At 36.5% G+C, this 72089-nt stretch overlaps 3 protein-coding genes and 1 non-coding gene across 8 annotated transcripts in view; all 4 read right to left on the bottom strand.

The window, feature by feature from the left end:
• LOC115218056 (DNA repair protein complementing XP-A cells homolog) overlaps positions 1-10916 on the bottom strand; it is a 12930-nt gene extending 2014 nt beyond the window's left edge. The window contains exons 1-7 of one of the 2 annotated variants that reach the window (XM_029787822.2): positions 10717-10916; positions 8426-8597; positions 6212-6327; positions 4709-4814; positions 3884-4052; positions 1757-1874; positions 1-1006 (exon numbers count right to left, since the gene is read on the bottom strand). The exon at positions 1-1006 is cut by the window's left edge and continues 2014 nt beyond it. In XM_029787822.2, the coding sequence (XP_029643682.1) occupies positions 855-1006; positions 1757-1874; positions 3884-4052; positions 4709-4814; positions 6212-6327; positions 8426-8597; positions 10717-10741 (858 nt within the window). In that variant the 5' untranslated portion in view covers positions 10742-10916 and the 3' untranslated portion in view covers positions 1-854. The remainder of the gene's footprint in view (positions 1007-1756; positions 1875-3883; positions 4053-4708; positions 4815-6211; positions 6328-8425; positions 8598-10716) is intronic. The other variant, XM_036507858.1, reaches the window with a different exon arrangement.
• On the bottom strand, positions 4412-4516 carry LOC115218165. Its single transcript, XR_003882222.1, has one exon. It is a non-coding gene; the product is annotated as a U6 spliceosomal RNA (small nuclear RNA).
• A 6305-nt stretch (positions 10917-17221) lies between the features above and the next one.
• On the bottom strand, positions 17222-37157 carry LOC115217988 (serine/threonine-protein kinase PINK1, mitochondrial). The gene is made up of 10 exons (XM_029787727.2): positions 36622-37157; positions 31437-31584; positions 28675-28731; positions 27749-27905; positions 26267-26443; positions 23211-23389; positions 22783-22901; positions 20558-20693; positions 19393-19454; positions 17222-18186 (listed from the first exon to the last, which is right to left on the bottom strand). The coding sequence occupies exons 1-10, from the start codon at positions 37003-37005 to the stop codon at positions 17896-17898; spliced, it is 1710 nt and encodes a 569-aa protein (XP_029643587.1). The 5' UTR covers positions 37006-37157; the 3' UTR covers positions 17222-17895.
• A 5824-nt stretch (positions 37158-42981) lies between these two features.
• On the bottom strand, positions 42982-61285 carry LOC115218092 (sprT-like domain-containing protein Spartan). Of its 4 annotated transcripts, none has more exons than XM_036507854.1 (7): positions 61022-61285; positions 54609-54720; positions 51042-51083; positions 49679-49753; positions 48223-48469; positions 45813-46553; positions 42982-45731 (listed from the first exon to the last, which is right to left on the bottom strand). In XM_036507854.1, the coding sequence occupies exons 1-7, from the start codon at positions 61186-61188 to the stop codon at positions 45052-45054; spliced, it is 2064 nt and encodes a 687-aa protein (XP_036363747.1). In that variant the 5' UTR covers positions 61189-61285; the 3' UTR covers positions 42982-45051. The 4 variants fall into 4 exon arrangements, with proteins under 4 accessions (XP_036363747.1, XP_036363750.1, XP_036363749.1 ...); XM_036507857.1 differs by having other exon boundaries at positions 42982-45750; positions 45913-46553; XM_036507856.1 differs by having other exon boundaries at positions 42982-45843; positions 45925-46553.
• Positions 61286-72089: the final 10804 nt, after the last annotated feature.

Genomic DNA, 72089 nt, shown 5'->3' with positions numbered 1-72089 from the left:
CGGAGTTGAAATGATTACGATTAAAATGAGAGAAGAAACTTTGGAAAAACAGCTAATTTGACCACGAGATATTATGAAAAATAATGATGTATTGAAATCCCTCCTACTTTTCTACTAGAGGCACAAGGCCTGAAATTTTAGGGGAGGGAGCAAGTTGATTACATCCAGCCCCAGTGTTCAGTTGATATTTATTTTATTGACCCCAAAAGGATGAAAGGCAAAGCTGATCTCAGCAGCATTTGAACTCAGAATATAAAGCCAAAGAAATGCTGTGAAACATTTCATCCAGCATATTAATGATTCAACAAGCTTACAACCTAATATTGTCGTATCAAAATATTAACAGTAACATTTTGAAGTTACACAAATGGTAAAGTATTCTAAAAAAATAACTTTATTTAAGAATTACGTCTACAAGACATTATAAAAAATCTCACCCAGCCTTACAAAATGCAAAACAAAGAAAGAAGAAAAACAATTTTTTATGACCAAATAAACAAGAATTGATGGAAGAAGATATATTTCAAATGTCATCTCATCATTGGTCTAATTACACCGTTAATCCAGTCACACCAGATTTAATTAAACTATTCATATCAAGGGGTTACGCCAGTACATGCTTTATATCATTATCGTTATCATGTCACTAGACTGCTTAAGTAGTGAATGCTATTACATTATTTGTCTCATTGTATCATTGACACAGTTATTTCATTCACTTGCTTTTCATCTCAACTTTGACCCCTTGACTTTGTTACACAGTTTGACTTTATTACAAGTCTAGATCCATTAATGCTTCAGTGACAGTAATGGCCCTAACTATATCTCTGGACCCTGATACATAAGTGCCCTTGTTACATCTTCTCATATGTCATGACATTTCCACAAGTTGTGCAAGTCTTTGAATACATGTCTTCTTCTTCGTCATAACTCTCTTCGCCATAACTATGCTGATGTGTTGAAGTCTGTTTCTGCCACAAACTGCTCCGCACTGACATTCTCAGTTCTGTAAACAATAAATTAAAAAACTGTGTCAATAACTTACAAAAAGCAGGATGCTTATCAAGTCATTACTCATGCTTATCAAGTTCTTACATGAAAGGAACAGGCATGACTGGGGGTTAAGAAATTCACTTCACAGCCACATGGTTTTAGGTTCAGTCCCACTGTGTGGCGCCTATAGCTCCAGACCAGCCAAAGCTTTGAAAATGGAATAGGTAAATGGAAATTATAAGAAACCCAATATCTAACCAGCCTGGCTATCCTTATTATATCATATTTCTTATAAGCAATCATCATCACTATCGCCATCATTTTGGTAGCCACCTCTCCATCCTTGCATGGGTCAGACAGGGTTTTTACGGAGGAGGATTTTTTTCTGGCTGGATGCCCTTCCTGTCACCAACACTCACCAGTTTCCAAATAAGGTAATATTTACCCACAGCCAGACATGTTTTGGCAGAATATTAAGAAAAAATGACACTGCTTGTATGACAGGGACACTCATTTACAATTATCACATGATGCCAAGACAAGGAGGCACACACACACATACATTTACATATATTCATATACGATGGGCTTCCTCCAGCTTCCATCTAACAAATCCACTGACGAGGCTTTGGTTAGCCCAGGGCTATAGCAGAAGATACTTGCCCGAGCATGGTCGGGAAGCAAACTTCTTAGCTCACAGCTATACCTGCTTCTAAAGACAAATGAAAACCAAGAGGGCAAACGAAGTACAATGAAGTACAACCTTTCATTTTCTTGTTAAACTTTTTCTTCTTCATGTTTGCTCTTTTCTCTGTTTTAGCTTCTTTAGCTGCTTCAATCTTTTCTTCTGATTCCCAGACAACAATGGCTCGACGCTTCACCTGTAAGAAACAAAAACCATTACTCTTTACTCTTTACTCTTTTACTTGTTTCAGTCATTTTGACTGTGGCCATGCTGGAGCACCGCCTTTAGTTGAGCTAATCGACCCCAGGACTTATTCTTTGTAAGCCTAGTGCTTATTCTATCGGCCTCTTTTGCCGAACCGCTAAGTTTCGGGGACGTAAACACACCAGCATCGGTTGTCAAGCGATGTTGGGGGGACAAACACAGACACACACATATATATATACATATATACGACAGGCTTCTTTCAGTTTCCGTCTACCAAGTCCACTCACAAGGCTTTGGTCAGCCCGAGGCTATAGTAGAAGACACTTGCCCAAGGTGCCACGCAGTGGGACTGAACCCAGAACCATGTGGTTGGTAAGCAAGCTACTTACAACACAGCCACTCCTACGCCTACATGATTGTGAAATCATCATCATCATCATCATCATCACTTAACACCCATTTTCCATGCTGGCATGGGTTAGACAGTTTGAGAGGAGCTGGTAAACCAGAGAGCATCACCCTGCTCCATGTCATCTTTGGCACAGTCTCTACGACTGGATGCCCTTTCTTAACACCAACCACTTTACACAGGAGTGTATTTTTTTCAGGTCACCACAATTAGTGGAGTTGCCAAGTAAGAAGCAAAACAGGAAAGAACTCTCACCCTCTTATATTCACCAGCTCAATGTTACTGAGAGGGTGAATATAAGAGGGAGAGAGTGACAAACAAGAGCTGAGGCAAGACAGTGATAGGAAAGAACTTGTAACGGTGGGGGCAGCAGAATATCAAGGGCAAGAGTGTCATCAGAAGTTGCAATGAGAGAGAGAGGGAATGACAGGATAGTAGTTAAAATGGAATTTAAGGCGGCAAGCTGGCAGAAACGTTAGCATGCCGGGCGAAATGCTTAGCGGTATATCGTCTGGCATTACGTTCTGAGTTCAAATTCCGCAAGGTCGACATCGCCTTTCATCCTTTCGGGTCGATAAATTAAGTACCAGTTATGCATTGGTGTCAATGTAATCCGACTTAATCCCTTTGTCTTTCCTCGTTTGTCCCCTCTATGTTTAGCCCCTTGTGGGCAATAAAGAAATAAGTAGTTAAAATGGAATACAGTAAAAGAAATAGCAGACAGGTGTGTCTGTGTGTAGCAGCAGTGGAAGGAGGATGTGGAGGGAGGCATTCCTCATCATCAATATATTTGTGTTGTCTTGTAGTTTAGCTCCAACTCAACCTTAATCAAATACAGATATGATCAGCTCATTCCAACCATGACTATTCCATTTTGCTTTTCAGACAAATTCTTTAAATGTGTGTGGACTTCTTACTTTTATCGTTTATTTTTTACTTGTTTCAGTTGACTGTGGCCAGGCTGGAGCACCATTTTGAAGGGTTCTGCCAAACAAATCAGCCCCACTACATACTTTCTTTTTAAGTCTGATTCTTATTCTATCGGTCTCTTGTTGCTAGACTGCTAAGTTATGCAGACATAAAACAAGTAAACACCAGTTGTCAAGACACACACACACGTGTTTACTTGTATGCATGTGCATGCGTGCATGTGCGTGTGTGTACAAACACACACACACAACCAGCTTCTTTCAGTTTCTCTCTAACAAATCCACTTAGAAAACCTAGGGCTATAAGTAGAAGACACTTGTCCAAAGGTGCTACACAGTAGGACTGAACCTACAACCATATGTTTGGGAAGCAAGCTTCTTACCACATAGCCACTAGGCTTAGTATGATTGACAATCGACTGCTATTTCTAGTAAATCAATTAACAGCATAGAAGAACCTCCTTTTGTTGTTGTAATGACAGAATGTAAGAAATGGCAGGTGAGGGAACGATGGAGGTTGCAGAGAAATTGCAGTTACAGGGGCTAAAAGCCATGGATTGAGAATTGACGGAAACAACAGAAATGTATGAGGGAATGAGAAGAGGAGTGGGGTGGGTCTTTTATAGGTGACGGGGAGGGATAACATCATGTTCTTCTTACCTGAGACTCTAAATATAATTTCATATCACCCCATCTTGGGTTGTGTGGGTTCTTTCTTACAATGAATTTCAGCTTTGGTTCTCGTTTGTCCAGATCGACATCGTTAAGTAAATATTTCGTCTTTGCATCCGTTTTAGTAATTAGGTTGTATGTTTCATCGTTTTCTTCCCTGAATAATTATACACATATTTGTTGTGAAAACATGCATTTGTATGGAGCAAAGGTTCTCAATGTGGACAGTACCGCCCCCAAGGGAACACTGAGCATGTTGAAAGGAACATTAAGCTTTAGTAGCAGTGGAGGGGGGGAAGTGAGGTAACATAATTAGCAGACTAAATTTTACCTGCATGATATATCATATGATATATGATAAAACTTGTAATGGTTATTAAAAGAAAATGAGATTTTATCAAACACAGTGAAATCATTAACTTACAATGTATAAAGTAAATTTACAACTTTTTTCTTTAAATCCTTAAAAATGCTTTAGCCCAAAGGCCGCGGCCATCCTGGGGCACCACCGCTGTGAAAAATATGGAACGCTTCACGAATTTGCGTGTCATCCTTGCGCAGGGGCCATGCTAATCTTCTCTGTATCGTTCCAATTTTAGTATATGTATTGCCGAAGCAATATTAATTTTTTATTAATTTTTTTATCATCTCATTGTCAAAGCTTATACAATCCATTTTTAGAGTAAAATTCATAAATTATCATCCATGTTAAGTTAGTTTACGCTGAATTATAAATGCTCTTTTGTCATTCTCACCAAATCAATGACTAACCTCTTAGCAAATAAGTAAATAAAATAAATAAATAAATCTCACCGGCAAGAATCGCAGACAAAACATTCAAAGTTCTTCAGCAAATAAGACTCTGTAAACTTTTGGTCACAATTTTCACAGTTACAGGAACCAATTAGTAAAGAAGGAGCTGCAAGAAATAGAATTGATTTATTTCAATCAATAGGTTATCCCTACATCATGTGGTATCCTAGTATCCAACAATAACTGGTCTGGTATCCAATACCTGTGGTCTGATATTTTAAACCATGAGAGTAGGTATCCTACAGCATGTGGTGTGATATCCTACGCCATGTATTCAGATATCTTACACCATGCAGTTAAATATCGTACATCATAGTCGTGGCAGTGGTCATGATCATGGAGGAGGAAATGCTGGTGGTAGTAGAAGTGGTGATGGTAAGATAGGAGGAGGGGAGGAGGAAAACGATGATGAGGATGATTATGATGATAATGAAAGGTATATCTATGTGATTAAGAAGTTTGTTCAGTTTCAGGTTTGAACCAACTACATCACTGCTTGAGCAAGTCTCTTGCTATAGCCTCAAGTTGAGCAACCCTTTGTCTGTGAAACTTCATTGGCAGAAACAGTATGGCAGTAGCTGAGAAAAGTAAAGGTGATCTTTAATAAAATCAAAAACAAAAACAGAAATGACTGAGAAGTGGTAGTTTGGGTTTATAGCTGAGAGAAGAGTGGTCTCCCTTTAGTCGAAAGATTTAAGTCCCTTGTCTCGGTTTAGTGTGGGATTGAAATGACATGTGGGAAAGAGATAAAAGTGGTCAGGGTTGCACATGTAAAAATTAAAAAGGAAGAAAGTAGAATGACATGTGCAAGAACGAGACAGGAAGTGGACAAGGTGATACATGTGGGAAAGAAGATAGGAAGAGAACAGCGTAACATAAGAGACAGAAAGATGACAGGTTGACACATGTAAGAAGGGGACAGGAAGAGAACAGAGAGACACACGTGCGAAGGGGGCAGGAAGGGAATGGAGTGACATGTACAGGAAGGAGACAAGAAGAGAACAGTGTGACAGATGTGGGGAGGGGTAGGAAGAGAACAGGGTGACACATGTGGGGAGGGGTAGGAAGAGGAGTGAGACACATGTGGGGAGGGTAAGAAGAGGTCAGTGTGGCACATGTGGTGAGGGGGTATGAAGAGGACAGTGTGACACATGTGGAGATGGGTATGAAGAGGATAGTGTGACACATGTGGAGATGGGTATGAAGAGGATAGTGTGACACATGTGGAGAGGAGTATGAAGAGGACAGTGTGACACATGTGGGGAGGGGTAGGAATCGGGCAGTGTGACACATGTGAGGAGGGGTAGGAAGAGGGCAGTGTGACACATGTGGGGAGGGGTAGGAAGAGGACAGTGTGACACATGTGGGGAGGGGTAGGAAGCGGACAGTGTGACACATGTGGGGAGGGGTAGGAAGAGGACAGTGTGACACATGTATGAGTAGAGAATTGGAAAGCAAACACATAAACACAGTAAAACCATTCCACTACTGTTTGATCTTTACCTTCATCGTAAATCACTTTCTGGTTCTTCAGATCTCTTTCTTGGTCTTCATCTAAGAAAAATCCTGCTCCAGTATCGATTTCACTGTTGCAAACCTTCATTATACTCTGGCCATTGCTGCAATATGGTAAAATGGTAAGAATCTGTAAGAGAGTTGACGAAACTATGGCCCATATCATGAATGAATGCCCTACACTTGGCCAAAACCACTATAAGTTGTGGTGACATGATGAGGTAGCAAAAGCGCTGTATTGGAAACTGTGTGGAAAGTGGGGTCTAGAGAGAGGCAAGATGTGGCATGAGCACGAACTGCGGAGTGGTGGAGTTGGAGACCTGCAAAATCCTGTGAGAATACCAAATCCAAACAGATCAGGTGCTAGACCGGGTTGGGGTAGTGCACAAGGTGCATCACAGGCTATATAGTTGATGTTGCATGCCCCTTTGACCCACAAATAGTCAAAAAGGAAGGCAAAAAAATAGACGTGTACAATCCTCTTAAGTACAAAATAACCCGACTATGGAAAATGAAGAAGGTGAAGACAGTGCCAATTAATGTTGGGTCCTTGGGGACAGTATCAAGAGGCACCAAGAGGAATATAAAGGAAATCAGAATAGAGTGCCCAGTAGAGTTGTTACAAAAGGTTTGCCTCCTTGGCATGACCAGAATAATAAGGAAAGGATCAGATAGTTGAAAAGAACAGATAGCATGGTACCATAGGCTGCAGGTGGTAAACCCGCTATACATACAAGACTTCAAGAGTTACAACAAAACCTGAGTTGATAATAATAATAATAATAATAATAATTCTTTCTACTATTGGCAGAAGGTCAGCAATTTTGAGGAGAGGAAAAATTGGTTACATTGACCACAGTATTGAACTGGTCCTTATTTTATCAACTCTCTCAAAGGATGAAAGGCAAAGTTAACCTTAGCAGAATGCTGAACTCAGAACATAAAGCCAGGAAAAATGCTGCTAAGTATTTTGTCCAGCATGCTAATGATTCTGCCAGCTCACTGATGAATAATGATAATAATAATGATGATGATAATAATAATAATAATAATAATAATAATAATAATAATAATAATAATAATAATAATAATAATAATAATAATCCTTTCTATAATAGGCACAAGGCCTGAAATTTGTTGAATACATCGACCCTAGTATTTCACTGCAACTTAATTTATCGAACCCGAAAGGATGAAAGGCAAAGTTGACCTCAGCGGAATTTGAACTCAGAATGTAGTGGCAGACAAAATACCACAAAGCATTTTGCCCGGCATGCTAATAATAATAATAATATAATAATAATAATAATAATAATCCATATTAGTGAAGGCACAAGGCCTTGAAATTTTGGGGGAGGGGACTAGTCGATTATGTCGACCCCAGTGTTTCACTGGTACTTAATTTATTGACCTTGAAAGGATGAAAGGCAAAGTCGACCTTGGCGGCATTTGAACTCAGAATGTAGTGGCAGACAAAATACTGCTAAGCAATTTGTCCGGCTTGCTAACAATTCTGCCAGCTCACCACCTTAACAATAATAATAATAATAATAATAAGTGAAAGGTAACATTTATCCCCACTAAAATATGAATGTTCTGTTAGAACAAACTTTACTGCAGTAGATGCCATGAGAGAAACTTTCATATAGGATTATGGTGCAGAATGCATGCTTCTTTGTTTATATTGCCAGCAGGGAGATAAATTCCCACCAATTTCAGTACCAAGAACACTGATTTACATGATTTCGATCTTCCTTGATCTCATCAGTGATGGGTGCTTCACCGCTACAGATAGCAGTAACTCATCTCTCCACTAGTGATATATAGAAAATCATTGTCAGATTTTGGCACAAGATGAAGAGGGATGGTCAATTACACCAGCCTCAATATTTAACTGGTTATTTTATCAACCCCAAAAAAGATGAGAGGCAAATTGGCTTCAGCTGAATTTGAACTCAGTATATTAACATCTGGAAGAAATATGACAGAGCATTTTATTTTGTTCAATGAACAAACAATTCTGCAAGTTCCTCATCCAATAATGGTAATATTTCTACTAGAGACACAATGCCTGACATTAATGTAGTCCGGAATACACAAAGTCTGAACTAAAGATTAGATGGCCATGCTTGGAATGTTTTTGATTGGTCAATACCAACTTAAAGTTAAACTAGAACAAAATTTTAAATAGTTACTACTAACGGTTTTGAGTAGGGTTTACTGTTCAGTCGGGCTTGTCTAAGCATCAGCGCTCTCTGTCGGTTGCGTTCAATCCTAGCTCTCAAAGCAGCAGATAATGACTTTTCAGAAGGTTCCACAAGAGCTTCATCTGGGATATTGTCATCTGGGAAATCTTCTTCAGCTTCTGTAGAGGCTAAAATGACATGAAATAAAAATACAAAGCAAAATCTGATTTTTTTCCCTAAAGAAAATGGATATTCTTCCCAACCACACGGTTCCGGGTTCAGTCCCACTGCATGGCACCTTGAGCAAGTGAATTTTCCGAGTCCTCTGCCCCACCCCCTGTGTGCTCGCACGCATTTTTTTTTTATATTCGTTTATTACACGTTGTTTTACACCAATTACACTATTTTTTTCCTGTTTGTGACCGTGTGTCAAAGTGGGGTTACTGGTTCGTGTGAATTATCCGAGTCCGCACCCCCCCCGCCTCCCCCACCCCAAAACTGAAAAAAAAAAGTGTACTAGGTGTAAAATAATGTCTAGTAAACGAATATGAAGTAAAAAAAATTCGCCGACGAACGGGGAAGTGGTGAGAGGACTCGGAACATTCCTGATCCGTTCGCCAGCGCGCATTTTTTTTTTTTTTTTTTTTATATTCGTTTACTACATGTTGTTTTACACCTATTGCACTAATTTTTTTTTATTGCTCGGGTCAAACACAGGAGTTTACCACTTTTCTAAAGCCTGTCGGGTGAATTGTACCTGTAATTCAAAAGGCCTTGTCACACATTGGTCTCACGTTTATTCTGCCCGAGGATTACGTTAATGGAACACACGTCTGTGTGATACTCACCTTAATTCAGGAGCAAGTAATTCTGTTCATTAAATGACTGATAGAAATCCATCCCCACCGGTGATTGTTTACATATTTAACATGGGTACTACTTAAGAAGAGTGGTCCCGGTGCGCGCACTCGCGTACTCGCGCATCCGCGCTAGCTAGTCGTGACTAGTCGATCCTTACTTCGTGTTTTTGTTTTATTTACTTTGTTTAAAAATAATTATTTACTTTGTTTTATTTACTTTGTTTTAAAAAATATTTATTTTGTGTTTTATTTACTTTGCTAGGTAGTCGTTGTAGGATCGACTAGTCATGACTAGCTAGCGCGGATGCGCGAGTGCGCGCACTTTTCTTAAGTAGTACCTTTAACATGTATATATATGATATGGGATCTTTTCCATATGATATATCAGCGAACGTAAATGATTAGGAGGGGTGCACGCGTTTTACCTCCGCCAAAGGCAATACTAAACCACATAAAAATACAAATCCAATACCGGCAAAGGAAACAAAAATAAACATCAATTCAACGCTAAGTGCATCAATCGGTGGCTTACCACAAGATTCAATAGAACCTACTGAAACAAGCCAACACGCTCGCGGCATTATCACGGGCAATGGCAAGGCTAAGGCGTTAAAATAGCCAAGCACCCTCACGGGAATCACTTGACACCTCGGTGAGACGAGCCGCCAACGATGACAAGAACTTCGCTGCCGGATGTCCAACTTCTCCAAACGTCTCAGAAGACACAGGTTGGAAGAAATGGTTCACTGACAAACCCCAACGTTTAAGGATTTAGTTCCGTTTGGCCATGGGAGTAGTGACCCTCGCATTTACCACAGCTCACACGATGTTTATATTATTTTTCAAGCAATTCTAAGTTGTCTCCCTTTCGCTTAAAGTGCCCCAGAAATTTATCAGTAAAATTAGTATTTTATTGCATAAATGTCATATATATTTATATGATATGACATTTATGCAATAAAATTCTAATTACAGAAAAGGATCACAACACTATTTTTAGCTTCTGTAAAAAGGCATGGTGGATTCAAACAGTAATTAATATAATATTATACACAATGTTAAAATGATTACATAATACATTTCAGGTCCAGTTTTTCTTTTGTTTGTATATGTATATATATATAGAGTGTGTGTGTGTTATTCGGAGTTGTTGGGGTAGGCAAGTTCCCGATCAGTCAACGGCAAAACAGAATATACATTTTGCCGGACAAACGATTATGGAGAAATATTTTTTTTAATTCGCTATCATACACTTAGAGTACGGCAATCTTTCGATTGTCTTCATTCATACAGCCTTCCTTCGTGACTTAGATTCAGGAACTGAAAAAGAAAGTGAAACACGTTTTCCCCTCACACTAGTACTCTCTAGATCAATACCGAAGGACTGGCACTAAACTGAACGAAGTAGATGAGAGACTATAAAACATGGTTAATGTTGTTTACATACCGAGCGGAGAGACGGGAGATGCCATTTCGTCAATATATCAACGACTCGCTCAAACACACACCCTTCACAGTGGTGCCACTCTCCTAATAAAGGTCGATGTCACAATCGCTGATAATATTATTCGTTTTTCTGAAGGCAGCAAGATAGCAGAATCGTTAGCACATGGGACAAAAATGGGTACTACTTAAGAAGGGTGGTCCCGGTGCGCGTACTCGCGCATCCGCGCTAGCTAGTCGTGACTAGTCGATCCTTACTTTGTGTTTTTGTGTTTTATTTACTTTGTTTAATAAAAAATTGGATCTTTTCGGTTTGAACGGCAGTTTTTTTCTAGCGGTGTCATATGAAATTGTCACCCATGATTATGACCCTAGTATCGATCTATTGCATTTCAATCTGTTTTAGGGTTAGGGTTAGGGGTGGGGGAAGGGTATCTTTTTTTTCTTCAGAAATGTAAATAAACCCAATCTGTTTCTTAAACGAGGGACATATTCATCCGACACAGAATGTTTTCACCTCAATAGACGTCATTGATTGGTTGAAATTGCAGAAATTGAAGAAAAAAAAACAAATATCATACAAACTATAGAATTTTCTCAATAAAGCCAAGAGAAAAAGATGGATCTTTTCCTTTTGAACGGCAGATGTCAACACAATTTCTAGTTAACTAAACACTTTTAAACTTCGTATACTGGTAGAATGTGTTTATAAAACATCATTTTTTCTTGGCTTTATTGAGAAAATTCTATAGTTTGTAAGATATTTCGTCGGAAATTTCGAGCATTTCGGCAATTTTAACCAATCGCTCACCTCCATTTGGGGGGAAAAGATTCTGTGCTGTATGAATATGTCCCTTGTTTAAGAAACAGATTGGGTTTATTTACATTTGCGAAAATAGATTGAAATGCAATAGATCGATACTAGGGTCATAATTATGGGTGACAATTTCATACAACACCGCTACAGAAAATGGGATTTTTTTCTAGCGGTGTCAAATGAAAATGTCATCCATAATTATGACCCTAGTATCGATCTATTGCATTTCAATCTATTTTAGGGTTAGGGTTAGGGTTAGGGTGGGAGAACTTTTTGATAACATCTTGTATGTAAAGATTTTATTTAGTGTCTGACAGTGATGTTGTTGAAACATGGTCTACAGTATGTGAGCACCACATTTAAGAACACAAAATGAAATATTTAGAAAGGTGTGGCTGTGTGGTAAGAAGTTTGCTCCCCAACCACACGGTTCTAGGTTCAGTCCCACTGCATAGTATCTTGTATTCTTTCTTGCTTAACAGAACTTTTGTCTGTGCTACAGATCATTAGGCCTTCAATTCTTAGCCTTTTTCCCACTTTTGGAACTTTCCTTCTAATTCTTTGATTGATACAGCTGTGAAAATTAAGTCACTGATATCCAAGAATCCCTAAGGATAACTGGTCTTGAACTCTGTTATGGTCTGGAAAACAATAAATAGGAGGGGTTGAGAACCAAACCCTGAGGGGCACCTCCCTGCATTCTAACTTCCTCACTGAATTTATTGATATACATGGCCCCTATATATGACTCACAAGTCATTCATTTACATGAAATTTTCTTCATGACATCAGACTACTGTGCAAGGTACTATGTCAGAAGTCTCCTCCAAATCAATGAATACCAAGTGTAGTGGCTTTATCATATCTAGGAACTTCTGAAGTTAGTGGTTCTACATTCAAGCACAAATCTAACCTATATATCATTCAAGTTAATTCTCTTCATGATTAGCTGCACTAGAATTTCCTCTGCCATTTTCATGACTTGCTTCATTAATCTGATTGTCCTTCTAGTGGGAGCACAAGGCTCGTTTGTTAGAGCATTGGGCTCGCTGTCATGAGGTAGTGAGTTCGATTCCCAGATCAGGCTGTATGTTGTGTTCTTGAGCAAGACATTTTATTTCACATTGCTCCAGTTCACTCAGCTATAGAAATGAGTGGTGACATCACTGGTGCCAAGCTGTATCAGCCTTCGCCTTTCCCTGGATAACATCAGTGGAAAGGGGAGACTGGTGGTTTTCCATAAATAACCTTACCTGGACTTGTGCCTCAGAGGGGAACTTTCTGGTTGCAATCCTATGGTCATTCATGACCGAAGGGGGTCTTTACTCTTTTCTAGCTATTGATAAAATGATACTGCTAAACAAATCATTGGGGATTACATCTCCCTGCACTACCTGATTAATATGTAAGTAATTAGCAAGTATCCTAATTCTCCTGATAGTTTCAAGACCTCAGGAACAATCCCTTCCCCTAGTAGTACTTTCAGCTTCATTAGACAATAATATTTCTGTTGGGCCACCTGAGGTAATTTTTCTTTATTTAGCAATATTCAAAACAATATTTCCATAAGACAGTATAAGTGCCATTATCATTTCATAAGGATCTCACTGACATGTCCTAACTCACACTGATGTACAGCCCTGTAACCAGAAGCCCCACAAGCTTCTCATCTTCAGCTTTTCTTCTTACTAGATATGCTTCACATCTAACAACCTGATATCCTTCCTTGCACCCTACCTGTCTTTTTTTTTTTTTTTGTATTCCTTCCAGTCCTGTCCCCTATGAGATAGGACTTTATGGCTCTGCTGCCTTTCCACCATCATGAGAGCACCAACCTAGCTATAAATCTAATTCACTTTACAGATCTGTTTTCTGGCTCACAGCTGCTGGTCTCAAAGGTTTAGTTGTCCTTTGTCGTAAATCTCTCCCCCTCATAATAAACATTATCTAAAACTATTTGCAAACTGTATTCTGTAGCTCAGTATTTTTCCTCTGTCTATTAAACCAGACTTGATAGAATCTCACAGGATCTTTCATTTGTTTCAGCCGTTAGACTGTGGCCATGATGGGGCACCACTCTGAAGGGTTGTCAAAAAAATTGCCCCAAGTACTTATTTTCTTTTAAGCCTGATTACTTATCTCTTTAATGTACCTGCTGTTATGGGGATGTAAACAAACCAATACTGATTGTCAAATAGTGGTAGTGGGGGGGTCAACTAACAGACACAAAGATACACACACACACACACACAACAGGCTTATTTCAGTTTCCTTCAACCAAATCCTCTCACAAAGCTCTGATCAGCCTAGAGTTATAGTAGGTGACAGCCCAAAGTGTCATGCAGTAGGATTGAACCCAACACCACACAGTTGGGAAGAAAGTTTCTCAACGCAGTTTCAACTGTGCCTGTATAGGGAACTTTTTCTTGTTGGATTCGTCCACTGCAGGACGAAAGCCTCAATATGTTCTCTCCACCCAACCATGGACTGCCATGGAGGCTGTGAATTTGAGCTTGAGATCAGACTGGTTCAGCCACACCAGCTTGACAGCAGATTTTATTCTTCTTGTTTTTCTTTTTTTGTATTCATATCCAGTAGTTAAGTTGATGGCACTTGCCCTCATCCCTCTCTCGCTCTTACCTACTCACTCTTCCTTGTACTTTTCCCTCTGGCTGAGTAATCATATACTTCCTCTACAGCAACAAACCCGTTTCTACCCTCATTCTTGATCACTCTCTCTCCCCACTTCTCTTGCTCTTACCTCTGGCTAGATAACCATATATCTCCTCTACAGCAGCACAACTCTTTCTTGTTAATTCCCCCGCTCTCTCTGAATAACCCTGTCTCTCCTCTTCAGCAGCACACCTGTTCCTTACCCTCATTCTCTTTCTCTCCCTCTCTCTGGCTGCATAACCATGTACCTCCTCTACTGCAAGACATCTGTTTCTGTCTCTGTTACATTAGCCTTTTGTCATCAGACACAAGATCACCTCCTCTCCTTTCAAAGATCCCTTGTCATGCAAAGTTACTTGGTGCCCTGCTAGTGCAGGTGCCACTTAAAAAGCATCCAATCCACACTGTAAAGTGGTTGGCATTTGGAAGGGTGTCCAACTGTAAAAACCATGCCAAAACAGACCTCTCCTGTGTGAGTGCTACATAAAAAAAAAAAACACTCAGTCCACTCTGCAGAGTGATTGATGTTAGGAAAGGCATCCAGCTGTAAAACCATGCCAAAACAGACACAGAAGCATGGCGCAGGCTCCTGTCAAACCATCCAATCCATGCCAGCATGGAAGAACATTAAACGATGATGATGATGAACATAAGGCCACACAGTATACTGATAAGCATTTCGCTTAGCATACTAATGATTCTGCCAGCTTGCTGCCTTATGTTTCTTATATGAACGATTAATCTATTTGGGATGTTATCACCAAACACAATTCTCACTCAATTCTCATGTTCAATGCAATGAGTTTCTTAGGCATCAAGAGTAAAAATTTCGTAATATTTTACTTAAGTTCAAAATAATCAATGATTTTTATTTCTTTTTTATTATTTTTTTGATATGTATTTATTTGATATGCATTATTTATTTGACAAGGATTGAATACAATTCCTATATTTAACAAAGGTAATTGTATCACAACAGAATTATACAGCAAACCTAGATGAGTTTTCTGTTACATCAAGGTTTTTAAAATATTTATTGAAATATTTTAAGAATTAAAATATTTATTACATAATCATAAGCAAAGAAATTTATAATTTCATTAAGAGTAAAATGCCTGTAACCATTTATTTAAATACCTGGTGGTGTTATAAGTGTAACTTTGATATTTTAGTCACTCTTAATGCCGGTGGCCATACCTGTTGCAGACTATATCTAATGACAGACAAGTAACAAAGTTCTTGGTGAATAATCAGCATTTTTCCCCCATCCACTTCCCATGCTGCTGGCATGGATTCAACAAGATGAGTTGGAAGATCTCATTCATAAGTTCCATTTTTGGTTTGGTTTCTCTGATTGGATCCCTTTCTAACACCAATCCTTTTACATATTAAGTACATTTTTTTTCCATAACACCAGCATTAAAGAGATAGTCACTGAAGACAAAAGGAACTTCTGAACCCCACATTTAACAGTGTACTGAATGCAGTTTATTATGGCACCCAAATTATAGAGATTAGGTGTGTTTAACATTGTGTGTCATTCATAAGATGTTCAGTCTGACAGTGCACATTTTTCATAATGTAGAGTGAATGTTAAAAACTTGTTATAAACTGATCGGCACATTTTCTTATGTTTATTACTGCACATTGCATCATATGTCATCTGTTCATTGACATACAAGCTAGAGTATGATTGGAAGTATGTATGCAAAATTTTGATGTAAAACAAAAATGAATGATAATACTGCACACATTTAAAGCATACATTATAAAATAGAAAACACAGTGAACATGAAACTGTCCAAAGACACATTCATTTTGCAAATGTACTTTCCATTCATTCAGTTTGCATTTTGAAATATTTGGGGAATTTCTACATTTACATGCACACGTTTTTACAATTATACTCTGTAGTTTATTATGGTGAAAAAGCTTCCCCTAATTTTTAGTAGTCAGTTTCTAGTATAATTGACAATACTATATTATTTTCAGTAACTTGTGCTCACATCAGTTTCTTGTGTGCACTGGTTGCAAAATGTGTCGCCAAACACACACCTTAAAAAGAATAAGTGCTCTAATCTAGTATTGCTAATAATTAAACACAATTTCAAGACAACTTCTAGCATAAAGACGATTAATATAAAAATCAAATTTACAGATTAAGATTGTTCACAACAAATTATTTTCTAAGAATTCTTTTTAAACCCCTTCACTTATTATTAGCAGGCCTCAAAACCCAAATTTTGCCGTTAAAATTGCATTAAATATATCATAATATACATTTTTCATACAAGTAGATAAGTAATTTCTAATTTCAAAATTAATTAGAAATTACTTTGAATAAAAAATAAATAAAACACTTTTCAATATATATATATATATATATAATTTCGTTTTTGGAGATGATTTGCAAGATTCTTTATATGAGTTCGTGAAGCATATTCTGTTATCTGGGGAGAGTCTCATTTTCTTTTTGTGCCTTATAATGTAACACACTCACTGGTAAAATTTCCACTTTTTTCCTTATTTTTATTTACCTAAAATTTTCGTTGCGTCTTGCAACCTTTGCAATAGTCTTGACTCTGTCTGTTATTTACACTATTGTAAAGGTTGCAAGACGCAACGAAAATTTTAGGTAAATAAAAATAAGAAATAAGTGGAAATTTTACCGGTGAGTGTGTTACATTATAAGGCACAAAAAGAAAATGACTCTTCCCAGACACAACAGTATATATGCAAAATTAAAAAATGTTTTATTTCTTATTCATAGTAATTTTTGATTAATGTTTTGAATAACATGCAAATTATATACATATCTACACACCATGGCCAAGTCAATAAGATAACAGAAAGAACTACAGTATTAAGATATTGTATATTGGTATTGGTGCTGCACTGTGTCCATGAGTAAGACAATTCTCAATCATCTTTAGTTGACCTTGTTGTAAATCCGTACGAAAAAGACAAATAATCCACTGTTGGAAGCAGTAACAGCACTGGAAAACCATGAAGATTTTTGTTTATGCAGAACTGAATTCAATTTGTGTGGATGTAGGCAGAAAGGAACTGGGATCACTGGTCTCATTTATAGATCAAGCATTGGCTACCTTATTGATTGATAACTCTAAAAGGTCAAGCCACTGACTTGACCTTTTGACATCAGATGAATTGTCAAAGGAGGAAGATATGAACAGCACCTGAGAGAATGTTGAGTCATCATTCTGACTTTTAACATTAAAAAAAAGTTTTATGTAGCATTAAACGGAAGCAAAACAGAACTTCCTTTCTTGATAAGTTGCTCATCTCTCACAGGCAACTTCACTCGAAAAACCCGGCACTTATTTCCATACAACTGAAGATCAACTGAAAGTATGAAGAATTAGAAATCTTTCTCATGGACACAATGAAACATTTAGAATAGATATATAAATTCATGAAGTAGTTTTTTGATTCCTTGGTACCCTATTTTCTTGTCCATTATGCTTCATATAAACACCAAAGATATAAAAAAAAAAAGAAACAAAGATAACCTGTTCATTTTATATCCACTGGAATTTTCTAATTAATTTTCATGCATTATAAAGAAAATTTAACTCTTCAAAGTAAATATTCTTTTTTTTTTGTTGTTGTTTGCGTTCTTTTCTATATTTATTTAATTCTTTGTACAATTGTCACACACAAGCTGATCCCAAATTAAACTGGCACAATAAGCTTTTCTCTGTTATAATTTGTAAACTGTTGAGCAACTTCCCTCAGGTCTACAGGAGAGGTGAAGTTGGGATAAACAAAAGATATAGCATCAAATAAGAGTTTGATGTTGAGATGTTTCACAAAGTTTTCCTTCAAGGTGATAACTGGAGAATCCTTTGGTTCATCACTTTTTGCCAATTGTTGTAAAAAGGATTTTGGTTGCTGCTTCATATCACAGGACGAGTTCCAAAGATAGATGTTTAATATATTGCAGGCAGTGATGGCATCAAGACGCTGAAATTCAGAAAATTGAATAACTATTCAGAGTCAACAAGGTAACAGCCATTATAACATTCCTAGATATAAACTGTTTTCTTCTTTTCACTCGGTTCAAAAGACAAAATTGTTAAGATAATGGAATACTGTAACATTCATGGCTTTTACAAGAGCTTTAACAGAATTAGTGAAATGAAATTGCTTCATCTTGGGATTATTGTGATCTCATCCTGTCCAGAGATTAACTCTTGCTGAATACTGTTCAAAAGCATTCATAGATGTATTCTATAGAAACTAAAGTCTAAGGAAGCAGTGGTCATCTGCAACAACAAACATTATTTAGTGGAGTCTGAAAATCTGGATAAAGCCTGTATTCTATAGAAAGACAAGAATCCTGGCCTGGCTCTCCAAGGGTTACAAGTGTTCCAGTTGATCCAATCAATGAAAAAACCGGTTCATGAAATTAACACATAAGTGGCTGAGCATTCCACAAACACATGTACCCTTAACGCAGTTCTTGAGGAGAGTCAGTGTGACACAGAATGTGACTATGCTCACCCTTTGAATTACAGATACAACTCTTTTTTGTCAGCTGAGTGAACAGGAGCAATGAAAAATAGTGAGCAATGAAAAATAGTGAGCAATGAAAAACTTGCTCAAGGACACAATGCACCACCAGGAATCAAACTCGCAAGCCTTTTTAGTCTCCCCATACAAACTTATCTAAATTTGCAGACTTTAAGTGATACATTAATTTAATCCAGTTTCAGAAAGCAAAGTAGAGAGGCTGACTGTCATGTGCCCTAGTGACTAAGGTATTGGGTTCGCAATTATAAAGTCATTGGTTCAATTCCTGGAACAGGTAGTGTCCAGTGTAAATGCACTTCATTTCATGTTGCTCCATTCAACACAGCTGAAAGGGATTAAGAACCAAATGCTGGTGCTACACTGTCTCTCTCTCCCTCCAACTGTCATATCCTGGATGCTCCTTGGGTCAGGGCTGTATTAAGAACTTTATAAAAAACAAAAAGCCAGTCACTGAGTCAAATGTGAAGTTGCAAGCATTATGGTCAGGACCTTAATGCTGAAGATAATAGTTTCCTATCAACATGGGAGGTCAACTTCCTCCTTCTAACTTAAGCCACGACAAAGAAAAAGAAACATAACTGCATATCAACAGATGAAGTAATCAATTATATCTATAAGGTAATCAATTATATCTACCTGAGTAGGGTCTTTAATCATCAGGCCATCAATCACTCTTTGTATCACAGGTGGGATGAAATCTATGAAGGGACCAAAGAAAAGGAACAATTATTAAAAAGCAACAATAAAGGAAATGATGAGGGCAGTGGCAGAGGGATGGTGGAAGGTTGTGCTGTGGGAATTTGGCCATCATGTATAGAGGTAAGTCAAGGGGCAACTGCATATAGGTTCTTTCATTGAGGTGGTGGCAGTGGTTGGGAGTCAAGATATTTTCTGCAGAGGTCACTGGAAGAAAACTTTGAACTGCATGTTTATGTACAAGTCCTTCTAATGTTGGCACAAGGCCAGAAATTTTGAAGGGAAGGGGCAAATTGATTACAATGACACCCAGTACTTGACTGGGATTTATTGACCCAAAAGGGATGAAAGATAAAGTTGACCTTTGGTGGTATTTGAACTTTGAATGTAAAAGGCCAGAAAAAGTGCCGCCAAGTATTTTGTCTCATGAGTTAACAACTCTGTATATGGGTATATATGTATACATATTCAGTTTCTTATTTCTTTATTGCCCACAAAGAGCTAAACATAGAGGGGACAAACAAGGACAGACAAAGGGATTAAGTCGATTACATCGACCCCAGTGCATAACTTGTACATAATTTATCAACCCCAAAAGGATGAAAGGCAAAGTCAACCTCGGTGGAATTTGAACCCAGAATGTAACAAAAGACGAAATGCCATTAAGCATTTCGTCCAGCATGCAAACGTTTCTGCCAGCTCGCTGCCTATATATATTCAGTTTCTGTCCACCAAATTTACTCACAAGTCTTTTATGCACAGAGAGCTGAAATAAAAGGCACTTGCCCTAAGTGTCACACAATGAGACTGAACCCAAAACTATGTGGTTACAAAGCAAGCTTTTTAACCACACAGCCATACCTGAATCTATGTTGAAAGTAGAAAAAAACAACAACTATGGTGATGATGTTTTGGTGCTGCTGCTGCTGCTGATGATGATGGTGATGATGATGATGATGAGGAGGAGGAGGAGGAGGGTAGTGTTGTTAATTAGCTTCAACTGACAGACTTCTTTGGTAGCTTGGATTGCAAAATAGAAAAAAAAAACAGAAAAAAGGCTTTCACTTGAAAAATACTAAATAGAATTTAAAATTGTGACACTTACCAGGAAATTCTTCCCTTTCTTTTGTTCTCAGATCAAACAAATCCTTAATGCCAAAGATTTCAAATGCCAAGATTCCAGCTGCCCAAAGATCAACTTTAGAACAATCAACCAGTCTATCAGACTTCGCATCAGATACCTTTTAAAAAGAGATCATAAATGCACTGTTACTTTTAACACAGAGTAGCCTCTGATTGGAATCATATAGGTATCAGTCCCAGCAGAGATGGTGTCTTGTCCAATGAACAACTTCACAAATACTCAAATCTCTCTCAAGAAAATGCTAACTTGTAATATAATACACCATAAACATCCTACATCTGATGTTGGAGTTGGTCTTTTCCAGCATCCATTTACTTTACATCGGTTTTTCCCGACTAGTATGAGTCAGAAGGTTAGATATTTATCTTTAACACCTTTAGTTGAACAAATAGACCTCAGTACTTTTTTTTCTTTAAGCCTGACACTCATTCTATGAGTGTCTTTTGCTGAACTGCTGAGTTACAGGAACAGAAACAAACCAATATTGGTCATCAAGGAATGGAGGGAGATAAACACAAAGACACACACATTATATATACATAACAGGTTTCTTTCAGTTTCCTTCTACCAAATCCACTCACAAAGCTTTGGTCAGCCTGGAGTTATAGTAGAAGTCACTTGTCCAAGGTACCACACACTGGGACGGATCCTGAAGCCACCTGGTTAGAAAGCAATCTTGTTAACTACACAGCCATGCTTGCACCATCCACACATCTCTCTCTTCATTAATGCTAATGATGTTATCCAAATGAAAAACAGGGTTTAATACAGCTTGGCATCGATGTTGTTGTAGGTTGTTGCTGCTATCAAAGTGCAAAGAAGCTGAAATAGGTCCCTTAAGTTAGGTGTCTGCAACCATTGAGCCACAGACCAGTCCTGGGCCATGGATCCTTTTGTACCAGGTGGCACAGAAAGAATAAATTTTAAAATTTTATTTCTATTTTATTGACTATCACAGTCTGCAGGAAATTATTACATTATATATGTAATACATATATATATATATATATATATATATATATATATGTGCTATATACGTAATAGTCAAATTACATATTATGCACTTCATTGTGTTATGCGCATGATCCCATGATTTATGGGAAAATAGTCTTGCATGAAATCAGTCCATGATAGAAAAACTGATTGAAGACCACTGCCTGACACTAACAATTCTAATCTACCATCCAGGCACTTGTGAAGCAGAGTTGACTCCTGCATGATTTGAACTCAGAGAATGCAGAGAACCAAGTCAGATTTTATTTGCAGACAGATCATATCTCATTCACACGTTCTATTTTTGGCATGGTTTCAATTGATGAATGCCTTACCTACCAGCAACCACTTTAAAGACAATACTGGGTGTATTTTTCCGTGGCACTAGTATTAGAGAGGCTGTCATTACCTCAGTAAGACTAAAGAGTCCTCTTAACTCTTGTCCCCATTTGTTCATCAACCACTTTAGAGAGTGTATTGGGTAAATTATATTGTGATATGAGTAATCTCTATATATATAAATGGCAAAATGTCTGTGTGTGTGTCCTTTATACAAATCCACAATTTTTCAGTTACAGGGCTCGCACTTTCTATGGTCATTCAAAACCATCCAAGGGTGGTCGTGCACATTTTTACATTTCCCCAGTCACTCTGCAAAGCCATTAAAAAATCAATAGAAGTGACTTTTTTGTGAATTTTCTATCCAAAACCCAATCAAAATGCCTGGAACTTGATACGCCAATTGAAAGCCAATTAGCTGTGATTGGTCAGAGACTTGGACAGTACTCACGTGTACGTGCGCATGCACGCAGCTGTCTATGCATGCACTAGCACTATGACCCAGCAACGCTGGGTCATAGTGCTAGTCATGATGATGATTATCATTATTGTTTTTAAGTCCACTTTTCTATGTTTGCCTGAGTTGGACGAAATTTTGTTGAAGCGCATTTTCTACAATCCTCATCTGTTTCCAAAGTAATATTTTCCCCATAATCAGACATGTTTTCATGGAAGATTGAGAATGAAAGATGCTACATACATGATGGTGGCATTCATTCACAACAATCAAGTGATGTCAAAACAAAAAGTCACACACACACACATATTCTTTTGTTGTTTTATTTGTTTGATTCTTTTACTGGGAAGCAAACTTCTTACCAGTCACACCATATTCAAAATGTAAGATAACAAACCTCTGGAGCCTGGAACACAGCATTCCCATCCTTTGCACAATCATATGGTACCATCATTCCAGAAGATTTTCCAGCAAAACAACAACCAAAATCCGAGATAACAAGATGAGGACAAACATCTAGAAAAAAATTAAAAAGAACAAAATAAATCGTTTTTTTTTTCTATTCACAAAGACAAAGAGAAAATAATCCAACTGAAATCGTTCTTTCGTTAGTTTCACTCATTGGACTATAGCCATGCTGGAGTACCACCTTCCTAAGATTTTAAACAATTATAGCAACCTCATTGCAGCCGACTTGAAGTGCTTTGATTTTGCTTATACACTGGCATTTCAGGAAAGCACACAACCATGTTTACACTAAAAATAGAATTTTAAAAAATGGGGGAAAAAAACCAAATTGAATAAAAGAGATTCTTTGTCCCTCACCAGAAGAATCGTCCAATGGAACATCTTCCAAGAGAATATTATTTGGTTTGAGATCACGGTGTGCCACTTGGTGTTTAATCATGTGTCGAATACCTTCCAAGAGTTGTGTGAACAACATCACTCTGACTCGCATAGAAGGATTCTTTGTTTGAAGATAATCACTCAATGTCATCTCGTATCTGGTGAGTTAAGAAAAAAGAAAAAAAGCATCTGAGATAGATTCTTGTTAATAAAATTGTTGATTTTTTTACACTATTTACATCATCTATAAAGAAAGAACATAATTTTTAAAATATTTACTCCTTTACTTGTTTCAGTCATTTTGACTGCAGCCATGCTGGAGCACCGCCTTTAGTCAAGCAAATCGACCCCAGGACTTATTCTTTGTAATCCTATTACTTATTTCATCGGTCTCTTTTGCCAAACCGCTAAGTTACAGGGACGTAAACACACCAGCATCGGTTGTCAAGTGATGTTGGGGGGACAAACACAGACACACAAACATATACACACACAAACATATATATATATATATATACGACGGGCTTCTTTCCTTTTCCATCTACCAAATCCACTCACAAGGCTTTGGTTGGCCTGAGGCTATAGTAGAAGACACTTGCGCAAGGTGCCACACAGTGGGACTGAACCATGTGGTTGGTAAGCAAACTACTTACCACACAGCCACTCCTATGCCTATTTATTATTTACATCTGCAAAACATTGGTTTGACCTTTTAGCATTTAAACTGGTCATATCTGGTTCAACTATTTTACCAATTTTATCTTCAAACTGGTCAGCTCATACAAAAGATAAGCAATCACATCATTGAAAATGTAAGTGCATGATCAATTTAAAACAATGTGAATAAATAAACATTACATTTGACAGAATAATCTGAATGCTAAAAGGCTAATTTCCAATCATCAACAGATGTCTTGTTCATGAACGTGGATATAGTATGAGACTGAATCTGAAAACAGGGATCTTTATTTCCAAATGAAGACTAATGAAGCTTTTATCTAGAAGACTTCTTCTATTGTTTTCTTCAATACTCTTGCAGTAGAATTTTGTTTTTGTGATAGAGGAAGTAGCATTAACTTGAATTAGCAATCTATACACCATACTTAAAGCACACACACTGTTGAAAGCCTTCTAAACTGCAATATTCATCTTGAGAAAGCATCTGTTATAGACATATTGTGTTAAAAAACACAGAAATATATCAGCAGCAGGCAAAAATCACCAAACAGTAGCAGTGGCATTGATAAATACAAATTTCTACTTCTGGGAGATCTTCATCATCTCCTGGGGAATCTTCATCAGTAGCAAGTACCCACTAATACTACATGTTAACCAAAAATTAGCTGATAGAGTTAAACAGTGATTGAAAAACCACTAATATCACATTTATCAACAAACTGAATAAAAATAGTATTAGTTCAAACTAGTAATCTGCCTATCATACTTAAAACATATACACTTGGTTTCATATATCTTTGATTACCTCCCCCTGTCCCTAACTTATTTACTCTTAGTTCACAAACAAAGGATCGTTATTTCAATCCAGCCAGGTACAATGTACATATATAAAAATCTAGGAACTGGACACTTAATAACAATCAGAGATCTAACAGGTAAAAACAGTGTAGATTTTATAATAAGATGCAAAGTTCTGTATCTGTAGATTGTGTGTGGGGGGAGGGGTGTACATGAATTCATGATTATGTGTTATGTTGGGGACCATTATATGTGTATGTGAGTGATTAGCTTATTTCTATTCCCCAGTTAAGTTGAAAAACACTAAACCAAATCCTTAAAACTCTAATTAAATCTCTGATGAGAAACCAACCCCTAAAAAAACACCATCACTTGTAAGACAGTGATATTCTTTTACGACTATCAAGCAATGTGAATACAATGAGATACAAATACACCTCATCATCATCATCATCAAGACTACAGACTTCTTTCAATTTCTGTTCACCAAATCCACTCATAAGGCTTTGGTCAGCCCAAGGCTAAAGTAGAAGACACTTGCCCAACATACGAACAGTAGGACAGAATCCAAAACATCATACCCATAGCTGTACCAAAGTGCCTTGCCATCATCATCATCATATATATATAGCTGTTCATGAGCAGGTTTGTGTATGTGTATAAGCAGTTTAGCATAGTTGTTTTGTTGTTTGGTCTGCTCAGCCACGATCAAGTAGACCTATGATTATAGGCACTCCAGCCATGACCATCCCATCTTCTTTTCCCCAAGATACAGGTCTAGTAGATCTAAAGCTAGTTTATCTAATGTCTTTCCCTGATGTCTAGGTGGTGGGAGTGTAATATGTAAGTGATTTGGTTGCTATTTCTTGCAGCTGAGTGACACATATTGTTCAACCTCAAGTCACCTTTGACTGTGGATATCTATAATTAAAGGTCGTCCACATTATCCCATATGTTCTTTTTTAAGATCATGAGTTGTAATTTGAGGAAGAATTGGCTATAATTTTTAGTAAGTTAAATGCCACTTCCTTATGATACATTGTGGTGATGAAATTTGCTAAATATTATGATAAAATAAGCTTAAATAAGGTTTAGGAAAATAAACACTGTATATGCTTAGCCCTTTTGTTACCATATTTATGTTAAAATACACAGCCGTTGAGTCAATTAATTTTGAAAACAACAAAGAATTTAATAACACAACTTTGTCATTATAAGGCTGATGTTTAGAATATATATTAGTATGAAATTTTAATTTAGATCACATTAAAACAGGGAATTTGCATTAAAGAACCAAGGATACTTTCAGGCAGTTTGGTATCAGAAGGGTGAAATGACAATATAATAGGCTTATAGATTTATAAAAAGCACATAAAATGTGAAATAGTTAAGTAAAAAAAAAATATAAGTGCTATCAGTAACACATGTAAATCATTCAATTTTTACCTGTCTTAAGTTGAGAAAATAAATATTGATCACAAATAAAAATTTGAAGAAACCACTAAGGATCCTGGTTGCTTGATTACAAATTGTTAATTAGAAAACAATGATGAAAATACCTTTTCATTATCAGGCATAGTGTCATACTTCGACCGAAACTCTCAGGATACAGATTCTGTGGCAGAGCAGATTTAAAGTTCTCAACAGATTCAGGTAAGTCAGGAAGACTTCCATGGAATACATTGTATATGGTCACGATGTTGGGATGTGGAGGTAGTCTGCTTTTCTCAAGATCACTGGAAAATAAAATAAAAATTTCAGGTCAAAATATTTTCCTTATCCCTTTAGCATTTAAGCTGACTTTCTCTGGCTTAAATATTCTGCCTGTTTCATATTTAAAATGGGCAGATCCAGCCTCTCACACTTATCCTACAATGTCATTCTAAAAATAAGTATCCACATCATCAAAGTCTCGAAACTTCAAGATAACCCATAGCCAATTCAAAAGAGTGAGAATAAATAAGAATTACATTTGATAGAGTAATCTGAAAGCTAAGGGGTTAAATAGATTATCTTATTTCACTTCCTTATTTCTATTGAGAATTTGGATTGAAGAAAACTAAAGAACACTGGTGTAAAGTGCTACACAGTATTTGATTTCCTACATTTTAAGTTCAAATTCTGCTTCAGTCAGTTAGGCCTTCTTTCAGAATCAATGAGTTAAAATGTATATTGATCAATTCAGTCAACAGTATTGACTCTTTTACAAATCCAAACAAGTAGCAACGTAAAGAAAAAATTCCTTATTCATCCAAATTATGCAATATAAGCAGCTTTTTAGTAAAAACATTAACAATATTTAATGCCTGTGTACAGCTGAAAAGCCTGAAGCAGCAGTTTTGATTGGGGAAAAATCCCTCACATCCAGAACAATATTGTTTCACCTAACTCTGAAGTATAGAGTCTTTTTTAAAACAGTACATTTGTGGCTGTGTGGTAAGAAGTTTGCTTCCCAACCACATGGTTCTAGATTCAATCCAACAGTGAGGCACAATTGTGAATGCATTTGGTAGACGGAAACTAAAAGAAGCCCATCATCATTTAATGTCCGCTTTCCATGGGTTGGACAATTTGACTGAGGTCTGGCGAACCAGATGGCTGCACCAGACTCCAATCTGATCTTGCAGAGTTTCTACACCTGGATACCCTTCCTAATGCCAACCACTCCAAGAGTGTAGTGAGTGCTTTTACGTGCCACCAGCACGTTTTCAGTGGACCTTGAGAAGTTTTCTAAAAATCCTTCAAATTTTAATATATTTGTGGACTAATGAACAGTTCACAGCTTTTAAATACTCTTTTTGACATAATTTAACTTTCGCTTGCATAAGTATTGCAAGACATGGAAATGAGGGACAGATATGAGGAGGTAGTTTTATATGTAAGATATAACATACATGTAAACTAGATATACAGCTAGTTTGTTCAGAGATACAGAGGTCATTGTACAAATAGAAAACAGTCTAGAAAACACTCATTACTGTGACAAAAAGTGATTTTCACATTATAGACACACACATATTTTTAAAAGTTTAAACTTTTACCTATCAGATATATCATCTTGTCCACTGATACGGAGACTTGGAACAGCTTCATTCCAAAACTTTTTTATCAGTTCATTATAATTACTTTCCACATAGTAATTAAACAGGCATTTGATGACAAGTTCCTTATTTTCCTGACTGTTTTGGTTACAAGCACCTAGAAATATAAAATATAAATTGTAAAAAGAAAAACAGAAATAAACCCCAATATGTTGATATATATCTCTGTATGCAGTTGTACATTACCATGGATGGATGGGTGGATGGATGCTCCAATTGGTCTCTTATTTAATTATCTTTACTCAAATAACACACACACACACATTCAAAGTGATTATATTATCTAGATAACAAAAAGTATCAACTGCCATTACTGAATCATTACTGGACCTTACACATACACACACACACACACAAACACACATGCATACCTTGTATAAAGGTGAGTCAGTAAGTTATTCAAATATAAATTGCATAACTTTCTGACTCACCCTCATTAGAAATTCATTTCTTCTTTGTTGCTCTAGAAATTTTTCTGCCACACTCAGAAAAACATCTGCATTTAATATGGTTGTAACTGATTTTTATAACTGAATCAATTTAACCTTCTATTTTCAACTACTGTGATATACACATGTACATACAGTCAATTACAGTGCTGAATATGTGTGTATATACATATATATATACACACACACACATAGTACAGGAATTGTCATTGACAGGAGAGCAACTTGTGTGTGTGTGTGATTATATTTTGTAAGTGTATGTATGGCATTTTGACAAACAGTTGTTTGTATGTGTGGATGCATTCATGTGTGTGCAAGTGAAAAGAAGATCAATGGGGACTGAGAAAAATAATGAAAAGTTCCATACAGCTAAGAGGAGAAAAGAAGAAAACATCTTGTATAACAGACTGTCCTTACCATCTTGGTTTTGGTTCTCATCCAAACGAGACTCACTCAAGTTGGAAATATCACTTTCTGTCAAGAAAACAAAATTACAAAAGTTCAAGAACATTATGAATTACATTAAACCAATATTATGTATTACACTAAAGTAACATTGAAAATTATATTAAACTGACATAATGTATCATACTATCCCAAAATGAAGTATCAAACTATAGCAAAATTATGTATTATATTATACAAACATGAATTATATTAGACCAACAATATGTTTTATACATTACCAACATTATGTATCATTCAACTACGGTAATAATTGAATAATACTCTTAAGGCCGCAATTTATTCACATGCAGCATCTTTCAGAGCTTGTCGCTAATTCAGTTCTTAATCAAATTGAAAACTGTTAACATTTCTGAAGAGGACTGGTCCCTAGCTACATTTTGGCATAAAAAATTTAGATTTGGTTCAGTAGAAAAAAGTTTACATCAAAATTTGTAGCAACCATATAGGAGAGTAAGTAATGCCACCAAACAAGTTTATATCTATATAACCTTTTTTTATTTTAAAAGCAAAATATATTTATCTTAACTTCAATGATAGAAGAAAGCATGAAGAATTTCATAGTTTTGATCCCATGCAACAAAAATTTGTATTAAAAATGTTGTGAGGTAAAATATGAAATGTAAGTAAGGCAAAAAATTAAATTTAAGTATAATTAACTTTTTTATTTTGAAAACAAACTATATTTTAATTAAGCTTAAATGATAGAGCTCAATTCGAGGAATTTCATGGTATCAATCTCATGCAATGAAATTTTAAAAGAAAAAAGTTATGAGTGTTTGTTTCTCAAATTTGAGGGTGATAATATAGTTGTATACTTTTTCATGAATATAGTTCTATAAGGGTACTTTTAAACATGTCATTGGCATCATTGAGGTAAGGAAAAGATTATCAACGACACCACTAATTGACACATTTGACACGTTATTAATTAGCATAATAACATAGCCTGGAAAAAACATGGATTACATGGAAAAATGCAAGCAAGAGAAATAATCTTAAGATTATAAATCTGAAAAAGTACAGGACAAGTTTTCTTGTTCTGAACTTTACCAGATGTAATAACTTGTCACGAACTTCTCCAAGTGTAATAACTTGTCCTGTACTTTTCCAGATTTATAATCTTAAGATTATAAATCGTACTACCTTTGCAGACCACAGGTTGGGAACCACTGGTCTAGTGTAACATATGATGTTGGCCTAATGTAATACATAATTTTGGTCTAATGTGACCAGGAACCACTGGTCTAGTGTAACATATGATGTTGGCCTAATGTAATACATAATTTTGGTCTAATGTGACCAGTGATGTTGCTCTAAAGTAATAATGATGATATTCTCATTTAAATATGAATAGGTAAATACGGACGGGTTTGGTCACATTAACCAAAATTTTTTTCGGGCAGCTTTGGGCGGTTTGGTAACGAAAGGGTTAAACATAATTGTGCTATGGGGAGACAACTGTAAATTGTTGGTTGTGTCTCGTTACTGGAACTGTAAAATACTAGTTATGTCCCTTCACTGGAACTACTTACCAACATACATAGGTTAAAAGAGATCTGTATGTAATGTGTGCTGTGTACAATAATTGAGACAGAAACACTTCAGCCAGACTTCTCACAAAGAACAAGCTCTGAATGAGAAGAGCTATGATCAAAGATATTCCATGCTACTCTGTCCATTTTCAGACATCATATCTAGGACCAGATAATCTGATATGTCCTTTCCTATTGCAGTACAATAGAGTACGATTTGAAGGAGATTTGACTGCTATTTCGAGCAGGTCGAGTGATCAAACCAAGCAAATAGTTCAAGTTCAGTGCAACAACTCTATTTTTAACAGAGAAACAGGAGAAATGAGTATTTTATATTTTTTATCTGTTTCTTATTTCTTTACTGCCCACAAGGGGCTACACACAGAGGGGAGAAATGGATTTAGCCGATTGCATCGACCCCAGTGCGTAACTGGTACTTATTTAATCGACCCCGAAAGGATGAAAGGCAAAGTCGACCTCAGCAGAATTTGAACTCAGAATGTAGCAACAGACGAAATACCGCTAAGCATTTCGCTCGGCATGCTAACATTTCTGCCAGCTCACTGCCTTATCTATTTTTTATCTGTTTCTGTCAGTCAACTGCTGCCATGCTGGGGTTTTAGTCAAAAATCAACACTGGGACTTGTTTTGAAGTCTGGTATTTATTTCATTGGTCTGTTTTTGCCAAATCAATAAGTTGTAAAGACATAAACAAACCAACACTGGTTATCAAGTGGTGAGTATGAGGGTAAACACAATAAGAATACATAGACATAAAGATACATATGTATACAACAGGCTTCTTTCAGTTTCCATCAACTAAATCCACTTTCGCGACTTTAGTGGGTCCAGAGCTATGGTAGAGGATACCTGTCCAAGGTGCCATGCAGTGGAACTGAACTTGAAGCCACGTGGTTAGGAAACAAATGTCTTAACCACACAGCCATGCTTGTAGCTTTGTGTAATGTCTCTATGTAATGTGAATGAGCAGGAAGGACAACACCCCACAGAGTAGAGCCAAACAAGGGTTTCTACACCTTTCAATAAAAACAATAATTCAGTAAAAATAATGTGTAAGAGTGGGTAGAACATCAGTTGGAAAGTATAATTTGCTGTTGTCCTAGTCTTATAGAGGTTTTAGTAGTAGAAGCATAATATAACAATTGTAAAAATACTTACCATTGTCTTCTGTACGACATTTAGCAGAAAATACTGCTCCATTACACCCTTTAGCAATGTAATTCAAGAATTCAATGTTTGAATAGCTCTTTGGAACATTCACTCCTTTCAATGGATCTGTTTTAGGGGATTCTTTCTCATACGATGTCTACAAATAGCAAAGACACCAATGAATAGTAACAGAAAGTACATAGTACATGAGTCTTTACCTATTTCATTTTTTTTTCTAAACAAAACACTCTACCTGTGAGCTTCAGTCAATTGTGAAACCAAACTATCAGGTCATCTCATAAGTTCTGTCTGAATTTTGAATAAAGAAAACAAGTGATCAAATGTTATATTTAATTGAAATTTAATCATCAATGTACTTTCTCTGATTATCTGACTTCTTTCCATCTATTTACAAGCTTTTTAATCCCATCAATGTAAAACTCATTTGGTTTCAAAGTGAAGAACTCTGAAATGTCAGTTTCAACCTCCTCCTGGCTTTTGATGATAAGCTCCTTGAAGCATTACTTGAAGAAAATCCTGCATTATCAGTTGAAGAATTGGCAATAACGCTAAATTCAAACAATACAACTGCTCATTGTCATCTTCAACAACTTGGAAAGTTATGTCCCCCAAATGATTATGTAAACTACGAAACAAATGGTAGACTGAAGGAGCAAGGTCAGGAGAATAAGGTGGATGAGGAATTTTTCCCAACCAAGCTCTTTGATCTTCTGTGATGTGATCTTTGCATTCTGGGGGTTGCACATTGTCCTGATGAAACATCACTCCTTTTCAATTCACTAAAGCAGGTCTTTTTTCCTTCAAAGCTTGGTTAAAACTCTCTAATTGCTGACAGTAGACTTGAGCATTGACTGTTGCATTGGGGGTAGCAATTCAAGTGAATTACTCCTTTGCAATCCCACCAGATAGAGAGAAGAACCTTATTCCCATAAAGTTCCCTTCTCGGTTGTAGTTGAGCTTTTTCCCTTTTACCAAGCCACTGTTTACGATGCTTAACATTTCAATAGAAGATCCATTTTTCGTCATCAGTCACAAGTCTATCCAAAAAGAGTGAAATGAGTTCACGAGAATGGAGAGAAGAGCAGATGTCAACTCGGGATTTGTGGTTGCTTTCAGACAATTCATGAGGCACCCATTTTCCAAATTTAGGAACCTTTCCAAGTTGTTGAAGATGACAATGAACAGTTGTATGGTTTGAACTAAGCTTTATTGCCAATTCTTCAACTGATAATGCAGGATTTTCTTCAAGTAATGCCTCAAGGAGCTTATCATAAAACTCAACTGGACATCCTGTTCGATCTTCATCTTCAAGGCTGAAATCTCCACTTCTGAATTTTGCAAACCATCTTCTGCAAGTTCTTCCATTCAAGCATTCTTTCCCATAAACTGAGTGTATGTTTTGAGTCGCTTCGGCTGAGGAGTTTCCTTTGTTGTACTCATAAAGCATTATGTGCCTCAAATGCTCTTTGGATACTTCCATGTTAGAAAGGGTTTTAATCAAATAAATTTTAATTCTATTATTCTGTAAAATAATATTTAATCAGTTTAAAGGTACACAAATGCACTGATATGGTTATGTGATGCATATGGATGAGGACAGCTGTGTAAAGAAATACCAATCTCTGACTGTGGAGGGGACCTGTAGCAGAGGTAGATCCAGGAAGACATGGGACGAGGTGGTGAAACATGATCTTCAAACTTTGAGCCTCTCAGAGGCAATGACTGGTGACTGAGACCTTTGGCGATGTGCAGTACTTGAGAGGACACATCAAGCCAAGTGCATCCATGATGATGGCATGTAAAGATCATCTTTTGAACATTGGACCTTATGGAGACAAAGTGGCTGAGTTCCTTTTGAGCATTGGGCCTCACATAGGCAAGTGGCTGAGTTCCTTTCACGTGTTGGGCTTCATGGAGACAATGAACAAGACCTTTGGCGTTATGTCGTGCTTGAGAAGAAGACCCATCAAGCTGAGCAAAATCACAGATATGGCAAATACCGGTGTCATGCAAACTGGCACCTGTGCCGGGGGCACATAAATGCACCCTGGTGTCATACAAATGGCACCCGTGCCAGTGGCACATAAAAGCATCCATTACACTCTCAGAGTGGTTGGCATTAGGAAGGACATCCAGCCGTAGAAAACCATGCCAAATCAGACTGTGTCAGCCCAGTCAAATCATCAAACCCATGCCAGCATGGACAACGGACATTAAATGATGATGATGATGATTCTGTGAGTAGTATATTCCATGCCAGCTACCACTATAAAACGGTAGATTAAGCATATGGTCTGTAGCTAATATTTCCTGCCTCACATTCCAGTTATTATTTCAGTTTGGTTGGTAGTAAGCAGTTTCTTGTTCTCTTATTCTGAGATTTGGGGATGGCACTGGTCACCCAGGACATCGAGCCTTCAGATAAGAGAACTCAACAAAAAAGAGATGATATACCAAGCAAGAAAATAAAAGCAGGCAGAAGACAAGTATACACAAAGTCACTTACAATCAGACTCTGCTACTCAGTTGCCTTGCTGGGAATCTTATCAATTTCCAATCTGGATACACTATTAACTCCAGATCAGTTCTGCATTGGTATTGCATTATGAATTAGTACTTTATTTCATCAAATTTGTCATGAAGACAGTACACAGATTAGGTAGCTTTGCGGGTTGGACAAGACATTAGTGAAATGAATGATAACGATACGAGAATGATAAGCATATCAACAGATGCAGCTGTCATAGCAAGTGAATGGATCCTCGTAGCCTTGATGGTCTGTTTAATATGGGGCACCTCATGTGTAGAGAAATTAATGTGATAATCAAATGAGTAATTGAAAAGCACAGTATTCCATTTATGCTGAGCCCAGTGGCAGACTGGCCAGGTTGCCAGCTTGCCTGATAGCAAGTGGGCCGGCCCCTGTGCCATTAGAATCCATATATGGGGGCCCATTCCCTCAAGTTTGAGATTTTTTATCTCTCCTAGAAGAATACATTAATTATTTCAGCCTGACTGTGTTTGTAGAGTTAACAAGAATACTTTTAACAACAAAAAAAAAATTTTTATTATAGCATTGTAGTTGCGGATGGGCCCTCTTGGTCTCCTGGCAACCAGTATTTTCAGACCCAGTCCACCACTGGCTGAGCCTACAGGATTGTATCAATCAAATAGAAAAGGACCAATCATATTACATTCTCATTGACCGATGCATCTAGAGTTATATATAACAGAGCAGAACAATCTAAAAACATAAAACGTGACTTATAGAGATGCATTATAAGCTTCAATTCATAGCATCCAAAATCCTAGGTGCACATGGACCAACTAAAAGAGCAACAATTGACAAAATCTACAAATGACATTTTGAAATAGATGTGTGTGTGTGTGTGTGTGTGTGTGTGTGTGTGTGTGTGTGTGTGTAACTTGCTTTCTTCGTCAGTGACAGCCAATGTCTATATAATACTAGTATGGATTGTATACAACCCACATATCTGTAGTCATTATCAATAAATAGAACAGTTAGCATATATATCTAGTCGGTATTTGGGCAAGCATTCCAAGAATTCATTGCATATTTCTGTAAATAGAGCCGTTATACTTTATAACCCAAAGCAACAGTTTCTCTATTTTTTTCCAAAGTGCAGGTGCACCTGTTATTTATCTCCAGTGTACCATTACGTCACAACTCTAGGTTAACTTCTCTCCCCCACCCCCACCTTCTTGTTATGATCGTCCAGACTATATTTTATTCCATAACTTTCTGGTGAATGCATATATTTTGAAGAAATTTTGTAGAGATTGTCTTCCGTGATGGTAAATTACGATTATGGTAAACACATTACCAAAAGAAAAAAAAACAGACTGTTTTGTTTAATTCTTCGCGGCGTGACAGTTGCTGGAATGGAAAGAGAAGAAGAAAGCTAATGGGTTGTGTGTGCTTGTTCTTGTCTGTGTGTGCGTGCGTGTCTGCGTATGTATCACACGCACACACAGACAACAACAAGCACGCACATACACACAGACAAGAACACGCACGCACACACAACCCATTAGCTTTCTTCTCCTCCTCCTCCTCCCATTTTAGAAGCTGTCACGGAGATATCCGAAGTGAATTGTCGAGTTGTCACGGAAACAACCGAGTGTTTGTTTTGGTTTTGTCGAGTTTAATGGCTTTCAAATTCCAAGTAAACTTATAAATTTGGGGCAGTAAAATAATTTATCTTTTTTTAAATCGTTGCATGTTAATTTAACCGAGAAAATCTGTACTTGTTATGGTTTTGTTTTGCTAGTTCCATTCCTTTTCTAAATACTGAGTATTTGGTTAATGTTTACATATTAACCCGGAAATGGAGTAATTTTGTAAGGAAAGGAAAAAAAAATAAAATTAAGAAGAAAAAATGAAAATTTGGGGGGCATCTTTCGATTTCACCCGCAAACTTGTCATTAGCGTTAGTTTGGTTATTAAACATGCATTCTTTCGATTTATGATCGCAGATTTAAAATGCAAAATTATAGTAAACAATCTGCATCGACATTTTGGTAATTTTTTCGGTTAAACTAAAGCGTTACACCATTCTTTTCAGAATTTTAAACGAGAAAATCCGATCGCCTGCTAAAAAGTATTCGAAAAGTATTAAAAACAATAATTGGTGGGAAAGGATTGAAATTTTCGAAAAAATCAAATATAATAAAGGAGGGGTTGTCTTAATTGACATGACAATCTCAACAATGTCAACAAGTGTCAATATTTTACACGCACAGTTTTTGATCACAAACCAAAACAATGTCGTTTATTGATTGTTTATACCAGTGGTTTTCAACCAGGGTTCCGCCAGTAAAGTCCAGGGGTTCCGCAAGAAGTTACAAAACTGCTAAAATCGGCAGTAATTTTTAATTCTCCTGTGCAGATATGTGTGCAGAAGACTATTAAATTATTGCACAGGGGTTCCGCTCCAGCAAAAATGTTGAAAAGCACTGGCTTATACGTTGAAAAAAATTATAACCATTTATATATAAATATATTTACATTTACTGCCTCGTAGCCTATAATAACAAGTGTCGCTAACACTTTCGGTATAATCAGTATTAAGATTATCGGCCTCTTTCTCCCGCTGAACGGTGAAGAGGACCAAAATAGATAAATAAAAATAAAAACAAAACTTTAACTTACCTTTAACTCCGAGATAATTTCGCCCAGTTGCTGGGGACTGTTGTTATAAGGATGCCTGTTAAGAAAAGAGAAGCCTACAAGAGCCAATGTAGGAAGGTAACCAGGGCGAGAAAAGCGAGGTGCATTTGAAAATCTTGAGGCCAAATTCGGGCCTAAAAATCTCAGAGCTGCCCTACGCCTCAGATCAGCCACAAAGTTTTTGGTACAGTAACGACGTGTCCATCGAGTCAAAGCAGTTCTGCTTTGAGAGGCGATGGAAACCACAAGAGGTCTGTGGTGTACAAATCGAGTGAAGTTACCAAACCTCCACACTGAACTGCATTTCTGTGAAAATATATTATTTCTCAGATTTAAGAGATTTCTGAAGAGGCCCCGAAAAGCCATTTTTCTACCCTAATCTCTTCCACAGAATACACAAAGAGAGTCTGGGTCTCCCAATAAAGTGGAGGCACTCTGAAAATACAGACCACCTCTTATCAAGTAAGGTGCATAACTAACTTTAGGTGACCTCTCCTTGTCTACTAAACAAGGTCAGTATTTTACGCAATATGTTTCAATTTTGATAAAAACGAGTAATGAAGTGCTTAGTATATTTATTTTAAAAGTTACTAATTGATTATGAATCTTATAATATTATAACGCTTCAAATAAAATTAAAATTTAATGTGTAAGGTGTTGAAAGTGCGAGGCTACCGGAAGTAGTGATTTTCGTCTGATTTCGTATCGACGACGAATGTTTTAGCGATAACCAAAACAAAATATTTTTTAATGAATATTTGCAATTTTCGGATAGTAGAACCCCTAACTAAATTTGTTATAGCAACATGCAAATAAGACAAATACTTAATAGCGAAATTAAAACTTATTCACGGTGTAACAGTATTATTTATTTGAGTAAATAGTAAAATGAGAAGAATTCTAAGAAATGGGAAATGTGTAAAAACATCGCTGGAATGCTGAAACGAAATATTGTTTCCAACACAGAATGCGGCGGTTGAAAACAAGAGTTTTTATTTCTGCTGACCCTTATACATTATCACATCTTATAATTAATGACTTCTTAAAAAATTTAATACTTCTGGGTTACTTAAATGCTTTTGGCAAACTTACACAAGTGTGTGTGTGCGTGCTTGTTCTTGTCTGTGTTTGTCTGTGTCTGTGCGTGTGACACACGCAGACACATAAACGCACACACAATAAAAAAACAAATTTTAATTTCAAATTTTTTATGAAAAATTCAAAATTGATCACCCCACTCACCACCCCAACCCGCTGTCTAAAAGTGAAAATGAACGGCTGTTTTGTCTGTTTCCGCATGCATAGATTTATAGTGAAACAGCAAAAGGGTCACGGCACGTGAAACTCTCACACAGAACTCGATATGCAAAAAATCACAGCTAAATATCTGGAGAATGTTTATGCTTGTGTGTGCGCGCGTGCAACAATTTCTACAGCTTATCCGAATGAACAGAGAAAGAAGTACACAAAACACATTTTACATACCTGTTGTATACGTCGGTTTTGCTTTTTCACTTTAAAGGCAAATGATTCTGATAGAAGTAATTACCTTGCTGTCAATTAATCCCAACAAAATACTACAAGTTTAGTCACTGGCTCAGCAGCTATATTTGTGTTCTTCATTTCAAAATAATAAAAACTTTAACATAATAGGCACAAGAGTGGCTGTGTGGTAAGAAGCTTGCTTCTTCACCTCATGGTTCCATTTTCAATCCTACTGTGTGGCACCTTAGGCAAGTGTCTTCCACTATAGCCTCAGGCCAACCAAAGCCTTGTGAGTCGATTTGGTAGATGGAAACTGAAAGAAGCCCATCATATATATATATAAGGCGTGGCCATGGCTGTGTGGTTAGGGAAGCTTGTTTCCTAGCTCCATGGTTTCGGGTTCAGTCCCACTGCGTGGCACTTTGGGCAGGTGTCTTCTACTATAGCCCCGAGCCAACCGAAGCTTTGTGATTGAATTCAGTAGGCGGAAGTTACTGCCGTGTGTGTATATGTGCGTGTAGGTGCTCAGTGCCTCTCCGAAAGAGTGAGAGGAGAGAGGGCATCTAGCTACAATATATGTGGAAAATTGGAGTGTGTTTGTTTGTGGCATTGTTAGCTAACTCCTCCTACATCGTTTTATTGATTTTGATGAAACTTGACAAGTGTGTAGAACTCATGTCTGGAAATCCTGTGACATACTTAGATTGTTGAAAAAATCGATAATATGGCCCATGGAGGGGATCTTTATATCTATCTCATATAACTAATTTTTTAAACACTCAAGGGAAATAACCCATAGCACCTGCATTTACAGTTGTTAGTTTTTAGCAAAGCGATCAATATTTGATTCTCACAATCAGTAGACCTAATTCTGCATTTCACTACTCACAGTTTTCAACTGCTAAACCTTATTATTGCACTTTATTGATGCATGTACACTTTCAATGCCTATAACTCCGATAATTCTGCATTTTTCCAGTTAAAATTTATCGATGATAGTACGTAAATTTTTGATTCCAGAATGTATTTAATAAGTGTGTCCCAACACAATGAACTCATACATTGAATGCTTAACATTCTTCAAAAAATGAAACCAAACTTCCACACCACATTCAGTTGGGACACCCTTTATCACTTAGGTTAATTTTACAAATCATATTTATTGCTTATTTACAGTTCATGCATTTTCATGAAATTAATTGAGCCATTGAATTTACAAATATTTTACAGGTTTCTTTGTTTATGTTTGATTACTTTGAATACTGATTTCTTATGTGTCCAATTTCTAATTTTTGCTGACAATATTACTTTTGTACATTATTTGACCCGTGAGTAGAGCTCATATCTGGAAACCTCGTGAAATACTTAGATTGTTGAAAAAATCGATAATAGGACCCTTCCAATGGATCCTTCTATCTATTACATATTACTAATATTTTATTTAAACAACCCAAGGGAAATAACCCACACCCCCTGCAGTTTTTAGCAAAGCAATCAATATTTGATTCTCATGATCAGCCAACCTAATTCTGGATCTCACTACTCAGTTTTGAACTGCTAAACATTATTATTGCACTTCCTTGATTTGAATTTTAAACCTTAAAGACTTCATTCATACATTTCTATACATACATACCATAAATCCTCGAGTATAATCCGCACTTTTTCTCCAAAATTTAAAGGTCAAAATCCCTAATGCATACTATATGCGAGGTTAAAAATGAAAGTTATTTTCTAAGCAATGTCCGAGTCTCTATTTGCTGTCTGGCTATGTTTATTCAAACGCATTTTGTGATGCCGAGTGCAAAAATACCTAAAGCTAAGCCTGAAAGCAATGAAGTCATAAAAGAATCATCCATAACTTGCAATAAGCAACATTTATTAAACGTTATTACTGTTATTTCTTTATTTTCTACAAACAAAATGCACAAAAAAGCTACATTTGCATTATGTTATATATATACAATAACACCGTATAGTTTTACAAACCAAGGACGTTATATAAACCTCCTTGACTCAAGTTAAAGAAGGGATGCGTATTATACACAAGGTTTAGGTTTTTCAGAGGTATAGCCCCATAAAAATCCCCTACAAGGGCGGACTATACTCAAGGATTTATGGTACTTTTTTGAATGCCCATTACTCCAATAATTCTGCATTTTTAGTTACACTATTTTCATGACAGTAAATTTTTTATTCCACAATGTATTTGTAGTGCCTTCATGCAGGCATAGCGTGGATTCAATCCTCGATTACCGACTTTCACTTAACACTGCTTTTCTCGCATTAAAACAATAGTTTTTCTGTGAATGACAGCAGTTATACATTTCCCAGATGCCTTCGCTAAGCAAAATAATGTCTTTGTCACTTGACCTTTCTAACCTCTTCTAGGCCACCAGGGGCTAGAATAGAGATGACAGACCTCCAACGAAATCATTTGTTCTCAACAATATGTCTAGCCTTGTGGCTGCTTCCCGATAGTTATAAAAACAAGAACTCCATAAACTAAAGACAGTTACTGAGAGCGACCATCAGTGACTGCGAACGTTATTATTGCACTTTCTTCATTTCATTGTTAAACATTAAACACTTCATTCATATATTTATACACATATATACTACATGTATATATTACCTTTAATAAATTAGCCTTCATGAAGTTCACCTTTAAAATGCTACGAGTCAGAATACGACTGGGTGCTTCTACTTTACAAGCTGCTCTAATTCGACAATGGCAATCTCAAGTAAGTCTCTGATTCATTGTTTCATATTTACCCTGCAAGACTGATATTTTGGAACAAAGATGCCTCTCCCTCTGACAGCCTCCAACAATTTCTCTTGCTAACCTCCGACAACCTCTCTCGAATACTGGTAGAATTTCTCATGTAGAACATGGTTTACTCTGAATGCTTTTGACCAAATTTCGTATTTTAGAAGTTATTTCGTGTTAAGGTTCTTGTATTTGGGTAATTTCAACCAATCAATGACGTGTTTAATGCTACGTCAGACTTGTTCCAGTTATAACCATCCTGCTTTTTTTTTTTAATTCATAGTCATATTATTAGTAGACAAACCCCAGGTAAATCCTGATCCTGCTCACATGTGTTCAAAGACGTTCCAGCAGCTGCTATCCGGTCATTTAGATATTGGAGTTATTTAGAACCAGGATAGGCTTGATCCAGTAGAATTATGATTATAAGCATCTCAGCTGGGCTCATTTTGTCTTTTGTGTTAGTAATTAACCCACTGATTAAAAATGCTCCAAAATGTGACCATTCTATCATTTATGCATAGTAACTTTACAATTACACTAGGTGTAGGAGTGGCTGTGTGGTAAGTAGCTTGCTTACGAACCACATAGTTCTGGGTTCAGTCCCGCTGCATGGCACCTTGGGCAAGTGTCTTCTACTATAGACTCAGGCCGACCAAAGCCTTGTGAGTGGATTTGGCTGACGGAAACTGAAAGAAGCCCGTCGTATATATGTATATATATATATATATATATATATAATATATATATATATATACATACATACATACATTCAAAATGTGACCACGTGTGTACCGTTGGCGATTTTTTTTCCTGTCTTCCCTTCTATGTTTCCGATGAAGAGCTCTGCTCGAAACATTAAACCCTCCTTCTTTCCTGAGCGTCCAATAATACCATATTTGTTCCACGTCCTCGCGTTGTGTTTTTTTTGTGCTTTCTTGTTTGGATTAACTTTATATATATCAGGTTATTATATGTCAGCAACATTTGTTTACAACTATCATGCAATATCAGAACAGGGAAACACTAACACACAAATATATACAAATACACATACACAATGGGCTTCTTTTAGTTTCCATCTAACAAATCCACTCACAAAACTCGGGGCTACAGTAGAAGGTACTGTATAGTGGCAACCCAAAACCATCATCACTTGACGTCCGCATTCCATGCTGGCATGAGTTAGTTTGACTGGAGCTGCACCAGGATCCAGTCTGACACTCGCTTGGTGTCTATGGCTGAATACCCTTAATGTCAACCACTCAGAGTATAGTGGGTGCCTTTCATGTGTCACTAGCACTCTTGCCTTTACGTGTCACTGGCACCAGCCACGTGCTTGAAAGCAAAATTCTTTACCAAATAACCACACCTCTTTTACTCGTTTCAGTCATTTGACTGTGGCCATGCTGGAGCACCGCCTTTAGTCGAGCAAATCGACCCCAGGACTTATTCTTTGTAAGCCTAGTACTTATTCTATTGGTCTCTTTTGCCGAACCATTAAGTGACGGGGACGTAAACACACCAGCATCGGTTGTCAAGCAATGCTAGAGGGACAAACACAGACACACAAACATATGCACACACATACATATATATATATATATATACATATATACGACAGACTTCTTTCAGTTTCCGTCAACCAAATCCACTCACAAGGCATTGGTCAACCCGAGGCTATAGCAGAAGACACTTGCCCAAGATGCCACGCAGTGGGACTGAACCCGGAACCATGTGGTTGGTAGGCAAGCTACTTACCACACAGCCACTCCTGCGCCTCGATTTCCTAAATATATTTGTGAGACAAATAATTACTGACGACTCAACTACAGAGCCACAATAAAAGTTCCTCAGGAGACAAAACAAAATTATTGAACAGAAAGGTAATAATATTTAGAAAAAGTGCAACAAAAATATTAAGTTTAGCTGTTAAAATTATCATTATGTTTTGTTTATTTTTAAGTTGGCTACATAGTTAAAAAGGAGAAACTGAAAATTACAGAAATTATATTTTACAAAGAATTTTTTAAAACTAGTTTCGAAATATATATACAAATTTTGTGATAAAATAAGAGAATTACAAGGCAAAGTTTCAGATCGAATACCCACATAAATCAGTTCTGATGAAGATTTATTCAATTTATGATTTTTTTTTCACCACACCCCCACCATCTCCAGACCAATTTTTTTTTCGTACTATGCACTTAAAAACCATGGGAGAAGCCTTTTCAGTTAATAAAAAAAAAAAAAAATTTTTGTAAATATTTTCATACAAAAAGGTGATTTAAGGGAGATTTGACAGTTGCTTCTAGCACATCACATGATCACCTTTATTGCTGCCACTCTCACATGCATTGATGTCTCTCAATATTTTTCTCCCCACAAACATATTTTATAGAATGATGATGCGGAAGTAAGACATGCATGGCCCACTGCAGGGATATAAGCAGGAAAAAGAAATTTTTAACCCCCTGCCTCCCCAAACCAAGTGAGGTTGTGTGTGTGTGTATAAGAAAAAAACATTTACTAACAGAAAAGTATGCTATTAAAATAAATTATCTTTTGCATACTTTTTAAAAATCACTGGATATTTAAAAATGACCTTCTCAGACACTCCAATAGTTTTAAATTATAAATAGGGTAGGAGTGGGAGGAGTTAAAAAAAAATCAAATAAAAATTTTTTTTAAAAGCATAAATGTATTCACGGGCAGAAAAATATAGAAAAATAGAAAAACATCAATACATGTGAGTGACAAAGAAATAAGGAAGGTGGTCATAGGATGTGCTAGAAACAATAGCAAAATCTCCCTTAAGTCACACATCTTTTCATCTGAAAATATTTACAATTTTCTTTTTTTTTTCTTTTTACAGAAAAGGCTTCATCTATGGTTTTTAAGTGTGTAGTGGCCAAAATTAGCCTGATGGGTGGCTGAAAAAACAAAAAAAAAAAAAATCAAATTTTCAAAAAAATTCTTTCCCATAAAAAAACACTCTCATTATTTTGAAGGCCATGATGGAAAAAAAAATCGGAAAAATCCCTGTCAAAACGAAGAAAATCCAACTTAAGTGGCCATCCTAATCTGAAACTCCGCCAATTATAATTTATATTTACAAATGATTTACAAACAATTCGAGTATCGAAATATATACAAATTTGGTGATAAAATAGGATGAAAATATTACAGAAACTATATATATTTACAATGAATTTTTAAAAAGTAGAGTTTCGAAATATATACAAATTAGGTGAAAAGGAGAATTTAAAATTTATAGAAACATTCACTTTGTTTAGAACAGATTTCAAATGTAACAATTATATTTTAATCATTATTAGGCAAGAACACACATGCCCCCATACATCTGTGAGTACATATAAAACATACAGGTTATTTTTCTGTGAATTTATACTTGAATAATTAATGCTTTCACCAAATGTTTAATGAAATAATTATCATAGAGCTAACATCTTATTACAAATAATTTGAGCATTTTAATTTTCAATGAAAAAGGGGAGAAAAAAATTTAATACAAAACAATGAGGAAAAGCTGATATTTTCACTCAAATGTTTAACAAAATGATTATCACAGAACAATTATCCTACCATAAATAATTAGAGTATTTCAAATTGAAGTTTGATACAAAGGATAAAAAGGTCTCTAAAAAACGAAGTAAAAACAAATTAGATTTGAAAAAAAATATTTTAGTAGATTGCAAAATATACAAGCATTTGACAACTTTTTGAAAAGATACTATTCAGTTTGGGAAACAAACTGCATTCTGTAAAACATTAGAGCAATATTCATTAAATTTCTTTTAAACGTTTTAAAATACTAATAAAAAAAATTTCATTAAAATTGTTGCAAGCTATTTTGCAAGGAGTATATCTACAACAAAACTATAATTGTAACAAACTGTATTCTGCAATCAAAGATGTTTGAGAAACATTGCTTGAAATATAAAGATCAAATGCCTTTTTATATTATGATTTTAAGTAATGTTAAAAAATTTTTTTTACAACGGATGTTTATATTTGAAGCAAGTGACGTTTCTAGGGATAAAGAATGCATGAAAAATTATAAATAGATACGTTTTTATTTGTGCAAATGTTGATGTCTTTCAGTTCTTAGTTAATCATCAAATGAATTACATTTTCTATTTCATAGAGAGGCACTCATCTAAATGTTGATTAATAATATTTTCAGGCACACGCTTTTCACAGACAGGACAAGCTACATTTGCAATATCAGAATTGGAATCATCAGAATTGTCGATAATAATGGGATTGGAATTATTACTGCCTCTTGCTGCCAAATGGTCTGATGTACTACAGTCAAAATAGTTTTTAATAGAAGAGTTATTTACAGAATTCAAACTTTTTGAAGTAGAATGTGAGTTCATTTTATTTTCAGTGGATGTTAGATCAGAATTTGGTAAAGTGTTTCGAACTTTAGGACTTTTTCCAACTGTTGTTGATGGTTTACTACTTTTGTGTCTACTATGAAAAGATGAATCTGAAGAAAAACTGTGTTCTTTATTAACAGAGGAACTAATGGTTTTATGTACAGATGTCTTAGTTTTCTTTTCGGTAGGTGATGAATTGTTTAGATGCTTATCAAAGAGCAAAGGTGTTTGAGAAGAGGATGATAATTCATTACCATCTTTTAAAGAGTTTTTGGGATGTTTTGGGGTATTTTGCTTTATTTCATGATCAATGATTACCTCAGAGAGAAATGAGGATTCATTGATAGGAAGTTTTCTCTTTGTGTCTTTTGAAGATCTGAATGATTCATCTTCTCTTACTTTTAAGCGTTTCTTCTCCACATATTCAAGACCAGAATCTTTTTCAGATACCCTTTTATTTACCCCTGTAAACGAACTGTTTCCATCGCGTTTCTTCTCCACATATTCAAGACCAGAATCTTTTTCAGATACTCTTTTATTTACCCCTGTAAACGAACTGTTTCCATCGCGTTTCTTCTCCACATATTCAAGACCAGAATCTTTCTCAGATACTCTTTTATTTACCCCTGTAAACGAACTGTTTCCATCGGTCTGAGACGTGAATTTACGTTGCAGTTTATCTTTATGAAGCTGTCCCAGTAAGTTATTCATGGCTGACTGACTTGTACCTCTGCCAACAGTTTTAGCATCTTTGGAGGAACTTGGCAAGGATTCTGAGGTATCATATGTAGAAGTAGAAGAGCTTGACATTGCTTTTTTAACAACTGAGGTACTGTAGTTCGCTCGGCTTTCACTTACACTTGGACGTTTCTTCTCCATAGTATCTTTATTTGCTGCTGTAAATGAACTATATCCATTAGTCTGAGACATGTTCTTCCGTTGCAGTTTATCTTTATGAAGCTGTCCCAAGAAGTTATTCATGGATGATTGACTTGTACTTTTACCAACTGTTTTAACATCTTTAGAAAAACTTGATGAGGATTCTGGAGTATTACATGAAGAAATGGTAGAGCTTGCACTCTTGATAAGGACTGAACTGTTGTGTTTCTTTAATGGAGAATGGATGCCTGATCCTTTGGATGAACTTTTCTCGGATTTGTTTGTAGTATTAGATGATATCACTGTGGGTTTTGGCTTGTTCAAATTATACTTCTTTTTAATCATTGCCAAAATATTTCCATTCTTCATAGGAGCTGTATTGAAAAAAAAAAAAAAAAAAAAGATTAATTATTATCATCATAAAGAAGCTTTCAACAATTTGAAAATTGAAGATATCTAAAAATTTCAATTCTACCAATTTTTCTTCTTGACCATCATAATGCCAACTGACAGTCACATTACACATCTAGCCAATGTACATCATCCAGCAGTTTATTGACCCCACTACTTATCTTTTACTCATTTCAGTCATTAGACTGCAGCCATGTTGGGGCACAGCATTGAAGAAATTTTAGTTGAATGAATCAACTCCATTATTATTTTTTTAAGACTGGTATTAATTCTGTCAGTCCCTTTTGCCAAACTGCTAAGTTATGAGAACATAAACACACCAACACCGGTTGTCAAGTGGTAGTGGGGGACAATCATAGATACAAAGGCACACACACACACACATATATATATATATATATACAAACATCTATACATATATAAATGTGAGTTGTCTGTGTCAAGTTACTGTCTACATCCATTAATGAATTTTCGTGAAACTTTGAAAACATGTTAAAGTAACATCCAGTTTGTTACTAGGCTCATTGAAGTTTAATAAAAATCTATAACTGGATGGCTAGGGCCCCTAGAAGGGGTCCTCACATATAACCCATATATATTTTCCTTTAACAGCCAAGGGAAATAACCCTTTCATTTTCCTAACCAAGGGAAATAACCCATTCATTTTCATTTGATCGCATGAAGTGCATCAGGTTCCCCACGGAATTTATCCACGAGACACGTAAGGGACACGACGATTACCCACTCGACAGGTGCCGAAAACCAGAAGATGGTGGAAATATTACCAAGCTCAAAGTTAATGGTCAAGGGACGAAAATTGACAACAGGTGGATCGTACCCTACAACCCACTGCTGTCTAAAACATTGCAGGCCCATGTTGAGTCATGCAACTCTATAAAAAGTATTAAATATGTATGTAAATACATCAATAAGAGCCCAGAGATGGTGGATTTTGGACTTGAACAGGAGGGCAGGCAGATGAAATTCAACAACGTAAGTTGGCAGGTATATTTCCTCTAATGAGGCAATGTGGTGCATTCTGGGCTTCGAAATCCACAAATGGCATCCAACAGTGGTAACTATCTGTACATCTTAAAAATGGCCAGTGTGTATATTCCACAGAAGACAATGCTTGAAACGTAGTTCTGAACCCACCAGAAATCACTTTAACAGCTTTCTTCAAATTATGCCAATGTGATCTGTGGTGTTAAGTGGAATAGCTGCAACTCTAAGTGGTGGTCGCACAGCACATTCCTGTTTCAAACTCCCTTTGAACCTCATCATTATCATCATCATCGTTTAACGTCCGTTTTCCATGCTAGCATGGGTTGGACGGTTCAACTGGTGTCTGGGAAGCCAGAGGGCTGCGCCAGGCCCAGTCTGATCTGGCAGTGTTTCTACAGCTGGATGCCCTTCCTAACACCAGAACCTGTCCAAGAAAATTTGCTCAACACCAAGTTACTGACACTATCTTTTCACTCATCATCAAAAATGCAGTAAACTAATGTTTCATCCATTGGAAAACTGTAACCAGTATCACTAATTTTCATTAATTGCAAAATAAAATGTACAAAGAAGCCACAAACATCTGTAACCATTTTGATTTTAAAGATATTTTAAGGAGCAACCTACATTTTTTGTCTGTTTTTGAAACTTTACTTTCTTTCTTTTTACCATAACCTTCTGGTTCTTTCACTTTAATGTACTGTCCTCCACATGTCATACGGTGCCGTTCCCACCAAAAGTCATTCTTGGAAGGTGCTCGATTCGTGGCTCGTTTCACCCAACCATAAAATGGTTTCCAGTTTTGACAAGGTCCATTACAACGCCACCAATGTTGTTTATGAAGGTTGACTTCATCAATAAAGTTGTGGTAAATCTAGATAGAAATAAAAGAAACAAACCAATTGATTAAACACAAAAATATCAAAAGATATTTATCATCATCATCATTGTTTAAAGTCTGTTTTCTATGTTGGCATGGGTTGGATGGTTAGACTGGAGCTGACAAGCCAGAGGGCTGTATCAGGCACCAGTCTGTTTTGGCTTGGTTTCTACAGTTGGATACCCTTCTTAACACCAACCACTTTACAGACTGTGCTGGTGTCTTTTACGTATTATCAGCACAGATACCTTTTAGATATCACCAGCACTGGTGCCTTTTATGACTCACCAGCACTAGTCACAACCATGATTTCACTTAGCTTGACTTGTTTTCTCAAGCACAGCAAACCACCAGAAGTCTCAGTTGATTTGCTGTGAAGGTGAATCTCAAGTTATAAACTTAGTATTATTATATGTTCTGTAAAGTGCTTGGCATAAGGAAGGGCATCCAACCACAGAAACCATACCAAAGATGTTGGAACTTGGTGCAATGGCACCTGTTAAACCAGCTCACAGAAAACTGATGTTCAATGGTGATAAAACGTCACACCATTTGTAGATTAACATTATTGTTTAACGCATGGAGAGTTTTGATTGAGCAGACTTTTTTTAATGGATTAGTCAGAGGAACCAAGGCATAATACATGGTTTTTTAAAGAGAGACCGTGACTAACGAGAAATTATCTTCAGATCAGAATTTTGGTCAGAATGCTTGCAACAGATTGGAATCTGCCAAGGGCCAGGTAGTGATGTTAAACCAGGTAATAGATTAAACCTTCTAATCAAGGTCACTGTTTCCATTTCCTATATTCACTCACAAATCTTTTGGTGATACAAAGTCATGGTAGAAAATACCAGCTTAATGTACCAAGACATAGTGGGACTGAATCCAAAACTATTTAGTTGCAGACATTTTAAACAGCCAACCATAAGAATAACCGTTGTGGTAAAGAAGTTCACTTCCCAACTACGTCATTTCGTATTCAGATTACACTGTCAAATGTAATGTTCATTTATTCACATTGTTTTGAATAAATCATGCATTAGCTTGCAGCTTTGAGATTCTAATGATGTGATTGTTTATTTTTAGAATGACATTGTAGAATATGTGCAAGAGGCCAGAACTGGCTGTTTTTAATATAAAACAGATAGAATATTTTGGTCAGATATGGCTGGTTCAATTGCTAAAGGGTCAAGTACTCACAGTTATATTGGCACCGGTAGCTTTGTTTATACGGTTCATGTGTTCCTTGAATTTTGGACCATGGGGGTCACTTTCCTGATGAGAAAAATAATTTCAATAAATAATACAAATAAAGAGAATAGCAAAATGAGTAGCTTAAACTACAACAACAAGAGGCAGTCAATGCATACTCTTTACTTGTTTCAGTCATTTGACTGCAGCCATGCTGGAGCACTGCCTTTAATCGAGCAACTCGACCCCGGGACTTATTCTTTTGTAAGCCCAGTACTTTTTCTATCGGTCTCTTTTGCCGAACCGCTAAGTGACGGGGACATAAACAGACCAGCATCGGTTGTCAAGCAATGCTAGGGGGACAAACACGCATATATATATATATATATATATACGATGGGCTTCTTTCAGTTTCCGTCTACCAAATCCACTCACAAGGCTTTGGTCGGCCCAAGGCTATAGTAGAAGACACTTGCCCAGGGTGCCACGCAGTGGGACTGAACCCGGAGCCATGTGGTTGGTAAACAAGCTACTTACCACACAACCACTCCTGCGCATGGTTAAGAAGTACATTTCACAACATGGTTCTCGGTACAACCCCACTGTAAGTTAGTAGAAATAGCAATCAGTTCTCCCTCAAATGACACACTCATCATCATCATTTTAATGTTCACTTATCCAATGCTTGCATGGGTCAGACAGAGTTTACTGAGGCAGATTTTCTACAGCCAGTCGCTTTTCCTGTCATCAGCTTGCACCTGTTTCCAAGTAAGGTAATATTTCCTCATGGCCAGACATCGTTTCACAGTTGACTGAGAATGAATGACACCGTTTGTGATACTGTGATACTCATTTACAAGTATCATGTGATGCCAAGACAAGGAGACAAGCATAAACACATTCACATACATACATGCGTATATATATATATAGGTCAGTCAGTTGATGGGCTCCACTACCTCAAATGTTCTTAAAATTTAAATCCACATCTTTGTCTATATATCTACCTTCTCTATAATGTTGCCACTTGATATGAAAATTTTTGTATTAATAGAAAACCTCTATAATTGGCTGATGAGTGCTCAGCATTTTAAAACTGTTGTAATACTTACAACATTTAATAAAATGATGTAGTACGAAACGATCGTACCAAATTACCAGAGTCATCCTTGTTGCTTATTTTGATTATAATCACCCCACGGATTTTTATGGATAACACCATAGAGAATTCTGGTGCATCTAAATTAAGTACCATATTCATTTGAATCTAAATTTTTGCTGAACTTATATATATATATATATATATGAAGTTATTTGAACTGAACTAGTCTGGTTCAAGAGAAGAGTGAAGACAAAAACTAACTATACTTACTCGACATTTGGTGACATGGAGGTGGGCATGTATCATTTCGTGCTGAAAATAATAAATTTTTAATTGTTTTTCAATTGTATATTTTAGCAGTTAATAAATGTCATAAAAACACAGATTCCTCATCTGATCAGTTTCTCTGTTAACTGTAATCCTTTTCAATCAATACTATTTTCATAAACTGAGTCAACGAGGGAATTTCTAGTTCTTTTGACTTGCTTGAAATAGTAGTCAGATCACTCTCAATTTACACCCATTTAAAAACAAAATGGAAGGACTCATTATATAAAATAGTCCCAAGTCCTAGATATCCTTAACCCTTTAGCATTTAAACCGGCCACATCCGGCCAAAAGTATTCTGCCTGTTTTATGTTCAAACTGGCCAGATCTGGTCTCTCACACCAGCCCTACAATATTGTTTAAAAAATTAACAGCTACCTCATCAAAATCTCCTAGCTACAAGATAATGCATGATTAATTCAAAACAATGTGGATAAAGAAGCATTAATTTTGGCAGAATAATGTGAACACTAAAGGGTTAAAAAAAAAAAAAAAGAATGTTCATAACTAGTTTATTTCTGATGATAGGTATAGGTCTGCTCCATCAGGATTCATATAAGGGTACAGAACTTTCTTAATCTACTTCCCCTTTCACATCTAACAATCCTCACTCTTGTTACCATTTATTTTCATCACAATACTGCATGAAACTACATTCAAAGTGCATCAGCTTACCAGAGCTAAGCACTCACTAAGGTCCTTTGCCATCTTTTGCACATACACATGCAAGATAAAAAACAGCCAAATCTGTTACTGTATGTATTATTTTTGGTACAGATTTTACCACTGGATGCCCCTCCAGTTACAAACCAGTTTACAGTATGGACTGAAGGCATTTTATTGTGCTACTAGAACTAAAAAGGTTATCGCCAACAAGACTAAAGGGGCTCACTGCCTAACATGAATAGTCAAAATCTAAAATAATATTAAATAATTAATAACACTTGTAGCGGCACAAGCAGTCAGTGCCATATTGGACATGATCTCGCGGCAGCCATTGCCATCTCCAAGACTGGAGCAAGACCTCACCAGCATCCATTTGCCAAGTGCGAGATCACAATAAGGCTCGTGATAGAAACTATATAAAGGGAAAACCCTCTTCAAATCTCTCTCTTCTTTGGTGCCACTACACAGAAGCGACTTGCTGCACACTACCCCTATCCTGTAAATCCTGTAAGTAAATAGCGGTTGTACTTGAAGTTTTCTCTCTTCGCCTGCCGAAAGCCCGAACTACTTGAAGAACAAAAGGATGACGGAAGGAGACGATATTCTTCCGATATCGTAAACCTTGCCTTCCATTATTAAACACACATCATCATAGCTCAATTCCAATAGCAAACAACCACCCTTTATAGTTTTAGCCAATTTTAACTCAGAACACAAATATTCAATATCAGCATTTAAACCAGCCTCAACCAGCCCAAATATTCTACCTGTTTTATGTGCAAACCAACCAGATCGAGCCTTTCACAACTACCCTGCATTGTCATTCTAAAAATAAACAATAATATCATCAAAATCTCAAAGCTACAAGATAATGTATGATTAATTCAAAACTGTGAATATATAAGCATTACACTCGATAGAAGTGAAGGCACATGGCTCAGTGGTTAGAGCGTTGAGCTTACGATTGTGAGGTTGTGAGCTCAAATCCTGGACCGGGCTGCATGTTGTGTTCTTGAGCAAGACACTTTATTTCACGTTGCTCCAGTTCACTCAGCTGTAGAAATGAATTGTGACGTCACAGGTGCCAAGCTGTATCGGCCTTTGTGTTTCCCTTGGATAACACTGGTGGCGTGGAGAGGAGAGGCCAGTATGCATGGGCGACTGCTGGTCTTCCATAAACAACGTTGCCTGGACTTGTGCCTGGGAGGGTAACTTTCTAGGTGCAATCCCATGGTCTGTGTCGTGACCGGAGAGGGGTCTCAGAACACTTGATAGAATAATCTGAGTGCTAAAATGTTAAATATTTCTTCTGTGCCAATTAAATAAAAAAACATGTTCTTCCATATTTTGGGGGTGTTGACTGCCACCGATATATTTTATTGTTTGTTTTTAATAATAATTTCTAACATGGGCACAAGACTGCATAATATAGTCATTTAAATTGACACTAGTATTCAACTAATACTTTATTTTATCTTCCCCCACTCTCTGAAAGATATCAGAGGGAGACAACACAAATATTCTTATCATTTATATAGGAGATTATTCCATAACACAGAATAACATAATTCTAAGTACATAGATAATGGTAATAATTTCTTGGAAGCAGTATCATTATCAAAATCAAAATACTTTTTTGCTTACTCTGAGAAAGGAATAATTTGTTAAGAAATTTTTGATTTTCTGCAATGTATAACTGTGTTATCAAGTAAATTATAAATAAACACTTAAAATGGTTAGTTGTTTTCTCTATTCTCTGCTTGTTCTCCTGTACTGATTCAGCAGAGGTATCAGAGTCATACTTGATGAGATCACCCTTGATTCTATAATAGAAACTTCCATTTTAAAATGACTGGATTTAAATCATCCCAGAACAATTTCAATTTAATTTATGTTCCAAAAACCAGCATTATAACAACAAAGTTATTTTACTGAAATGCCATTTTCAAAATTACTTGAAACTCAGGTAGCATATTTCAATAGATTTATAGTACTGAAAGGAGTAAGTCTCATATTGTTCTGAGTCCTAGATTCTATTCATACCAAAATTTTCGAAGGTAGACTTAATCCATCAACCAGCTCTTGAGTTGAACCCACTCTGCTGCAAACATTCAAACCAATTCTGCACATAAGTTTTTCCCCACCTGAGTTACTGAGGCCATGAAAATTGGATGATGAGTATTGCCTTCTTTCAATCATTAAAAGAAGAAAAACCAAAAGAAGAGTATTATTCTACTTGTCTTGGGCAAGACAAGTAATTATAGCTAGCAATGAGGCTCCAGCTCAAGTGCATAGGGGTTTAAGGAGTTAACTCTTAGTCATCACTATTTCCAAATCTACTTTGATCCAAGGTGGTAGTACCTGTCAAGGGTACCAGTTGTGTGATTAATAGCAGAAAATAATTTAGCGACTAAGGCATATAAAACTTACAGGACAAATGGCTGGCCTTAGGCAGGAGTTATGCAAGCCAGCTGGTGTGTGGACATACCCTGATGTCATGTGAACCAGTTTTGTTGCCTCATGGTTAAGCATGGGTGAGCAGCAAACCAGCAGAGTAACTGTATATATATCAGAAATAGGAAATCACTGCAGTCTCTTTCCCATGAAAAATTATGAATGTTGAGACCTTAATATGGAGGTCTAATACAAACAACACCTGTAGGCATGGCACATGAAGAGAAGAATGTTCTTCAGGCAATAACTATTAAAGAATTATTAAAATTTCTCTCAGTTTAAAAAGGCTCACTATTTCTGGCTAAAATTTTGCTCTCAATATTGAAATTTATTATTTTCCCTTGTTAGAGTATTAGATTAAAATGAAAATGAAAAGTTTGAATATCTTACAAGTAATGTTTCCACCAAGTCTTTTCGTGGTCTCAATTTGAGAAGTGGCTCACTCAAGCGTATTGAACAGGCTCCACCTTTACCTTCTAATGGTGACATCAAACCAGCACACCTTGACAAAGAAGTAAAACAATAATTATTATTAATAGAATATTTAGAAATATCTAATATTTTAGCAACACTAATGTTTTTACATCATACTTTCCCAGTTCTTGCTTTAGAATTATTCATTGTGGATGGGAAAAGTGTTGATTTATTTTGGTAAAGGAGAGGAAGAAAATTAGATTTTTAGTAATATTCTTCATCTCTTTAGAGAGAAATGTTAGAGGATATGCTGGAACAAATTTCATTTTACATACTCAATGCTCAGGGATCTTGGGATCAGCTGCAAGGGAGACAACAGATGTTACCAGAAAATTGTCAGAAGCTACTAAGAAAGTAAGATGATTGGTGCAGGAAGAATAAGCACTGAGGATGGCAGAAACATCAGGCCCAGAGTCACAATACCTAATTCAACAAAGCTGTGTGGTAATTTTGCCACCTGCATTGGTGGCTGGCCCTGGATAGCTCTGGTGTTGCGGCTGAAGGGATCAAACATCTACAGAGCTGCTTCACTGCCTGGTGAGACATTACAGGTGCTCTATGAGAATCACCTCACCATCTATATACATATCTACATACATATGTATATATCCACTTTCTCTCCTTCTTTATCCTACTAAGTTAGCCAAGTATCTCCTCTAGAATCCTTCGATCATCTCTGTCTACGCCGCATCCTTCATGTCTGAATTGTGACATCACTGGTGCCGAGCTGTATCATCCTCTTTGCCTTTCTGTTGGATAACACTGGTGGCGTGGAGAAGGGAGGCCGGTATGCATGGGCGACTGTTGGTCTTCCAGAAACAACCTTGCCCAGACTTGTGCCTGGGAGGGTAACTTTCTAGGTGCAATCCCATGGTCTGTATCGTGACTGAAGGGGGTCTCAGAATCCGGCCATAATAGTCTACCTATTTTATAATGAAATTGGCTACACAGAGCTTCTCACATTTACTCTACTATATCATTCTAAAAATAAACAATCAAATTATAGAAATCTTGAGTTTATAAGATAATGCATGATAAATTCAAAACTATGTGAATAAATAAGCATCAAAATTAACAGAGTAAAATGAGTGCTAAATGGTTAAATTCACCTACTTTATGTGCACAAAAGAATTTCACCTCATACTGATATTTCCCCTCAAGCGACACCTCCACACCTGTTCATCACAATCTACACCTGCCTCTACCTCAATATCTGACCATAACCAGCTGTTACTATCCACTGCCTATTTCATTTCATGCTTCTAGAGGATTTTGCTCTGGCAACCCATAGCTAAAATCTTATTTTTTCCCCCTAGATACTCCCAACCATCCGTATATAAATGTTGGGCAGCCATGTAACTTCTCCATAGCACAACACCTCTAGCTGTCCTTGGCATAAAATCTCCTCACCACCTACGGAAATACTTCACCCATTTAGTCAAAGGCCTTTCCCTTTCCCCCATTCTCTTTTCTGCCTTGCAAGTTTCTTGGTAACCCAACTAGTGCTGGTGGCATGAAAAAAAGCACACAGTACACACTGTTAAGTGGTTGGCATTAGGAAAGGCATGTAGTTGTAGAAACCATGTCAAAGCTGACATGGAGCATGATGCAGCCCTATGGCTCACCAACCCATTGAAAATGGACATAGGGTGATGATGATGAATTCATATATCTTGTCAGTGCTGTGTCCACAGACAAAAATGTATATATTTATTTCTTTATTGCCCACAGGGGCTAAACATAGAGGGGACAAACAAGGACAGACAAAGGGGTTAAGTTGATTACATCAACCCCAGTGCGTAACTGGTACTTATTTAATCGACCTCGGCGGAATTTGAACTCAGAACGTAACTCTAGACGAAATACCGGTAGGCATTTCGCCCGGCGTGCTAACGATTCTGCTGACATTAATACTTTAGACAAGATATTTCTTTGTAGCCAAATAATTATCCTTCAGTTTCTGGACACATAGGATATTTTAGTATGGAGTACCCTATACCTGGAAAATAATACCATAACAAATTTCATTTTACATACTGTTTAAGTTATCGTAGATAATTATAGCTTGAAACACTGAAATTTCTCATTAAATTTCAACATTATATGGATCTTTTCGGCTTGAACAGCAGTTTTTTAAAAATAATTTCCACATATCTAAACACTTTTAAACTTCATATACTGGTAGAATGTGTTTATAAAACATTTTTCGCTCGGCTTTATTGAGAAAATTCTATGGTTTGTAAGATATTTGTTGGTTTTTTTTCATAGAGTTCTGCAATTTCAACCAATCAATGACGTCTATTGAGGTGAAAATATTCTGTCCCGTATGAAAATGTCCCTCGTTTAAGCAACAGATTGGGTTTATTTACATTTCTGAAGAAAAAATATACCCTAACCCTAACCCTAAAACAGATTGAAATGCAATAGATCAATACGAGGGTCATAATTATGGGTGACAATTTCATATGACACCGCTAGAAAAAACTGCCGTTCAATCCAAAAAGATCCCATTATACTCAATGGAACCTTTGGTGTTCCAGTATTAAACTCTTTTGTGACTATATTTCTGTTAACATATGCTGCCTTTGTTTCAATTCATTTTAAAAATAAGGAAGGATTTAGCAAAATAACTTTATAATTATTAAGTTGGGGTCTGGAATAATGTAGCCCAAAATTTAGAATGAAGATTATAACTTAGACCACTTTAAAACAGTCAGTTTATGTCATAGAACTTGGGGCAGTCTCAGGTGGGTTGGTATCAAAAGGGTTAAAGTATTGTAAAACTATCTGGTCATTAATGCTTTATAATATTTGAATTAAAGTTGTTTGGTGTGATCACAGAAGGGTTATAGAGTTTCTTAAGCAATTTGAGTTTGCCACTGGTACTGAAAAGGCTACCTACCTACCCTTATATCTATATCTATATATTGTATCTTGGATGTGAATGGCTTATATAAGACTATGGTGAGAGCCATTAAAGGAACTGCTACTGGGGGTGGTGGTTATAGTCTGTGTAGGGAGCAAATGCAAGCCCATAAAAGTTCATAAAGACACCAGGTCATAAACCAGTCCATCAGGAGACTCTCCCTCTTTATTATTTCACACAGCAAAAGCATAGAAGGAAAGTGCAAATGTACTAATATTCTTACGCTTCTCTCACAGCCAAGCCTAGTAATATTTAATTTAAGAAATTCACAGGTGCACTGCCTAAATTATGTTTTGGTCTTAAATCATTACTGTATTTTTTATAATGTTTTTTTTTTTGGGGTGGTGGTGGGGACAATATTTCTGTTTATCTTTGACTATTGTTCAATGTGTTCTTCATTTTATAAAACAATTTTGTGGTTTGAAGGGAAATTTGGCTCTTCTCTAAGTAGGTCGAGCGACCTCATTCAAACCTCCCTTGCTCGTAGTCAACTCTGTGACATGTCGAGTGGATTGGTTATTCCAAAAGTTCGTGGAGCGGAATATTTAGCAAATTCAACCTTGAACAATTTTATAATATTTTATAATTTATTTATTTCAAAATTGCAATCTTTGTATTTAAAACGTTTAATTAAAGTTTCGAAGAGTTACCCCCATCAAATAATGATAATAATAATTTAGGGGTGGTTTAAAATTTTGAAGTGCAAGTTCTTTACAGAACCTTGATTTCCGCAGTTGAAGACACAAGAAACCGAATATATTAAAAAAATAAATGGGTGATGTGACTGACAGTCGTCAAAGTTCGAAGAGAAAAAAAAAAAATATATATATATTTATAATGCCTGCCAATGAAAACACTGCAATTTTTATGAATAAACTTTCGCTGATGCTGTATAAATACCAGCTTCCTAGAATTCCGGATCTTACATCACAGACACAATTAAATCATCGTAAAAATATAGATGAAATACGCATGAAAGTTATACATAAAATTAAAACCAGCATCGTTAAGACATTGAAAACAGCGTAGGTGAATGTTAATTACAATACCACCAATAATAATGGAGGACGGACAAAATTAACATGGCTATCCTGTAATTATCGAAACGAATAAATAAATACTTCGGGTATAGATTTTCGAATTTTGGTGGTGTGATGAACTGAAATGATATCTAGGAAGCTGCATCTTTTCAAAATTTATCTTCACTTTTATATATCATGAGACCTTGTAACATACGATTAACTGTTGTCAGGGCAAACAGCTTCATTCATAAATTTCTTTTCCGAAAACTTTCAAACAAACAAATAAACATATTTTTGTTTGCTTTCCGAAATAATTTACTTGGGGACGGATGTCATTTTATTAGGAACTGATCCCCCCCACACACACACTTAAAAAAAAAAGTTCTGCTGAACAGAATAATTTAGTCCTAATCTAGAAATGAATGAAACTGTTGTATACAGTGCTCAGGTGCACTACAACTAAGAAGGCGGTGGGGAGACCATCAGGTGTACTGTTGGCGGATTTCAGGAAGCGTGGAAGTTTCAAAGGATGTATTGTCTCGACAACTAACAACTGATGAAAGTAGGGCGATATTCCATGCTTCAACAATTCTGAGTGTGAAAAAAATGTTCCTGGAAGTCATGTGTGCTGTGTTGTTGTTTTTTTTTTTTTTATTTTGTGGGCATGTCCACGAGTGTTTGACATATGGAATTCAAAAAGGTGCCCAAGGCTGTTGTTGGAAAGATAGTGGATAATCTTGTGGGTGTTTAAAAAAAAAAACACATTTTGGAAGTTTTGTAGACATTAAAAAATCCCACACGCGCAATGTAAACAGTGATTACTGAGACTAATTAAATTAACTTAGTAAAATTTATTTGCCAGCATAATGTGGCAGTCCTATACAAGGGAAATGTTAGTTATTTTAGCCCCAGGAAAATATCTTATCCAGTTGGCTACCGACACACAGGAAAATATGTTTTCCTGGGGCTAAATAAGATTAGGTATTGTTACTGTATATCCCTCGCTCAGAGAGTTAAAATAAATTAACCTAATTACCGTTATATAGCATATTCAACAAGTTTACCAAAGACACATTAAATAAGTGGGTTCCACAAAGTGAAACTGATCTAAGGTAAAAAAAAATTAGGTCAATATAAAGATCACCCGTTAATAAAACCCCAAAAAAACCCACCCTGCTGGATGTCAACAACTGTGTAGAAAACGAATATGAAAAAAAAAAACCGCAGTTTTGTGAGATTTGGCTGTTATTTCTAGCTTGTGGATAGCCTGCTTGATTTTGAGAGGGGAGGGTGTGTGTTTTTTTTTTTTTTCAATATATATCCATTTTCCTGAATGTTATGAGGGAAAAATCGGATCTTATGAATTTTCCGAAAGTCCTCTCCACACCTCCTGGATCGTTTGCGCGATTTCTTTTTTCATATTCGTTTTTCTACACAGTTGTTAACACCCAGCAGACTGTTTTTTTTGTTTTGTTTTCGTAAGCATTTACTTATTCGTTTTCGTCATTCGGAATAGCAAAATTATTTCTGTACATTCCTTGTTTATGTCAGTTTCATTCTATTTAACGACGCTTTATTTAAGATCATCATGAATTATATATTATCATGCATTATCGAATTGCAACTGTAAACCCTGTTAACCGAATTATGCATTATCGTAGCCAATGAAACTATCACAAATATAAACAGAATTAAAGCATAACAGCTGTAGATCTTGACATTCTGTCGGTTACAACGAGGGTTCCAGTTGATCCGATCAACGGAACAGCCTGCTCGTGAAATTAACATGCAAGTGGCTGAGCACTTCACAGACACGTGTACCTTTAATGTAATTCACGGGGAGATTCAGCGTGACACTGTGTGATAAGGCTGGCCCTTTGAAATACAGGTACAACAGAAACAGAAAGAGTGAGAGAGAAAGTTGTGGTGAAAGAGTACAGCAAGATTCGTCACCACCTCCTGCTGGAACTTTAGGTGTTTTCGCTCAATAAATATTCACAACGTCCGATCTGGGAATCGAAAGCGCGATCCTACGACCGCGAGTCCACTGCCCTAACCACTGGGCCATTGCGCCTCCACCACAGCTCTAGATTAACATGTCATCGAGAGAGATAATTATGCGCGAATTTGAACTGCTATGGGACTTCGTTTTCAGGGCTTCCCTTGTGAAGAGTGTTTACTTTATATTTATAATACTCAAGAAAAATAGCGACTAAATTTTCCTCAAACCACATCCTACAACTTTAATAAATAAATTAATAAAAAAATCAGACAGTGTAGTCTTGAATATCCAGAAATATGGGACGATCATAAGAACGTCAGTGCAGAGTGATGGAGGGGAGGAAGCAGGGTTGACGAACAATAACAAGACGGCAACTTACGATGTCATTCGTTTGCTCCACTTCAGTTCTACGCGAGACAATGTTCCTCCAAAGAAGGTTCTATCGAATTCCTGAAACATTGCGAAGATATCAGGTGTTGGATCGATATATTCCCATGAAGGATCGACAAGTGACTTTGAGCCACTCGTGACAGAATAACAACTCATAGTCAGAGAATTGAGCGTAAATAAAAAAAAAATCTACAATGAAAACGTTGTTTAAGTCTTCTACAGATGAACGGAAGCGACAGGAAAGAAATAAAAAAGAGTGCTTTGTTAAATGCAACTCCTTTTAATAAGAGGGCAGTAAAATAGTAAAGAAAGGGGAGAGCACTGTAATTAGATCTGTTGCCATTAAAAGAGCGGGTCTGTACATGTTAGATATATTTTGAGTCATGACGAAACTATTACATGATCAAATATGAACACTCATAGACTTTCGCTCTTCTGTGGTCATAAAGTCATTTGCTTTTGTCTAATGAGGAAATATAGGTTACAATTACAATAAAAATTAATTTGTATTATTATTGGTTTCCTAGCAATATTAACGTGTGACTAGAAGAAAAGAATAATCCTTCAGTTAAATTATTTTCATAGTATCAAAATCTTAAGGAATATCCAATGTATAGGAGTATATTCACATGTGTATGTGTGTGTGTGTGGGGGGGGGGGGAAGAATATACACTTGTATATTTGTCAATCATACTAACTGATCCTGCACAAGGTATTAGATAACCATTATTAACAACACAGTTTAGTAATACCATGTGCTCTTCAGAGATAGCAACTCTGAAGAGCATGTGGTATTACTTAACTGTACGGTTATCTAATATCTAGTTATCTAATGTCCAGTGTAAAACATTCATAAGATTGACTGAAATGTATCTACAACACTGCATACTTTGATTTACACACACACAAACACTCGCACGCGTGTGCGTACACACACACGTACACATGAGGTGGTATCAAACAGTTCTAGGACTAGTTATTTACCTAGGTTTTAACATCATCTCCTTCAAAATTGTCACCTTGTGCAGCATTGCTGCCATCTTTTGAATCCACTTTGAAAGTCATTTTCCAAAAGCGAGTTGAGGACCTTCTGCAATTCACTCTGGATCTTGACAACTGTGTTAAAGCAGTGACCTATGAGCTGCCTTTTCATCTTGAGGAAGAGATAGAAGTCCACAGGAATTAAAACTGGCAAATAGGGGCAGGTGCAGAAGCAGTACCATGTTGCTTTTGGCAAGAAACTCAGAAGTGAGGAGAGCTCAGTGATTGAATACATTGTCCTTATGAAGAATCCAATTCTTTATGTTCAACAGATCTTGTTGCTTTCACCAAATGTCTTCCCTCAAATGCTTCAAAATGTAGCACTCTTTGCTGATGGTCTGACCCTGGGGAAGGAATTCTCAATACACAATACCACTGATGTTGGAAAAAATGATGAGCATGCTCTCGGTTGAGCAGTGGCTGTGTTGTGCCTTCTTCAGTCATAGAGATGACAAGCTCTTCCATTGTGATGATTGCTGCTTTGTCTAGACCCAACTCTTGATAAGGATGGCATGAAGGATGGTTATGTCTGTAATAATCGGTGCATTATGGATAGTGAGTGATGACAAAGACAAATGAATATAAAAGATTTAGTGGCAATAGTTTACATATGATGCAAATGGATGTCATCTTTTAAGCCACTTACAATTTCTAGCTATAGTCCAGTGTCTAGAACTGATAATCTTTTTGTTGGGGTGTTTGGATGAGTAATCAATGTTAATCTCAATGTAACTTTATGATATAGAAAATATCCAACATGTAGTAAACTCCATTCATCATTACATTGAGATTAACATTGATTACTCATCCAAACACCCCAACAAAAAGATTATCAGTTCTAGACACTGGACTATAGCAAGCAATTCTAAGTGGCTTAAAAGATGACATCCATTTGCATCATATGTAAACTATTGCCACTAAATCTTTTATATTCATTTGTCTTTGTCATCACTCACTATCCATAATGCACCAATTATTACAGACATAACCTTTACAAATTTCATGTTCCAAATCCCTACAATCTCAAATTTTAAGGGGTTGTATTTTTTAAATGTTTCACAATCCTGGAATCAAATAGACATGATAGGTCAACCAGTAAACAAATTTGCTCTTCCTTGTCTATTATTGATCTGCTTGAACTAGAAAATTCCACAAAATCTTGCATGTGCTCTTCCTACTTGATGGTTATACCATGTAATTTTAACTTCAAAACCCCATTTCTGACAAAGATCTGATTTCATCTGTCTTTACATTCTAAGTTCAAGTTCCACCAAAGTTGACTTTTCCTTTGATCCTTTAAGGTTGATGAAATAAGTACCAGTTGAGCATTGGTTGGGGTCAATGTAATCAACTTACCCCTTCCTTGAAATTGCTGGCCTTGTGCAAAAGTCCCATCCTGATGGTAATTCCTAACTTCTCAACCCATGCATCAAATCTTTTACTAACTATTCATAGTGCACCAACCACTACCAGTACGACTTTTAAGTGCCAGATCTCCATAGTTTCCTGATTTCCCTCTCCTGATATTTCTCAACTTTCTCACTTTCCTTCTCATTCACCCTGTGGTTCCCTGGTGAAACAATATCCACAGTAATTGCTTTGTTCTTCTTCTGTCCTATGACAACAATGTCAAGTCTTCTACCTATGCACCGGATGGTCATGTTCCAGTACATCTTATATTGTTCATTTTCAACAACTCTTTCCAGTTGGTGCCCATACCATTTCTTACTTCCCCTTACATCATACTTAAGACAGAGCCTCCAGCGAACCAATCTGGCAATGCTGCTGTGTCTTCTCATATACCCTTTCTGTACAAGCATATTATTATTATTAATGCCCTGATGCAGTACCAGGTAGTGGCTTTCATAACTTCTCATCTTAACTGATTGGAAGTGTTATCATGTATGTTGTTTTGTTTTGGTATAAAAGATGGGCTACAGCAAATATTCTGCTCTATACTACAGATTTGCTTGTCAGTTGTTTGACCTTAACCAGTTGAGCATGTCCCTTAGAGGCTGATTATATGTGCATCTCTGACTGATCACAAGCAGAAATAGTGGGAGAGCATCATAGACATGTGTTGAGAGGAATTCTTTGGAGCTTGGATAATTCACCTCTGGAAACATGGGTGTTTCATTCAGCATCTTTAAACAACTTTTAATCAGGGACTTTTTGAGTGGGATGGGCTACTCAACCTGAAGAAAATTCTAACTGGGCCCCCACCTGCAAGGTGTTAATCTTGATATGAGATCACCATGTCATGCACATATGGTTGGGATGCATGTGCCTGGTGCACCCTTATCAGACAGGTAGTCATGATAGATATACTGGACTTCGTATATTTTACCCCAGTGTCACTTTGATGGCATGCTGTGTCTTCTCTTGTACCCTTTCTGTGAAGCATATTATTATTATTATTATTATTATTATTGTGAAGTTGGTGAGCTGGCAGAGATGTTAGTACACCGGGCAAAATGCTTCATGGCATTTTGTCTGTCACTATGTTCAAATTCCACCAAGATCAACTTTGCCTTTCACACTTTTGGACTTGATAAATTGAGTATCAGTTGAGTACTGGGGTCGATATAATCGACTTACCTCTCCCCTAAATTTCAGGCCTTGTGCCTATAGTAGAAAGAATTATTATTATTATTATTTTCACACATATCACCAAAAGCAAGGATTTTTTTCCTTTCTTGATAAAATGCTGTGATTTTTGTCTCTAGAAGTTAAAATACATCACAAACATATTTGAACTAACGTTAAGTTTGTTTAAATGTTGTTTCCTCTATTTACCTGAAAATTGAAAATACTAATTTCTAACATGTGGTGTACTCTTGGCGATCACCGGTTGTAGGGGAGACAATCTGTCCTGGATTAAGTTAAATGGAGGCAGACTTGAAAATTTGGATTTTACATCAAAGCCTTAAGAAAGTATACAGAGCATACACATATAATTTTATCTTTTTCTACACGTTTATAAGCTTCTTAAAGTTTTTTGACAGTCATGTATTGCACTATTTCATTTTATGAAGTTAAGACATTTCTTTTAGGGAGAAAGGAGAGAACAGTTGATTATACTGACTTAAGGACATGGTTGGTACTCATTTTATCAACCCTTTGAAGTATGAAAAGAAACATAGTGAAATTTAAACACAGAAAATGGTCTAATTTTACAAGGTAATTTGCCTGTAGTTTTACCAATTCTACAATTTTAATTTATTGACCTTTTCATGACTATATTATGAGGTATTTTCAGGTGTGACCTTGCAATGAAGAAGCTTGCTTCCTGATCATGTGGATTCAGGTTCAGTCCCACTGCACGGCAGCTTGAATAAGTGTCTTCTACTAGAGCACCAGGCTGCCCAAACCTTGTAAGTAATCTGGTAGAGGGTCCCTGAATGAAACCTGTTGCATCTATGCATCTATATATGTATGTATGTATGTTGGCATCCGTGCTAGTGGAGCGCTAAGAGAACCATACGAGTGAGATTGGGGCCAGAACAACAAGCTGGCCTCAGTGCCAATGGCACGTTAAAAACACCATTTGAACATGATCGTTACCTGCATCACCCACTAGCACTTATGCTGGTGGCACGTGAAAAAACATTTGAGCAAGATCATTGCCAGTGCTGCTGGACTGGCTCCTATGCAGGTAGCACATAAAAAGGACCATTTGAGCATGGCCGTTGCTGCCTGACTGGCCCTCATGCCAGTGGCACGTAAAAGCACCCACTACACGCTCGGAGTGGTTGGCGTTAGGAAGGGCGTCCAGCTGTAGAAACTCTGCTACATCAGATTGGAGTCTGGTGCAGCCATCTGGTTCGCCAGACCTCAGTCAAATCATTCAACCTATGCTAGCATGGAAAGTGGATGTTAAACGATGACGATGATAAAGATGATGATGTATGTATGTATGTATCTATCTATCTATATATATATAGAAGTGGCTGTGTGGTAAGAGGCTTGCTTCACAACCACATGGTTCCGGGTTCAGTCCCACTGCATGGCACCTTGAGCCAGTATCTTCTACTATAGTCTCGGTCTGACCAAAGCCATATAAGTGGATCTGGTAGATGAAAACTGAAAGAAGCCTGTTGTATATATATATCTATGTATTTGTTTGTTCCCCACCATCACTTGACAACCGATGTTTGTGTTTATATTCTCATAACTTAGTGGTTTGGCAAAAACAACTGATAAAATAAGTAATAGGCTTACAAAGAATAATCCTGGGGTTAATTTTTCAACAAAAGGCAGTGTTCCAGCATGGCTGCAGTCAAATGACTGAAACAAATGTGTGTGTATATGTGTATACACACACACTCACACACATATATATACATATATATTCATATATATGCATATATATACATATATATATATATTATATATGCATGTATATATATATATATATATATACATATATATATACATTTATATACATATATATGTATGTACATATATATATATATATGTATATATATGTATATACATATGCATATATATGTATATATGTGTATACATATATATGTATATATACATATATATATATGTATGTATATACATATATATGTGTGTATATATATATATATATATATATATATACACATATACATACGAGCAAAACGCCCATCCCCCTGTCCAATGGACGGTGCTCATTTATCAAACATTTAAACCAAATTTTCTCAAAACAACTTGTCCGACCATCCCATAGGCCTCCCCTTTAAGAAACACTGATTTAACCTAAATTTGAGCAAAAGAAGTGGATGTTAAAGTGGTAATGATGCTGCTGCTGCTGCTGCTGATGATGATGATGATGACAACTTCCTGTTGGTTCAATTAGTTTTGAAAATAATGAAAAATTTGAAGAGCTTTATCAAAATAACTAGCTTTTTCTATTTTGGTATATTGAACTATTGTTTGCAACATAACTTAATAAAAGATTCTTACATAAAATTGTGATGAGATGTTTCAGTTTAAATATGAATGTTTAAGATAGCAAATTTTGTATAATAAGAAATACAAGCAGATTCAGGTGAAATGGTATTAAAAGGTTTATAATTCCTTTCTTTTTTTTTTTTCTCTCAATCATTTCTAGTTTGCTTATTTAATGCTCTCTGTATGAAATATATCAACATTACCTTGCCCAATTATCAAAATATATGATATCATTAAAACAGTAACTCCATCAATATTTTTAATGCTTTTCTGCTAAAATCTTGCACTAATCAGCATGTGCGTCGCTGTTCGATTTAGAAGTTCACTTTACACTAATGTGCATTGGTTCAAGGTGCAACTGTGCAGTGCCTTGTGCAACTGTCTTCAACCTTGAGTTTACTATTCCCTTGTCAGTCAAATTTAGAAGATGTAAACTATGAAGAAACTTATACTTTAGTCAAGCAAATCGACCCTAGGACTTATTCTTTGTAAGCCTAGTACTTATAAAGTAGGCATATAAAGTGGGTGTAGGAGTGGGTGTGTGGTAAGTAGCTTACTTACGAACCACATGGTTCCGAGTTCAGTCCCACTGCATGGCACCTTGAGCAAGTGTCTTCTACTATAGCTTCAGGTCGACCAAAGCCTTGTGAGTGGATTTGATAGACGGAAGCTGAAAGAAGCCCATCATATATATGTATATATATATGTGTGTGTGTGTGTGTGTGTGTATATGTTTGTGTGTCTGTGTTTGTCCCTGCAACATCGCTTGACAACCAATGCTGGTGTGTTTACATCCCCGTAACTTAGTGGTTCAGCAAAAGAGACCGATAGAATAAATACTAGGCTTCCAAAAAATAAGTCCTGGGGTTGATTTGCTTGATTAAAGGCGGTGCTCCAGCATGGCCACAGTCAAATGACTGAAACAAATAAAAGAGTTAAAGAGTATACATGTGTGTGTGTTGTATGAAGGTATGTAGGTAGTGTAGGTAGGTGTTATGTATGTATGTATATATGTATGTATTGTTATTATACAAGAATGTTGTTGGCAGTGACTTCGAAGTTTTGGCCAGTTAAACCATTGTCGGACTTGAGAGTAACTCATCAGATTAATGTAAAATTGTATTTTTATCATAACTGAACAAAAGGAGGTGAGCTGGCAGAATCGTTAGCATGCCAGGCAAAATGCTAAGTGGCATTTAGTCCATCTTTTACATTCTGAGTTCAAATTCTGCTGAGGTTGACTTTGCCTTTCACCTTTTCAGGGTCTATAAATTAAGTATCATTTGAGTACTGGGGTCAAAAAAATTGACTTAACCCCACCCTCAAGATTTCAAGCCTTGTGCCTATAGTAGAAAGGATTATAACTGAACATAAAAACAAATAAAAATTCATTCTCACTGCATTGTGCGAAAGTACATTTATATGCTTGTAGGCATCTGGAGAGTCATTCAGAAATTCTGTTAATGATCTTATCGTTAGTCCACAGAATAGAAAGGGATTCCTCAGAGCAGAGACGGCATCTCCTGGAAATTATATTGTATGTTTTCGCATATCTTACTATGGACCAATTCATTCTGTATTTCATTTTATCCTTCTTCAGCCGCCATACAAAATCTGCCAAAGATGTTGAATGTCTCTTATTGATTGTCTTAAAGCTGGCAACATGGTTGCAATAACGATTCTTAAATGAATCACCTGTCTACCCAATGTAAACACACGGCCCTCACCTTGTGTGAATGGTACATTTATATACAAGATTTGTACTCATACAAAGATTCATCAAAGGACATTTTGATCTTTCTCTGCATCCAACCATCCACCCTTGATTATATGGGGACTAATTAAGAATATTTCTACAAGAATCTCTAGATTATCTGCCAATAATAAAATTTTCGAATCACATGCAACTTATTATAATGCTGCTCTAGCTAGGGCTGGGTGCCATGGAAAAATTCAATATATACAAGAAGCTGGCATACATAACACCTTGTGACTGCAGTCCAATGACTGGAACCAGTGAAAAAATATCATAGAAGGAATAAACTGACTTTTGATTCAAAATAGAACTGCATAATTTCTCTTGAAAGTAAAATCATTAAATATAATTAAAAGAAGAAATAATCAGCAAAATTCTAAGAATGAGTATTAGATTATTTTTATGAACAGACAAAGATGTGGCCGGTGATAAGAAGTTTGTTTTCCAACTACAAGGTTACAGGTTCAGTCCTACTACATGACATCTTAGGTAAGTGTCTTCTATTATAGCCCTAGGCCCACCAAAGCCTTGTGAGTGTATTTGGAAGAGAGAAACTAAACGAAGCCATCATCTATTATCTATCTATCTATCTATCTATCTCATTTCTTTACTACCCACAAGAAGCTAAACACAGAGGGGACAAACAAGGACAGACAAACAGATTAAGTTGATTACATCGACCCCAGTGCGTAACTGGTACTTAATTTATCGACCCTGAAAGGACGAAAGGCAAAGTCGACCTCGGCGGAATTTGAACTCAGAACGTAATGGCAGACGAAATACGGCCACACATTTCACCCGGTGTGCTAACGTTTCTGCCAGCTCGCCACCTTATCTATCTATCTATCTAACTATCTGTGTGTGTATGTTTGTGTGCGTGCGTGTGTTTGTGTCTGTGTGTGTTTGAGTTTGTCCTCTTACCCATGTCTTGACAGCTGGTATCGGTTTGTTTATGTCCTAGTAGCTTTGTGGTTTGGCTAAAACAGATTGATGGAATAAGTACCAAATTTAGAAAAGAAATACAAGCAACTACTAAGGTTGATTTCTCTGATTAAAACTTTTTAAGGCTGTGTTCTAGTGTGGCTGCTCTCTAATGACTGAAACAGGTAAATGGTAAAAGACACAGATTAAACAAAATGCATAAAGACATCAGAATTAGGCAAATTTCTCTTTTATTTTTTATTATATTGAACTTAATATCAAACTTTTGACATTTTACTCAGTTATATTACATTTTGTGAGTAACAGCATTGTTAGCTCACACAGTATATGAATGCAAGATTTATAAGGGAATGTCTGTGCAACTCAGGCAGAACAAATATCACGAGTGTGTTTGTACCAAAGAATAGGTTATTTGTTCTTAATAATGTTTTATATTTATTGTCTTTGTATAGTGGAGAAAATTATACACTTATATATTGTATGTTTTCCAGTTTTTACATTACATATGTAAACTTTGTGGAATAAGTATAAGTACATACATATATTATATATATATATATATGTTTTTCAAAATGTGACCTCGTGTGTACCATTGGCGATTTTTTTCCTCTGTCTTCCCTTCTCTGAGGGATTTATCTCCCCTCTAGCAATATCAACAAGAGTGCATTTTGCACCAAAAGCCAATATGAGAGGTTCTCTCATGTTATCTAACAGAACAGCTACATTTAAGTGGGGTTAAATATTATCCTTCGGTATTAATACTGGCTCTGTCACTAATACACACACACACACACACACACACTCATACATATACATACATATACATACATATATACACACCGTTTATTCCTTTGGAGTAAAACCAATGTTGTCTTCGAAACATATCTCGAAAGTAAAAGAATTTGAATAACATATCCATTCAACTCCATTTATTTACTTATATATACATATATACATCTCTTATTATAAAAGGCAGATTTTATCTGCCTCCCTTTGGGAGTTATACAAATCTACAATATAGGATTTCTTCAATTACAATTTACCTTGCATTTTTAAGAGTACAATGCATCGCGTCATGCCAGGTCCAGTTTTTAAAATTTAAACTCCAATTAAGCAAAATTTACAGAAAACTCACATTCTGGTGTGTGTGTCAAATGCTTTTCTTAGTCTGGTTTACAGCACACGCAAACGCACACACACAGTGGGCAACGAATAAAATGAAAGTAATTGACTTACTGTAGTGAGTGATTCTTTCACTCTGCCTCCCACTTCCTCTTTCAACACATAGACACGCAAATATATAAATAAAATTGTAAGCTAACGTGCGTGTGTGTGAGTGGGTATGTGTGGGTGTGCGCGTGTGTGTGTGTGTGTGTGTGTGTGCGTGTGCGTGAGTGTGTGACAGGAAAGTTTTTTACGATGAATATAACACCTATATCCAAGTAGCAGAAAGATAAGACAGTAAGGTGTGATTTGAGGGAGATTTGGCTGCTATTTCTACCATGTCTAGCTGCCATGTAGGGGTCTCCCTCATAGGCTCATACATACATATATACATAGATAAGACAGTAAGGTGTGATTTGGGGGAAATTTGGCTGCTATTTCTACCAGGTCTAGCTGCCATGTAGGGGTCTCCCTTATAGGCTCATACATACATATATACATAGATAAGACAGTAAGGTGTGATTTGGGGGAAATTTGGCTGCTATTTCTACCAGGTCTAGCTGCCATGTAGGGGTCTCCCTCATAGGCTCATACATACATATATACATAGATAAGACAGTAAGGTGTGATTTGGGGGAAATTTGGCTGCTATTTCTACCAGGTCTAGCTACCATGTAGAGGTCCTCCTCATTGGCTCATATATATATACATACATAAGACAGTAAGGTGTGATTTGAGGGAGATTTGGCTGCTGTTTCTACCAGGTCTGTTAGGCCTTCTCATGTAAACTCAAGCTTTCTCATGCCTTGAACATAAGACCAAAGCAGAGAATGTATTCTTTTATTCTTCTGCTTTTTCCAGCCATTGGTCTGTGGCCATGCTGGGGCAATGCCTTGAAGAATTGTAGTTTAATGAATCAACTCCAGTTTTATTTTTGTAAGCATTGTACTTATTCTATCTGTTTCCTTTGTCAAACCACTAGGTGACAGGGATGTAAACAAACCAACATTCGTTGTCAAGCAGTGGTGGAGGACAATCACAAGCACAGACACGCACACACACACACATACATGCATACACATATACACACATACATACATACATACATATATATATATGTGTGTATATATATATTGCAGCCTGGAAGGTGTTTCTAAGCCATTTAAGAAACACACAAAAACCGTTACATTCACTTCAACATTTAAATTAATTT

This window comes from Octopus sinensis, linkage group LG12 (assembly GCF_006345805.1).
Source record: "Octopus sinensis linkage group LG12, ASM634580v1, whole genome shotgun sequence".
Classification (NCBI taxonomy): Eukaryota; Metazoa; Mollusca; class Cephalopoda; order Octopoda; family Octopodidae; genus Octopus; species Octopus sinensis.
The sequence above is the reverse complement of the archived record's forward strand: the minus strand, read 5'-3'. Positions and strand labels throughout refer to the sequence as shown.

What these genes read in the sequence shown, in the direction of transcription:
- LOC115218092 (XM_029787878.2), bottom strand. Translation starts at nt 61,188, where the DNA reads ATGAGTTGTTATTCTGTCACGAGTGGCTCAAAGTCACTTGTCGATCCT. An exon ending in TGGAGCAAACGAATGACATC is followed by an intron (nt 54,721 to 61,021) that starts GTAAGTTGCCGT and finishes TTCTTTGTCAAG; the next exon opens with GTGTGCTGGTTTGATGTCAC. An exon ending in TCCATGTCACCAAATGTCGA is followed by an intron (nt 49,754 to 51,041) that starts GTAAGTATAGTT and finishes TTTTCTCATCAG; the next exon opens with GAAAGTGACCCCCATGGTCC.
- LOC115217988 (XM_029787727.2), bottom strand. Translation starts at nt 37,005, where the DNA reads ATGGCTTTTCGGGGCCTCTTCAGAAATCTCTTAAATCTGAGAAATAAT. An exon ending in CAAGATGATATATCTGATAG is followed by an intron (nt 26,444 to 27,748) that starts GTAAAAGTTTAA and finishes TTTATTTTCCAG; the next exon opens with TGATCTTGAGAAAAGCAGAC. An exon ending in AGAAAGGGAAGAATTTCCTG is followed by an intron (nt 19,455 to 20,557) that starts GTAAGTGTCACA and finishes GTCCCTTCATAG; the next exon opens with ATTTCATCCCACCTGTGATA.